Source organism: Petromyzon marinus, unplaced genomic scaffold, assembly GCF_048934315.1.
Source record: "Petromyzon marinus isolate PM22_M1 ecotype Great Lakes invasive population unplaced genomic scaffold, UKy_Petmar_22M1.pri1.0 PM_Scaffold_21, whole genome shotgun sequence".
NCBI classification, from domain to species: Eukaryota; Metazoa; Chordata; class Hyperoartia; order Petromyzontiformes; family Petromyzontidae; genus Petromyzon; species Petromyzon marinus.
The window spans coordinates 393,768-465,856 of NW_027423180.1; the positions used below are offsets into that span (position 1 = coordinate 393,768).

At 48.1% G+C, this 72,089-nt stretch overlaps 1 long non-coding RNA gene across 1 annotated transcript; it reads right to left on the reverse strand.

Moving 5' to 3' along the window:
• Positions 1-8,157: 8,157 nt before the first annotated feature.
• Positions 8,158-25,274, reverse strand: LOC142922913 (uncharacterized). Its single transcript, XR_012940414.1, has 3 exons — positions 25,249-25,274; positions 19,426-19,552; positions 8,158-9,057 (listed from the first exon to the last, which is right to left on the reverse strand). It is a non-coding gene; the product is annotated as an uncharacterized LOC142922913 (long non-coding RNA).
• Positions 25,275-72,089: the final 46,815 nt, after the last annotated feature.

The following is a 72,089-nucleotide window of genomic DNA, read 5'->3' on the forward strand; positions in this document are numbered from 1 at the left end:
TTCGGTAAAAATCACGTAGAAGGGAAACAATAAAATAATAAAAATATAAAACAATAAAATTCTCACGACGTTTCGACTGCAACACAAGCAATCATCATCAGGTGTGAAAACCACAGCAAGAAAATTTGAAACTGTGGTTTTCACACCTGATGATGATTGCTTGTGTAGCAGTCGAAACGTCGTGAGAATTTTATTGTTTTATATTTGTATTATTTTAATGTTTCCCTTCTACGTGGTGGTGACTTTACCGAAAGAACCAAGAATAATAATTTAATTGTTTTACAATAATTTTATTGTTTTATATTTGTATTATTTTAATGTTTCCCTTCTACGTGGTGGTGACTTTACCGAAAGAACCAAGAATAATAATTTAATTGTTTTACAATAATTTTATTGTTTTATATTTTTATTATTTTATCGTTTCCCTTCTACGTGGTGGTGACTTTACCGAAAGAACCAAGAATAATAATTTAATTGTTTTACAATAATTTTATTGTTTTATATTTTTATTATTTTAATGTTTCCCTTCTACGTGGTGGTGACTTTACCGAAAGAACCAAGAATAATAATTTAATTGTTTACCAATAATTTTATTGTTTTATATTTTTATTATTTTATCGTTTCCCTTCTACGTGGTGGTGACTTTACCGAAAGAACCAAGAATAATAATTTAATTGTTTTACAATAATTTTATTGTTTTATATTTTTATTATTTTAATGTTTCCCTTCTACGTGGTGGTGACTTTACCGAAAGAACCAAGAATAATAATTTAATTGTTTACCAATAATTTTATTGTTTTATATTTTTATTATTTTAATGTTTCCCTTCTACGTGGTGGTGACTTTACTGAAAGAACCAAGAATAATAATTTAATTGTTTTACAATAATTTTATTGTTTTATATTTTTTATTATTTTAATGTTTCCCTTCTACGTGGTGGTGATTTTACCGAAAGAACCAAGAATAATAATTTTATTGTTTTACAATAATTTTATTGTTTTATATTTTTATTATTTTATTGTTTCCCTTCTACGTGGTGGTGACTTTACCGAAAGAACCAAGAATAATAATTTAATTGTTTTACAATAATTTTATTGTTTTATATTTTTATTATTTTAATGTTTCCCTTCTACGTGGTGGTGACTTTACCGAAAGAACCAAGAATAATAATTTTATTGTTTTACAATAATTGTATTGTTTTATATTTTTTATTATTTTATTGTTTCCCTATCTACGTGGTGGTGACTTTACCGAAAGAACCAAGAATAATAATTTTATTGTTTTACAATAATTTTATTGTTTTATATTTTTATTATTTTATTGTTTCCCTTCTACGTGGTGGTGACTTTACCGAAAGAACCAAGAATATGAATCCCTGCAGTCACGAAAGCTTTAAATAAAAAAACACCTCTATTATGTTTCATGGTTCTTTCGGTAAAGTCACGTAGATAGAAAAAAACGTGATTAAAAATATCACGACACTTTTATCGCAACACAAGCGGCCGTCATCAGGAACAGGGAGGTTAGCCTCTGAGAGAAACCTGTTTATAAAGGTTTAGAGCTAATGTTAATGTAGGAGAAAGCTCCGACACTGGCAGGAGGTCTACACCAATCAGAGAGCTGCTTATAAAGGTTCAGAGATGGGCGGGGCAGCTAATGTTAATGTAGGAGAGGGCTCCGACACCGGCAGTAGGTCTACACCAATCAGAGAGCTGCTTATAAAGGTTTAGAGATGGGCGGGGCAGCTAATGTTAATGTTGAAGAGGGCACCAACACTGGCAGGAGGTCTACACCAATCAGAGAGCTGCTTATAAAGGTTTAGAGATGGGCGGGGCAGCTCATGTTAATGTTGGAGAGGGCTCCAACACCGGCAGTAGGTCTACACCAATCAGAGAGCTGTTTATAAAGGTTTAGAGATGGGCGGGGCAGCCAATGTTAATGTAGGAGAGGGCACCGACACCGGCAGTAGGTCTACACCAATCAAAGAGCTGCTTTAAAGGTTTAGAGATGGGCGGGGCAGCTAATGTTAATGTAGGAGAGGGCTCCAACACCGGCAGTAGGTCTACACCAATCAGAGAGCTGTTTATTAAGGTTTAGAGATGGGCGGGGCAGCTCATGTTAATGTAGAAGAGGGCACCAACACTGGCAGGAGGTTTACACCAATCAGAGCATTGCACCTCGCTCCACACACCCACACTGCTGACGGTGGAGGTTGACAAGAAAACACAAATCAAGTCACGAACCAAAGTGGTTGATGACATCTTTCCAATGATTGCTGGGCTCATAACCATCCTCTCGGTTGAAATTGTGCCTGTACATATGGCTGGCTTCACCCCTATTATGGATATCGGTCGCGAAAGCCTCCTACTACCACTACTACAACGTGTTAAGCAGCCAGCAAAACTTAGAATTTACATCTTTGTTGACCATTGTCAAACGTTTGTCTGGTACCCGAGTACTAATCTTTAGGAGACGATCCACACTCAAAATGTAACTTCTGCTCATCGGAAAACAAGAAAACGAGGGATAATCCTCATCGGGCCTCGCCGTGTGAGGTGCAGCCCTCTGCGGTGTGCCGGGAATGCCTCTCCAAGTGACGACGACGACAATAATAACGTTTCATCATTAGACCTCCTTTGCTGGTACCAAAATATAATAACAGGGGTTTTTCCACTTTTTCTGGCAATAAAACTGAAACCTTTTTTTTTACAATGATTCATGTTTACTGCATTAACCACAATACCTGCAGTCAAAATGCAAACAAAAAAACATACTATGATAATATATGATGGATTGTCCTTGAAACTGATTGGTCCACACCAAGGGACGGCTTTCTTTTGAGCCTCGACTCAATTGGTGCTCGAACAGATGACGCCAGAAGGCGTCACACAGCTCAAAGACAATGCCACTATCAAAGTAACGAGGGCTCGGGGTGAGCATCTACATCATTAGACCTCCTTTGCCGGTACCAAAATATAATAACAGGGTTTTTCCCCTTTTTCTGGCAACAAAACTGAAGCCTTTTTTTACAAGGATTCATGTTACTGCATTAGCCACAATACCTGCAGTCAAAATGCGAACAAAAACATACTACGATAATATATGCATTTCGATTTAAAGCTTTCGTGACTGCAAGGATTCATCTTCTTTGGTTCTTTCGGTAAAGTCACGTAGAATGAGAATAAAATAATAAAATAACACACGTCGTGAGAATTTTATCGCGTTATTTTATTATTTTATTCTCATTCTACGTGACTTTACCGAAAGAACCAAAGAAGATGAATATATGCATTGTCCTTGAAACTTATAGTGCATTGTCTTTGAGCTGTGTAACGCCTTTTGGCGTCATGTGGTTGAGCACCAATTGGGTCGAGGCTCCAAAGAAAGCCGTCCCTTGGTGTGGACCAATACGTTTCAAGGACAATGCATCATATATAATCATAGTATGTTTTTATATTCTTGGTTCTTTCGGTAAAGTCACGTGTTTTATATTTTTATTATTTTATTGTTTCCCTTCTACGTGGTGACTTTACCGAAAGAACCAAGAATATGAAACCCTGCAGTCACGAAAGCTTTAAATAAAAATTTAGTATGTTTTTTCGTTTGCATTTTGACTGCAGGTATTGTGGTTAATGCAGACATGAATCCGTGTAAAAAGGTTTCAGTTTTGTTGCCAGAAAAAAGGGGAAACCCCCTATTGTTATTATATTAATGATGTTCGTTGCGTTGATCGAAAGCACTTTGTTTACGTGACACAGCGGCTGGGTAAATGTTTAACTACCTCGCCTGGTGTACACGAGGTAGTGGATTCGATCCCGACCCTGATAATGCCTGCTGCTGTATATTTTGAGTGTGCATGTATCTCTCTCCCCGTGGTCACGTGGATTTTCCTCCTAGGTCATCCGGGTTTTTCTCATTCCGCACTCAGAATAGATGAGTATCTGGCTGCGGCTATAGATGACCACGTGATGATGATGATGACGACGAGCCACTTTGTTTAGCAGCTATCATTTGTGATGGGCCGGTCGCTTCTGTGCAATGTCTTACACCACTGCTGTTGGGGCGCCACGGTGGCTAAGATATGTTAACTACCTCGCCTGGTATACAGGAGGTCTATGTGGAGTCTGTGTCTCTCTCTTATCATCACGGTGGCTAGGAGATGTTAACTACCTCGCCTGGTATACAGGAGGTCTATCTGGAGTCTGTGTCTCTCTCTCATCATCACGGTGGCTAGGAGATGTTAACTACCTCGCCTGGTATATAGGAGGTCTATGTGGAGTCTGTGTCTCTCTCTCATCATCACGGTGGCTAGGAGATGTTGACTACCTCGCCTGGTATACAGGAGGTCTATGTGGGGTCTGTGTCTCTCTCTCATCATCACGGTGGCTAGGAGATGTTAACTACCTCGCCTGGTATACAGGAGGTCTATGTTGAATCTGTGTCTCTCTCTCATCATCACGGTGGCTAGGAGATGTTAACTACCTCGCCTGGTATACAGGAGGTCGTGGGTTCGATTCCGACCCTGATGATACCTGCTGCTGCTGTGTATTTGGAGTCTGTGTTTCTTTCTCTCATCATCACAGTGGCTAGGATATGTTAACTACCTCGCCTGGTATAGAGGAGGTCGTGGGTTCGATCCCGACCCTGAAGATGCCTGCTGCTGTATATTTGGAGTCTGTGTCTCTTTCTTTCATCACCATGGTGGCTAAAAGATGGTAACTACCTCGCCTGGTATACAGGAGGTCGTGGGTTCCATCTAGACCCTAACACCTGCTGTTGTATATTTGGAGTCTGAGTCTACAGTTCTATGTGTGAGTCTACGGGTCCCTCTGTGAGTCTACGGGCCTCTCTGTAAATCTCTGTATCTGTGTGAGTCTATGTATCTCTGTGTGAGTCTACGGGTCTCTGTGTGAGTCTATGGGTCTCTGTGTGAGTCTACGGGTCTCTGTATGGTCTATGTGTCTCTGTGTAAGTCTTCGCGTCTCTGTGTGAGTCTATGGGTCTCTGTGTGAGTCTACGGGTCTCTGTGTGAGTCTACGGGTCTCTGTGTGAGTCTACGGGTCTCTGCTGTGTGAGTCTACGGGTCTCTGTGTGAGTCTACGGGTCTCTGCTGTGTGAGTCTACGGGTCTCTGCTGTGTGAGTCTACGGGTCTCTGTGTGAGTCTACGGGTCTCTCTGTTATTCTCTGTATCTGTGTGAGTCTATGTATCTCTGTGTGAGTCTATGTATCTCTGTGTGAGTCTACGGGTTTCTGTGTGAGTTTACGGGTCTCTCTGTGATTCTCTGTATCTGTGTGCGTCTATGTATCTCTGTGTGAGTCTACGGATTTCTGTGTGAGTCTACATGTCTCTGTGTGAGTCAATGTATCTCTGTGTGAGTCTACGGGTCTCTGTGTGTGTCTACGGGTCTCTCTGTGATTCTATGTATCTGTGTGAGTCTATGTATCTCTGTGTCAGTCTATGTATCTCTGTGTGAGTCTACATGTCTCTGTGTGCGTCTACGGGTCTCTGTGTGAGTCTATGTATCTATGTGTGAGTCTATGGGTCTCTGTGTGAGTCAACGGGTCTCTGTGTGAGTCTACGGGTCTCTGTGTGATTCTCTCTATCTCTGTGTGAGTCTACGGGTCTCTGTATGGTCTATGTGTCTCTGTGTAAGTCTTCGCGTCTCTGTGTGAGTCTATGGGTCTCTGTGTGAGTCTACGGGTCTCTGTGTGAGTCTACGGGTCTCTGTGTGAGTCTACGGGTCTCTGCTGTGTGAGTCTACGGGTCTCTGTGTGAGTCTACGGGTCTCTGCTGTGTGAGTCTACGGGTCTCTGCTGTGTGAGTCTACGGGTCTCTGTGTGAGTCTACGGGTCTCTCTGTTATTCTCTGTATCTGTGTGATTCTCTCTATCTCTGTGTGAGTCTACGGGTCTCTGTGTGAGTCTATGGATCTCTGTGTGAGTCTATGGGTCTATGTGTGAGTCTGTGTGTCTCTGTGTGAGTCTATGTATCTCTGTGTGAGTCAATGTATCTCTGTGTGAGTCTACGGGTCTCTGTGTGTGTCTACGGGTCTCTCTGTGATTCTCTGTATCTGTGTGAGTCTATGTATCTCTGTGTGAGTCTATGTATCTCTGTGTGAGTCTACATGTCTCTGTGTGCGTCTACGGGACTCTGTGTGAGTCTATGTATCTCTGTGTGAGTCTATGGGTCTCTGTGTGAGTCTACGGGTCTCTGTGTGAGTCTACTGGTCTCTGTGTGATTCTCTCTATCTCTGTGTGAGTCTACGGGTCTCTGTGTGAGTCTACATGCCTCTGTGTGCGTCTACGGGTCTCTGTGTGAGTCTATGTATCTCTGTGTGAGTCTATCGGTCTCTGTGTGAGTCTACGGGTCTCTGTGTGAGTCTACGGGTCTCTGTGTGATTCTCTCTATCTCTGTGTGAGTCTACGGGTCTCTGTGTGAGTCTACAGATCTCTGTGTGAGTCTATGGGTCTCTGTGTGAGTCTATGGGTCTCTGTGTGAGTCTACGGATTTCTGTGTGAGTCTATGGGTCTCTGTGTGGTCTATGGGTCTCTGTGTAAGTCTTCGGGTCTCTGTGTGAGTCTATGAGTCTCTGTGTGAGTCTACAGGTCTCTGTGTGAGTCCACGGGTCTCTGTGTGAGTCTATGGGTCTCTGTGTGAGTCTATGGGTCTCTGTGTGAGTCTACAGATTTCTGTGTGAGTCTATGGGTCTCTGTGTGGTCTATGGGTCTCTGTGTAAGTCTTCGGGTCTCTGTGTGAGTCTATGAGTCTCTGTGTGAGTCTACAGGTCTCTGTGTGAGTCCACGGGTCTCTGTTTGAGTCTATGGGTCTCTATGTGAGTCTACGGGTCTCTGTGTGGTCTATGGGTCTCTGTGTAAGTCTTCGCATCTCTGTGTGAGTCTATGGGTCTCTGTGTGAGTCTACAGGTCTCTGTGTGAGTCTACGGGTCTCTGTGTGATTCTACGGGTCTCTGCTGTGTGAGTCTACGGGTCTCTGTGTGAGTCTACGGGTCTCTGTGTGAGTCTACGGGTCTCTGTGTGAGTCTACGGGTCTCTGCTGTCTGAGTCTACGGGTCTCTGTGTGAGTCTACGGGTCTCTGTGTGATTCTCCCTCTCTCTGTGTGAGTCTACGGGTCTCTGTGTGAGTCCACAGATCTCTGTGTGAGTCTACGGGTCTCTGTGTGAGTCTCTGGGTCTCTCTGTGAGTCTACGGGTCTCTGTGTGATTCTCTCTATCTCTGTGTGAGTCTACGGGTCTCTGTGTGAGTCTACATGCCTCTGTGTGCGTCTACGGGTCTCTGTGTGAGTCTATGTATCTCTGTGTGAGTCTATCGGTCTCTGTGTGAGTCTACGGGTCTCTGTGTGAGTCTACGGGTCTCTGTGTGATTCTCTCTATCTCTGTGTGAGTCTACGGGTCTCTGTGTGAGTCTACAGATCTCTGTGTGAGTCTATGGGTCTCTGTGTGAGTCTATGGGTCTCTGTGTGAGTCTACGGATTTCTGTGTGAGTCTATGGGTCTCTGTGTGGTCTATGGGTCTCTGTGTAAGTCTTCGGGTCTCTGTGTGAGTCTATGAGTCTCTGTGTGAGTCTACAGGTCTCTGTGTGAGTCCACGGGTCTCTGTGTGAGTCTATGGGTCTCTGTGTGAGTCTATGGGTCTCTGTGTGAGTCTACAGATTTCTGTGTGAGTCTATGGGTCTCTGTGTGGTCTATGGGTCTCTGTGTAAGTCTTCGGGTCTCTGTGTGAGTCTATGAGTCTCTGTGTGAGTCTACAGGTCTCTGTGTGAGTCCACGGGTCTCTGTTTGAGTCTATGGGTCTCTATGTGAGTCTACGGGTCTCTGTGTGGTCTATGGGTCTCTGTGTAAGTCTTCGCATCTCTGTGTGAGTCTATGGGTCTCTGTGTGAGTCTACAGGTCTCTGTGTGAGTCTACGGGTCTCTGTGTGATTCTACGGGTCTCTGCTGTGTGAGTCTACGGGTCTCTGTGTGAGTCTACGGGTCTCTGTGTGAGTCTACGGGTCTCTGTGTGAGTCTACGGGTCTCTGCTGTCTGAGTCTACGGGTCTCTGTGTGAGTCTACGGGTCTCTGTGTGATTCTCCCTCTCTCTGTGTGAGTCTACGGGTCTCTGTGTGAGTCCACAGATCTCTGTGTGAGTCTATGGGTCTCTGTGTGAGTCTATGGGTCTCTTTGTGAGTCTACGGATCTCTGTGTGAGTCTATGGGTCTCTGTGTGGTCTATGGGTCTCTGTGTAAGTCTTCGGGTCTCTGTGTGAGTCTTTGGGTCTCTGTGTGAGTCTACAGGTCTCTGTGTGAGTCTACGGGTCTCTGTGTGAGTCTCTGGGTCTCTCTGTGAGTCTACGGGTCTCTGTGTGGTCTATGGGTCTCTGTGTAAGTCTTCGGGTCTTTGTGTGAGTCTACGGGTCTCTGCTGTGTGAGTCTACGGGTCTCTGTGTGTGACTCTACGGGTCTCTGTGTGAGTCTACGGGTCTCTGTGTGAGTCTACGGGTCTCTGCTGTGTGAGTCTACGGGTCTCTGTGTGTGACTCTACGGGTCTCTGTGTGAGTCTACGTGTCTCTGTGTGAGTCTATGGGTCTCTGTGTGAGTCTACGGGTCTCTGTGTGAGTCTACGGGTCTCTGCTGTGTGAGTCTACGGGTCTCTGCTGTGTGACTCTACGGGTCTCTGTGTGAGTCTACGGGTCTCTGTGTGAGTCTATGGGTCTCTGTGTGAGTCTACGGGTCTCTGTGTGAGTCTACGGGTCTCTGCTGTGTGAGTCTACGGGTCTCTGTGTGAGTCTACGGGTCTCTGTGTGCGTGTTGAATTCCTCTCGCACCATGCCCAATCAGAGGCGCGGCTGTCGGGAACTTAAACACGACGCTTCCTCTCTACCTTCCAGGGAGTCATTGGCTCGGAGGGCCAGCGTGAGGCTGCTGCCCGTGGACACGATGCTCTGCTTCCCCGTGGAGCCCAGGGGCGTCGAGCAGAGCAGGGCCAGACTCTCGGCGGCCAGCGAGGCTCCGTCGAGCACCTCCACGCTGTCGATGGCGCACGGCTCGGAGGCGCTCAGCCTGCCATCGTCAGCAAATAACGATTCACCGCGCGCAGGTCTGAACGTCGCACACGTAGGTAAACAATGCAATTCAAACGAGCCTACGGGTCTCTGTGCGATTCTCTCTATCTCTGTGTGAGTTTAAGCGTCTCTGTGTGAGTCTACGGGTCTCTGTGTGAGTCTACGGGTCTCTGTGTGAATCTACGGGTCTCTCTGTGAGTCTACGGGTCTCTGTGTGAGTCTACGGGTCTCTGTGTGAGTCTACGGGTCTCTCTGTGAGTCTACGGGTCTCTGTGTGAGTCTACGGGTCTCTCTGTGATTTTCTGTATCTCTGTGTGAGTCTACAGTTCACTTTGTGATTATCTCTATCTCTCTGTGAGTCTACGGTACTCTGTGTGAGTCTACGGGTCTTTGTGTGAGTCTGTGGGTCTCTGTGTGAGTCTACGGGTCTCTGTGTGAGTCTACGGGTCTCTCTCTGATTCTCTGTATCTGTGTGTCTATGTATCTCTGTGTGAGTCTACGGGTCTCTGTGTGAGTCTACGGAACTCTGTGTGAGTCTACGGGTCTCTGTGTGAGTCTACGGGTCTCTGTGTGAGTCTACGGATCTCTGTGTGAGTCTACGGGTCTCTGTGTGAGTCTACGGATCTCTGTGTGAGTCTACAGTTCTCTGTGTGAGTCTACGGATCTCTGTGTGATTCTCTCTATCTCTGTGTGAGTCTACGGGTCTCTGTGTGAGTCTACGGGTCTCTCTGTGTGATACTCTCTATCTCTGTGTGAGTCTACGGATCTCTGTGTGATTCTCTCTATCTCTGTGTGAGTCTACGGGTCTCTGTGTGAGTCAACGGGTCTCTCTGTGTGATTCTCTCTATCTCTGTGTGAGTCTACGGGTCTCTGTGTGAGTCTACGGGTCTCTGTGTGAGTCTAGGGATCTCTGTGTGAGTCTACGGGTCTCTGTGTGAGTCTACGGGTCTCTGTGTGAGTCTACGGGTCTCTGTGTGAGTCTACGGGTCTCTGTGTGAGTCTACGGATCTCTGTGTGATTCTCTCTATCTCTGTGTGAGTCTACGGGTCTCTGTGTGAGTCTACGGGTCACTCACACAGAGAGGAATAAAAGGCGTACAAGTAGTGCAAGAAACTTCCATTTCGATGTTTGATCCTAATAACAATCGTAACGCAATACAGAGCGAAATTTTAAGGCGCAAATCCGTACCAAATAAATAAATAACGGGCCAACTCTTTGTTTTTTTTCGGTAAAGTCACGCAGAAATAATACAAAATAAAATTAGCATACGAGGTTTCTATCGCAACACAAGCAATCAACATCAGGTAGAGGAAACACATAACCGCAGATATACCTGATGATGATTGCTTGGGTTGCGATCGAAACGTCGTATGCTATTATATCATTTTATTTTTTATTATTTCCACGTGACTTTACAGTAAAAAAAAACAAAGAGTAATTCCTGCAGTCACAAAAGCGCCTAATCAAAATCGGGCCAAACCAAGCCCCTCTAAAACTTTCTAAAAACAATGCTACGTACAACAGCGTGACACTTTTCCCAACAAACGTCATTAAAACTTTACAATAGCGACGCACGCACGCACACACATCACACACACACATCACACACACACACGCCACTGAACCAAGCGTCCTTCGCTAGATACATAAGTCAATCCATAACAGCCGGATTAACAAGAGCAGAAGCAGCAGCGCAACTATAATCGGGGAGGGCAGAGAGGCGTTCAGGGCAGACGCGTGCGTGCGGACGGACGGACGTGTGGGTTGGTGGGTGACCAAGATGATTAGATCTTCCGGTGAAAGATCAGGTGTACGTGTATGGATGGGGGGTTGGTGGGTGTGTTAACCAAGGTGGTTCAATGTCGCGATCGTGGCTCACCAATGCGATGCGCAAATTACGCCGGCTCACTCACTCACCTACTCACTCACTCACTGACTCACTCACTCACTCATCCACTTACTCACCGACTCACTCACTGACTCACTCACTCACTCACTGACTCACTCACTCACTGACTCACTCACTCATCCACTCACTCTCTCACTCACTGACTCACTCACTGACTCACTCACTGACTCACTCACTCATCCACTCACTCACCTACTCACTCACTGACTCACTCACTCACTGACTCACGCACTCACCGACTCACTCATCCACTCACTCACTCACTCACTGACTCACCCACTCACTGACTCACTCACTCACTGACTCACCCACTCACTGATTCACCCACTCACCGACTCACTCACTCACTAACTCACTCACTCACCGACTCACGCACTCACTGACTCACTCACTGACTCACTCACTAACTCACACACTCACTGACTCACTCACTCACCGACTCACGCACTCACTCGCTCACTCACTGACTCACTTACTCAATAACTCACCCACTCACCAACTCACGCACTCACTCACCGACTCACGTACTCACTGACTCACTCACCTACTCACTCACAAACTCACTCACTAACTCACCCACTCACTGACTCACCCACTCACTCACGCACTCACTCACCCACTCACTCACTCACACACTCACTGACTCACTCACTCACCTACTCACTCATCCACTCACTCACTGACTCACTCACTAACTCACACACTCACTGACTCACTCACTCACCTACTCATTCATTCACTCACTCACTGACTCACTCACTCACTTACTCACTCATCCACTCACTCACTGACTCACTCACTAACTCACCCACCCACTGACTCACCTACTCACTCACTCACTGACGTTGATTCTAAATGTGGAGTGAAAAACCGGAGGACCTGGAAAAAATTCAACGCGACCACGTGGAGAGAGAGATATACGGTGGCGAGGAGATGTTCACTACCTCGCCCGGTATACAGGAGGTCGTGGGTTCCATCCAGACCCTGATGATGCCTGCTGCTGCTGTATATTTGGAGTCTGCGTCTCTCTCTCTCATCATCACGGTGGCTAGGAGATGTTAACTACCTCGCCTGGTCTACAGGAGGTCTATGTGGAGTCTGTGTCTCTCTCTCTCATCATCATCACGGTGGCTAGGAGATGTTGACTACCTCGCCTGGTATACAGGAGGTCGTGGGTTCCATCCCGACCCTGACAATGCCTGCTGCTGTATATTTGGAGTCTGCGTGTCTCTCTCTCTCTCTCATCATCACGGTGGCTAGGAGATGTTAACTTCCTCGACTGGTGTACAGGAGGTCTATGTGGAGTCTGTTTCTCTCTCTCATCATCATCACGGTGGCTAGGAGATGTTAACTTCCTCGACTGGTATACAGGAGGTCTATGTGGAGTCTGTGTCTCTCTCTCTCTCATCATCACGGTGGCTAGGAGATGTTAACTACCTCGCCTGGTATACAGGAGGTCTACGTGGAGTCTGTGTCTCTCTCATCATCACGGTGGCTAGGAGATGTTAACTACCTCGCCTGGTCTACATGAGGTCGTGGGTTCCATCCTGACCCTAAAACCTGCTGCTGTATATTTGGAGTTTGCGTGTCTCTCTCTCTCATCATCACGGTGGCTAGGAGATGTTGACTACCTCGCCTGGTCTACAGGAGGTCTATGTGGAGTCTGTGTCTCTCTCTCATCATCATCACGGTGGCTAGGAGATGTCAACTACCTCGCCTGGTATGCAGGAGGTCGTGGGTTCGATTCCGACCCTGACGATGCCTGCTGCTGCTGTATATGTGGAGTATGTGTCTCTCTCTCTCATCATCATCACGGTGGCTAGGAGATGTTGACTACCTCGCCTGGTATACAGGAGGTCGTGGGTTCCATCCCGACCCTGACAATGCCTGCTGCTGTATATTTGGAGTCTGCGTGTCTCTCTCTCTCATCATCATCACGGTGGCTAGGAGATGTTAACTTCCTCGACTGGTATACAGGAGGTCTATGTGGAGTCTGTGTCTCTCTCTCTCATCATCACGGTGGCTAGGAGATGTTAACTACCTCGCCTGGTATACAGGAGGTCGTGGATTCCATCCCGACCCTAACGATGCCTGCTGATGCTATATATTTGGAGTCTGCGTCTCTCTCTCTCTTATCATCACGGTAACTAGGAGATGTTAACTACCTCGCCTGGTATACAGGAGGTCTACGTGGAGTCTGTGTCTCTCTCATCATCACGGTGGCTAGGAGATGTTAACTACCTCGCCTGGTTTACAGGAGGTCGTGGGTTCCATCCCGACCCTAACACCTGCTGCTGTATATTTGGAGTTTGCGTGTCTCTCTCATCATCACGGTGGCTAGAAGATGTTGACTACCTCGCCTGGTATACAGGAGGTCGTGGGTTCCATCCCGACCCTGACAATGCCTGATGCTGTATATTTGGAGTCTGCGTGTCTCTCTCTCTCATCATCATCACGGTGGCTAGGAGATGTTAACTACCTCGACTGGTGTACAGGAGGTCTATGTGGAGTCTGTGTCTCTCTCTCATCATCACGGTGGCTAGGAGATGTTAACTACCTCGCCTGGTATACAGGAGGTCGTGGATTCCATCCCGACCCTAACGATACCTGCTGATGCTATATATTTGGAGTCTGCGTCTCTCTCTCTCTTATCATCACGGTGGCTAGGAGATGTTAACTACCTCGCCTGGTATACAGGAGGTCTACGTGGAGTCTGTGTCTCTCTCATCATCACGGTGGCTAGGAGATGTTAACTACCTCGCCTTGTTTACAGGAGGTCGTGGGTTCCATCCCGACCCTAACACCTGCTGCTGTATATTTGGAGTTTGCGTGTCTCTCTCATCATCACGGTGGCTAGGAGATGTTGACTACCTCGCCTGGTATACAGGAGGTCGTGGGTTCCATCCCGACCCTGACAATGCCTGATGCTGTATATTTGGAGTCTGCGTGTCTCTCTCTCTCATCATCATCACGGTGGCTAGGAGATGTTAACTACCTCGACTGGTGTACAGGAGGTCTATGTGGAGTCTGTGTCTCTCTCTCATCATCACGGTGGCTAGGAGATGTTAACTACCTCGCCTGGTATACAGGAGGTCGTGGATTCCATCCCGACCCTAACGATGCCTGCTGCTGCTATATATTTGGAGTCTGCGTCTCTCTCTCTCTCTCTTATCATCACGGTGGCTAGGAGATGTTAACTACTTCGCCTGGTCTACAGGAGGTCTATGTGGAGTCTGTGTCTCTCTCATCATCACGGTGGCTAGGAGATGTTAACTACCTCGCCTGGTCTACAGGAGGTCGTGGGTTCCATCCCGACCCTAACACCTGCTGCTGTATATTTGGAGTTTGCGTGTCTCTCTCATCATCACGGTGGCTAGGAGATGTTAACTACCTCGCCTGGTATACAGGAGGTATATGTGGAGTCTGTGTCTCTCTCATCATCACGGTGGCTAGGAGATGTTAACTACCTCGCCTGGTATGCAGGAGGTTGTGGGTTCCATCCCGACCCTGAAGATGCCTGCTGCTGCTGCTGTATATTTGGAGTCTGCGTCTCTCTCTCATCATCATCTATGGGTCAGTATGGGTCTCTATGCGTTTCTATGGGTCTCTATGCGTCTATATGGGTCTCTATTGGTCTCTATGTATCTCTATGGGTCTCTATGTATCTCAATGCATCTCTATGTATATCTATGGGTCTCTATGGGACTCTATGTATCTCTATGGGTCTCTACATATCTCAATGCATCTCTATGCATATATATGGGGCTCTATGTATATATATGGATCTCTATGTATATCTATGGGTCTCTATGAATATATATGGGTCTGTATGGGTCTCTATGCGTCTCTATGGGTCTCTATTGGTCTCTATGTATCTCAATGGATCTCTATGGGTCTCTATGGGTCTCTATGTAAATCTATGGGTCTCTATGTATATCTATGGGGCTCTATGTATATCTATGGATCTCTATGTATATCTATGGGTCTCCATGAATATCTATGGGTGTGTATGGGTCTCTATGCGTCTCTATGAGTCTCTATTGGTCTATATGTAGCTCAATGGATCTCTATGGGTCTCTATGGGTCTCTATGTATCTCTATGGATCTCTATGTATCTCAATGGATCTCTATGAATATCTATGTGTCCCTATGGGTCTCTATGTATCTCAATGGATCTCTATGTATCTCTATGGGTCTCTATGTATATCTATGGGTCTCTATGGGTCTCTATGTATCTCAATGTATCTTTATGTATCTCTATGGGTCTCTATGGGTCTCTATGTATATATATGGGTCTCTATCTATGTCTATGGATCTCTATGTATATTTATGGGCCTCTATGCATCTCTATGCATCTCTATGCGTCTCTATGGGTCTATATGCATATATATGGCTCTCTTTGTATCTCTATGTGTAGCTACGTATCTCTATGGGTCTCTATGGATCTATATGGGTCTCTATGGGTCTCTATGTATCTCAATGGATCTATATGAGTCTCTATGAGTGTCTGGGTCTTCATGGGTCTCTATGTATATCTATGTGTCTCTATATTTGTATCTATATGGGTATCTACGTATTTCTATGGGTCTCTATGTATCTCTGTGGGTCTCTATGCATCTCTATGGGTCTCTACGCATCTCTATGGGCCTCTATGCGTCTCTATGGGTCTCTATGCGTCTCTATGTGTCTCTATGAGTCTCTGTGCGTCTCTATGCATTTTCACTTATGTCTGTGGGTCTTTATGCATCTATATGGGTCTCTATGCGTCTCTGTGTGTCTCTATGAGTCTCTGTGTGTCTCTATCCGTCTCTGTGTGTCTCTATGAGTCTCTGTGTGTCTCTATGCATTTACACTTATGTCTGTGGGTCTCTATGCGTCTGTATGGGTCTCTATGTGTCTCTGTGTGTCTCTATGAGTCTCTGTGCGTCTCTATGCATTTTCACTTATGTCTGTGGGTCTCTATGCATCTATATGGGTCGCTATGCGTCTCTGTGTGTCTCTATGAGTCTCTGTGCGTCTCTATGCATTTTCACTCATGTCTATGGGTCTCTATGCATCTATATGGGTCTCTATGCGTCTCTGTGTGTCTCTATGAGTCTCTGTGCGTCTCTATGCATTTTCACTCATGTCTTTGGGTCTCTATGCATCTATATGGGAATCGATGAGTCTCTGTGCGTCTCTATGCATTTTCACTTATGTCTGTGGGTCTCTATGCATCTATATGGGAATCGATGAGTCTCTGTGTGTCTCTATGAGTCTCTGTGCGTCTCTATGCATTTTCACTTATGTCTGTGGGTCTCTATGCATCTACATGGGTCTCTATGCATCTCTGTGTGTCTATATGAGTCTCTGTGCGTCTTTATGCATTTTCACTCATGTCTGTGGGTCTCTATGCATTAATTATACATCTACATAATTAATAGATTCACTCATGATTCATCGATTCACTAATAATTCGTCGATTCCCTCAGCATTCAATCATCATTCACTCATCACTCATCATTTACTCATCATTCACTCATCACTCATCATTCACTCATCATTCAATAATAACTAATCGTTCACTCATAAATAATCGATGCACTCATAATTCCTACAGAGCAGCAGGGGTGGTGTGGGGTGGGTGTCTTACCCTGCTGGTGAACATACAAATTGCAGGTTTCGTTTATCTCGGGGCTGCTGAGTGGGTGATGAGCGTGGGTGAGTGTGGGTGAGTGTGGGTGAGGAGCATGGGTGAGGGTGAGCATGGGTGAAGGTGAGCGTGGGTAAGGGTGTGGGTGAGCGTGGCTGAGGGTGTGGGTGAGCGTGGGTGAGGTTATGGGTGAGGAGCATGGGTGAGGGTGTGGGTTTTGGTGTGGGTGAGCGTGGCTGAGGGGGTGGGTGAGCGTGGGTGAGGTTATGTGTGAGGAGCATGGGTGAGGGTGTGGGTTTTGGTGTGGGTGAGTGTGGGTGAGCGTGGGTGAGTGTGAGTGTGGGTGAGGTTATGGGTGAGGAGCATGGGTGAGGGGGTGGGTGAGGAGCGTGGATGAGTATGGTTGAGGGTGTAGGTGAGTGTGGGTGAGGGTGTGGGTGAGTGTAGGTGAGCGTGGGTGAGCGTGGGTGAGCGTGGGTGAGGTTATGGGTGAGGAGCGTGAGTGAGGGTGTGGGTGAGTGTGGGTGAGCGTGGGTGAGGGTGTGGGTGAGCGTGGGTGAGTGTGGGTGAAGGTATGGGTGACCAATCGCTCTTTAATTTCATCAAAAAAGTAACCTGCAGCGCCACGCCTGTTACCATCATTAGGGGAAGGAACGGTGATCCAATCTCTGACCCCCAGGAACAGGTTTGAAGATTTGCTGAGCATTTCTGTGAGGTCCTGGGGGAGAAGAAATCTCTCAGCCTGGAAAACAACGTGGGACAAAGTGGGGATGACCCTGTCGAGGCTGCGGTGCCTCAAATATTGGAGGAAAAAGTCACCCCCTGTGAGTGGCTGGCTGAGGTGCCATCTTTTGAGGAAGTACTGAAGGCGATCCAGAGTCTGAGACCAGGAAAGGCAGTGGGCAGAGATGATCTCCCAAGCAAAATGCTGAGGGAGGGTGGCGTTTGTGCACAGACTGCCCTACATGACATCATAACAACAGTCTGGACCTACTGGACGGGTTCCGCAGGATTGGAAGGATGCCCTGGTGGTCACTCTCTTTATGAAGGGGGACCGCACAGACTGTAACAACTACAGGGGCATCTCACTCCTCAGTGTGCCGGGAAAGGTCCTGGCAAGGATTATTCAACATCGCCTCGCCAGGCACGCTGAGGAGAGGCTTGCGGAGCCCCAATGCGGTTTCAGGAAAGGGCGGTCCTGCACAGATGCCATATTTTCTGTCCGTCTGCTACAGCAGAGTTGTAGGGAATTCCAACAAGACCTACATCTATGCTTTATTGACCTTGTCAAGGCCTATGATACTATGAGTAGGACTGGGCTCTGGGTTGTTCTTCGTGCTTTTGGAGTCCCTGACCTGCTGCTCACGATCATTAAGGACCTTCATGATGGTGAGCGGGCCCAGGTAAAACTACGTGGACGGGAGTCGGAGCCATTCCCTGTACACGTTGGGGTGCGACAGGGATGTCCTCTGGCTCCCACATTATTTAACATTTATTTCGACCACGTAGTTCGTGAAGCCTTCAAAGCTGTAGCGGATGAATTTCCATCTGATGCAGATACAATGGGAGGTTGATTGATGCCCGGGTGCGGTCAAAGGATGGCTGCTCCCTATTGCTCAATCACGTTATGTATGCCGATGATCTGCTAATTGCTGCTCACTCAGAGGAGGAGTTGGAGGCGCTGCTGCTAAACCTGGAGCTTGCCACTAAGAGGTGGGGACTTACCATCAGCCCCACCAAAACTAAGCACCTGCCTGGGTATTTTGTACCATCGGACACTCCACCCCCACAACTCCCAATTGGTGATAGGGGAGTTGTGGAGAGAGTGGAGAGTTTCCCATACCTGGGCAGTGTGCTTATGACTGGCTCCAGTTTAACAGCAGAGGTCTCACTCCGAATCAGTCGAGCGGCAATATCTTTTGATCAGTTGCGTAACGCTGTGTGGAAGCTACCTGGTCTGTCGCTCCGCATGAAGCTTCAGGTCTTCTCTGCCACGGTCATTCCTTCCCTTCTCTACGCATGCGATACGTGGACCCCCCTAATGGAACATCTTCGCCGGTTAGAAACATTTAGGCTGGCCTGCCTACAATCCATCCTGAGTTTAACCATGCTGGATTGTGTGAGGAGCTCACAAATCCTTGAAAAATCTGGACAAAGTCCCATCGGCGAGCTCCTCTGGCAGGCAACGCTGCGTTGGCTGGGTCATGTAGCCCGCATGCCCAGCCACCGCATGCCTAAACATCTTTTGTTCGGCCGGATCGAGGGGGCTAAATGGGCGCGGCACGGGCTAGAGAAGAGATGGAGTGATGTGGTACAGGAGGACGTGGAGCTGAGTGGACTTGCCGATGACTGGTACCGGCAGTGTCAAGATCGGCCTCAGTGGAGGAGGCTCGTGAAGGACGCTACTGGGCAGTTGGAGGTAGTCGCCCTCCAACAACAACGAAGGGCGGAGCAGCGACGCTCACAACAACGAGCGGAGCGCCAGTTGGCTGAAGCACAGCAAGTTGGCACAGTAGGGGGCACAGGTGGTGCATCAGCCAGTCATCTCAGTTATCTCAGTCAGTCAACCCGTGGCACTTGGGTCTGCCCCGTGACCTCCTGCCAGCGGGCGTTCGACACTTCACGTGGCCCCAACGTGCACATGGCCTGGCACAAGAGTCGTGGTGACATCACCACCACTTAGTGGCGAATGGTGGTTGTTGTTGAGTGTGGGTGAGGGTGTGGGTGAGCGTGGGTGAACGTGGATGAGGGTATGGGTGAGCGTGGGTGAGGGTGTGGGTGAGGGCGTGGGTGAGAGTGGGTGACGAGTGTGGGTGAGCACCCACCTCGTGCTAACGAAGCGAAGTTTGATGATGAAGGAGTAGCCGGTGGTGATGGTGAAGATGACCTCCCGTGAGGTCGTGTTGTCCGTGAACCCCGGGGAGCAGAAGTTTCCGCTCGTGCCGGAGAACGCTGCCGAGACAGAGACAGACGCAGATAGACAGAGAGAGACATAGAGGGACAGAGAGACACAGAGACACAGAGAGATAGAGACAGAGAGATACACAGAGAGACAGAAAGACACAGAGAGAGAGACACACAGAGAGACGCAGAGATAGAGAGAGACACAGAGAGACAGAGAGACACAGAGAGACAGAGATAGACACAGAGATAGAGAGAGACTAAGAGAGACAGAGAGACGCAGAGAGACAGAGAGACACAGAGAGACAGAGAGATACAGAGAGAGAGAGAGACACAGAGAGACAGAGAGACGCAGAGAGATAGAGAGATAAAGAGAGAGAGAAAGAGAGAGACAGAGACACAGAGAGACAGAGAGACACAGAGAGACAGAGAGACACAGAGAGACAAAGAGATAAAGAGCGAGACAGAGAGAGACAGAGAAACAGAGAGGCACAGAGAGAGAGGCAGAGAGAGACAGAGAGAGCGAGGCATAGAGACAGAATAACAACAACAAAATCCAGAAAAACGCGTGTCAAAAATGTTACAAATTGATTAGCATTTTAATAAGGGAATTAAGTACTTGACCCCTCTGCAAAACATGACTTAGTACTTGGTGGCAAAACCCTTGTTGGCAATCACAGGGGTCAGACGTTTCTTGTAGTTGGCCACCAGGTTTGCACACATCTCAGGAGGGATTTTGTCCCACTCCTCTTTGCAGATCTTCTCCAAGTCATTAAAGTTTCGAGGCTGACGTTTGGCAACTCGAACCTTCAGCTCCCTCCACAGATTTTCTATGGGATTAAGGTCTGGAGACTTGCTAGGCTACTCCAGGACCTTAATGTGCTTCTTCTTGAACCATTCCTTGGTTGCCTTGGCCATTGTCATGCTGGAATACCCATCCACGACTCTTTTCAATGCCCTGGCTGAGTGAAGGAGGTTCTCACCCAAGATTTGATGGTACATGGCCCCGTCCATCGTCCCTTTAATGCGGTGAAGTTGTCCTGTCCCCTTAGCAGAAAAACACCCCCAAAGCATAATGTTTCCACCTCCATGTTTGACGGTGGGGATGGTGTTCTTGGGGTCATAGGCAGCATTCCTCCTCCTCCTCCAAACACAGCGAGTTGAGTTGATGCCAAAGAGCTCCATTTTGGTCTCATCTGACCACAACACTCTCACCCAGGTGTCCTCTGAATCATTCAGATGTTCATTGGCAAACTTCAGACGGGCATGTATATGTTCTTTCTTGAGCAGGGGGACCTTGCGGGCGCTGCAGGATTTCAGTCCTTCACGGCGTAGTGTGTTACCAATTGTTTTCTTGGTAACTATGGTCCCAGCTGCCTTGCGATCATTGACAAGATCCTCCCTTGTAGTTCTGGGCTGATTCCTCACCGTTCTCATGATCATTGCAACTCCACGAGGTGAGATCTTGCATGGAGCACAAGGCCGAGGTTGATTGACAGTTCTTTTGTGTTTCTTCCATTTGCGAACAATCGCACCAACTGTTGTCACCTTAACACCAAGCTGCTTGGCAATGGTCTTGTAGCCCATTCCAGCCTTGTGTAGGTTTACAATCTTGTCCCTGACATCCATGGAGAGCTCTTTGGTCTTGGCCATGGTAGAGAGTTTGGAATCTGATTGACTGATTGATTCTGGGGTCAGGTGTATTTTATACAGGTAACAAGCTGAGATTAGGAGCACTCCCTTTAAGAGTGTGCTCCTAATCTCAGCTCGTTACCAGTATAAAAGACACCTGGGAGCCAGAAATTGTTCTGCTTGAGATGGGGTCAAATACTTTTTTCCCTCAATAAAATGCAAATGAATTTATAACATTATTGACATGCATTTTTCTGGATGTATTTGTTGTTATTCTGCCTCTCACTGTTCAAATTAACCTCCCATTAAAATGATAGACTGATCATTTCTTTGTCAGTGGGCAAACGTACAAAATCAGCAGGGGATCAAATACTTTTTTCCCTCACTGTATAGTGTAGTGTATAGTGTAGTGTTTAGTGAAGTGTATAATGTAGTGTATAGTGTAGTGTATAGTAGTGTATAATGCAGTGTATAGTGTAGTGCATAGTGTAGTGCAGGGGTCGGGAACCTATGGCTCGCGAGCCAGATGTGGCTCTTTTGATGATTGCATATGGCTCGCAGATAAAACAAAATATTCTCACTTGTTTTAATCCATCCATCGATTTTTCACTGCGCATGTCCTGTTCAGGGCTGCAGGAGCAATTGTCCATTATTTTAATTGGATGATACTGGCCTACGTTTGCCGTTGCTGGGTAAAACAGGTAAACGCCCCCTTTTGAATCAGTCTGAGACTGCGTCTGCTCGGTCATTAGCTCAAAGCTAACCCTTCGACGAAGAAGATGGCGAAAAGAAAAAAAGACGACGAGTATCGTACATTTCAGGACGAATGGACCGAAGAATTCGCCTTTGTGGAGAGAGCGGGTTTTGCGGTGTGTCTAATTTGCAATGACAAAATTACACCGTTGAAACGGTCGAATGTAAAGCGGCACTTCGACACGCGCCACGCTACCTTTGCATCAAAATACCCTGCGGGAGACAGCAGAAAGAAAGCGTGCCAAGAGCTTCTGAGCAGGGTGCAAGCTAGCCAGCAGCAACTCCGCGTATGGACCCGGCAAGGTGACTATAATTCGGCTAGCTTTGCTGGTTCTTTAGCAATAGTGAGGAACGGAAAACCATTCACAGATGGCGAGTATGCTAAAACGTCCATGCTGGATGTAGCCAATGAACTTTTTGATGATCTTCCGAACAAAGACAAGATAATCAAACGGATACAAGACATGCCTCTGTCGGCAAGAACTGTTCATGATCGTACCATCGTGATGGCAAACAAAGTGGAGGAAACGCAAGTGAAGGACATAAATGCAGCGCCGTTCTTTTCTCTGGCTTTGGATGAGTCAACAGACGTGAGCCATTTGTCGCAGTTCAGCGTGATTGCAAGATATGCTGTTGGTGACACACTGCGCGAAGAAAGTCTTGCTGTTCTGCCATTAAAAGGGTCCACAAGAGGTGAGGATTTATTCAAGTCTTTCATGGAGTTTGCTCAAGAAAAAAAGTCTACCTATGGATAAACTTCTCTCAGTGTGTACTGATGGTGCTCCGTGTATGGTGGGGAAAAACAAAGGATTTGTGGCGCTTCTCCGTGAACATGAAAATAGACCCATCCTAAGTTTCCATTGCATTATACACCAGGAGGCACTTTGTGCTCAGATGTGTGACAGGCAGTTTGGCGAAGTGATGTCGCTGGTCATTCGTGTGATCAACTTTATTGTTGCCCGAGCCTTAAATGATCGCCAGTTTAAAACACTGCTGGATGAAGTTGTAAATAACTATCCTGGTCTGCTTTTGCACAGCAATGTGCGTTGGTTGTCAAGAGGGAAGGTGCTTAGCCGTTTTGCGGCTTGCCTGAACGAAATCCGGACTTTCCTTGAAATGAAAGGCGTCGGGCATCCTGAGCTAGCCGACACCGAGTGGCTCCTCAAGTTTTACTATCTCGTAGATTTGACTGAACATCTGAACCAGCTCAACGTGAAAATGCAAGGCATTGGAAATACAGTGTTATCCCTTCAACAAGCTGTATTTGCTTTTGAAAACAAGCTGGAGCTTTTCATCACGGATCTTGAAACAGGTCGTTTACTACATTTTGAAAAACTGAGCCAATTTAAAGATGCATGCACAGCAAGTGAGCCCATTCAAAACCTTGATCTCCACCAGCTAGCTGGCTGCACATCCAGTCTCCTACAGTCCTTCAAAGCACGCTTTGGAGAATTTCGTGAGCACACTCGTCTTTTTAAGTTCATCACCCATCCAAACGAGTGTTCACTGAACACAGCCGACCTGAATTACATCCCTGGTGTCTCCGTCAGAGATTTTGAAGCAGAAGTGGCTGACCTGAAGGCCTCAGACATGTGGGTGAATAAGTTCAAGTCACTGAATGAAGTTTTGGAAAGAATCACACGACAGAAAGCGGAGTTGGCGAGCAAGCACATGTGGACAGAAATGAAAAAACTCCAACCCGAAGACCAGCTGATTCTCAAAACTTGGAACGCGCTTCCTGTCACATACCACACACTGCAGCGGGTGAGTATTGCTGTATTGACCATGTTTGGATCTACGTATGCATGTGAGCAGTCATTCTCACATCTTAAAAACATCAAGTCCAACCTACGATCACGTTTAACGGATGAAAGCCTCAACGCTTGCATGAAGCTTAACCTCACCAAGTACCAACCCGACTACAAAGACATCAGCAAATCCATGCAGCACCAGAAGTCGCATTAATGGTGAGTGTTATAACAACATTATTTAAAAGAATAAATTCAGAGGCTTATTATACTGACATTTAGTTGAATTCACTTTTAAAATATATTATATGGCTCTCACTGAAATAAATTTCCAAATTTTTTGCTTTCATGGCTCTCTTAGTCAAAAAGGTTCCCGACCCCTGGTGTAGTGTGTAGTGTATAGTGTAGTAGTGTATAGTGTAGTGTATAGTAGTGTACAGTGTAGTGTATAGTGTAGTGTATAGTAGTGTACAGTGTAGTGTATAGTTGTGTATAGTGTAGTGTATAGTAGTGTAGTGTATAGTGTAGTGTATAGTAGTGTATAGTGGTGTAGTGTATAGTGTAGTGTATAATAGTGTATAGTTTAGTGTATAGTGTGTAGTGTATAGTAGTGTATAGTGTAGTGTATAGTGTAGTGTATAGTGGTATTCGTAGCTTAGTGTATAGTGCAGTGTATAGTGTAGTGTATAGTGTAGTGTATAGTAGTGTAGAGTGTAGTGTATAGTAGTATATTGTATAGTGTAGTGTGGAGTGTAGTGTATAGTGTTGTGTATAGTGTAGTGTAAAGTGTAGTGTATAGTGTAGTGTATAGTGTAGTGTAGTGTATAGTAGTGTAGTTTATAGTGGTGTAGTGTGTAGTGTAGTGTATAGTGTAATGTATAGTGTAGTGTATAGTGTAGTGTATAGTGTAGTATATAGTAGTATATTGTATAGTGTAGTGTGTAGTGTAGTGTACAGTGTTGTGTATAGTGTAGTGTAAAGTGTAGTGTATAGTGTAGTGTATAGTGTAGTGTATAGGGTACTGTATAGTGTATAGTGTAGTGTATAGTGTAGTGTATAGTAGTATATTGTATAGTGTAGTGTGTAGTGTAGTGTACAGTGTTGTGTATAGTGTAATGTAAAGTGTAATGTATAGTGTATAGTAGTGTAGTTTATAGTGGTGTAGTGTGTAGTGTAGTGTATAGAGTAGTGTATAGTGTAGTGTATAGTGTAGTGTATAGTAGTGTATAGTGGTGTAGTGTAGTGTATAGTGTAGTGTATAGTGTAGTGTATAGTGTAGTGTATAGTGTAAGGTGTAGTGTAGTGTATAGTGTAGTGTATAGTGTAGTTTATAGTAGTGTATAGTAGTGTAGTTTATAGTGGTGTAGTGTAGTGTATAGTGTAGTGTATAGTGTAGTGTATAGTGTAGTGTATAGTGTAGTGTATAGTGTAGTGTATAGTGTAGTGTATAGTGTAGTTTATAGTAGTGTAGTGTATAGTGCAGTGTATACTGTAGTGTATAGTGTAGTGTATAGTGTAGTGTATAGTGTAGCGTGTACATTGCACCGCTGCACGTAGCCACACCGTGTCTAACCGCGGGGGTGGGGGGGTGATAGAAGACCAACATCCACTCACGGATATTGTAGCTCGTGGGCACTTGCTACGGAGGAGCACTCGTTCTCGTCGTCGGTGACATCATCGGTGACGTCGTCGATGACGTCATTGGTGACGTCGTCGGTGACGTCGTCGGCGGCAGAGGCGTCGTAGCAACGGTCGGAAATCCTGAAGCAACCGATTTTAAAAATAGATATATTTTAGCAAACAGAACGATGTGCGCATTCCATTTCAGCAACGACCACAGAATGGGAACCTTCATTAAGGCTTTCAGGAGGAATGCGATGAGCTTCGAAGCTCTTTTTCACCGATGTCCAGTGTAGTGTATTACAATGTAATGCCTCGTGTATAGTAGCGCGGTGTTTCATAGCGTCGTGTATTGCAGCGTAGCGTATAGTGCTGTACGTATGTAATGTGTACCCCCAGGGGTCTGTGTACCCCTAGGGGTCTGTGCACCCCTTGGGGTCTGTGTACCCCCAGGGGTCTGCGTACCCCCAGGGGTCTGTGTACCCCCTAGGGGTCTGTGTACCCCCAGGGGTCTGTGTACCCCCTAGGGGTCTGCGTACCCCCAGGGGTCTGCGTACCCTCTAGGGGGTCTGCGTATCCCCTAGGGGTCTGCGTACCCCCAGGGGTCTGTGTACCCCCAGGGGTCTGCGTACCACCAGGGGTCTGTGTACCCCCAGGGGTCTGTGTACCCCCTAGGGGTCTGTGTACCCCCAGGGGTCTGTGTACCCCCTAGGGGGTCTGTGTACCTCCAGGGGGTCTGTGTACCCCCTAGGGGTCTGTGTACCCCCAGGGGTCTGTGTACCCCTAGGGGTCTGTGTACCCCTAGGGGTTTGTGTACCCCCTAGGGGTCTGTGTACTCGCTAGGGGTCTGTGTACCCCCTAGGGGGTTTGTGTACCCCCAGGGGTCTGCGTACCCTATAGGGGGTCTGTGTACCCCTAGGGGTCTGTGTACCCCCAGGGGTCTGTGTACCCCCTAGGGGTCTGTGTACCCCCAGGGGTCTGTGTACCCCTAGGGGTCTGTGTACCCCCAGGGGTCTGTGTACCCTCAGGTGTCTGTGTACCCCCTAGGGGGTCTGCGTACTCCCCAGGGGGTCTGTGTACCCCCAGGGGTCTGCGTACCCCCAGGGGTCTGTGCACACCTAGGGGTCTGCGTACCCCTAGGGGTCTGTGTAGCCCCAGGGGTCTGTGTACCCCCAGGGGGTCTGCGTACCCCTAGGGGTCTGTGTACCCCCAGGGGTCTGCGTACCCCCAGGGGTCTGTGTACCCCAGGGGGTCTGTGTACCCCCTAGGGGTCTGTGTACCCTTAGGGGGTCTCCGGTCTGTGTAGCCCTAGGGGTCTGCGTACACCTAGGGGTCTCCGGTCTGCGTACCCCCTAGGGGTCTGTGTACCCCCAGGGGTCTGTGTACCTCCTAGGGGTCTGTGTACCCCCAGGGGTCTGTGTACCCCCTAGGGGTCTGTGTACCCCCTAGGGGTCTGTGTACCCCTTAGGGGTCTGTGTACCCCTTAGGGGTCTGTGTACCCCTTAGGGGTCTGCGTACCACTGCTAGTCTATGGCACACCGCCGAGACGTCTGTAAGAAAGTGTTGGGCAGGCCTCACGACTTGTCCTACATTGAGGGCAGTGCATAATCGGATGTTTGGATCAGAATCGGAGCATTTATAGAATCCGAAGAGCTGTAAAGCCCTTTTGTCACCGATGTCCAGTTCAGGGGCCATGGGGTAAGGACGTTACAACAACAACATGCAGTTCAATTTTGATTTAAAGCTTTCGTGACTGCAGTAATTTATATTCTTAGCTCTTTCGGTAAAGTCACGTTGAAGTGAAACAATAAAATAATAAAATATATATTGAATTTTTATTGTTTTATATATATTTTATTATTTTATTGTTTCCCTTCAACGTGACTTTACCGAAAGAGCTAAGGATATAAGGGTTTTCACGCAAACAGAATGCGGCCAAGTCGTTACTCGCACAGCGCGATAACCGATTGTGTGTTCGAGAGCCAAGCGACAACGTTTACAAACCGAGTAACGACGTTTCGCCAGTGATTGCAACCAGCTTCATCAGGCGACAGCCAGATCCGTGGAGAAGCCCACCGGTTTCGTCGCTTAAAAATGACGACGACAATGTACGTTGAATTTTGATTCTAAAGCTTTCGTGACTGCGGTAATTCATATTCTTAGCTCTTTCGCTAAAGTCACGTTGAAGGGAAACAATAAAATAATAAAATATATAAAACAATAAAAATTCTCACGACGTTTAATTTTTATTATTTTATTATTTCCCTTCTACGTGGTGATGACTTTACCGAAAGAACCAAGAATATGAATCCCTGCATTCACGAAAGCTTTAAATCTAATAACTTAACAATAACCAAATGTTTATCATTCAGTCTTATCACTTTACTACCAAACACACACAAATATGCATCCTTGTACTGGCTGTGAAAGGCTGTGGGTTTTAAGTTAATGTAACAACTTAACAAGATCGACAATCGAGGATTTTGGGTTAGATCGTGTAAATACAAAATGTTGTGTCGTGTCAACGTTTGCGTGACAAACCCTTCCTGATTGTAAATATTGTAGTGGGTTTACTCTCCAACACACACACACACACAGGTTAGTGAACAACTAAGAAACTAATTGTCACGTTCTATTTACTTGACAAACCCTTCCTAATTGTAAATATTGTAGTGGGTTTACTCTCCAACAAACACACACACAGTTTAGTGAAGAACTAAGAAACTTATTGTCACGTTCTGTTTACTTGACAAACCCTTCCTGATTGTAAATGTTGTAGTGGGTTTACTCTCAAACACGAACACACAGGTTAGTGAAGAACTAATAAACTAATTGTCACGTTCTGTTTACTTGACAAACCCTTCCTGATTGTAAATATTGAAGTGGGTTTACTCTCCAACACACACACACAGGTTAATGAAGAACTAATAAACTAATTGTCACGTTCTATTTACTTAAAGAACCCTTCCTGATTATAAATATTGAAGTGGGTTTACTCTCCAACACACACAGGTTAGTGAACAACTAAGAAACTTATTGTCACGTTCTGTTTACTTGACAAACCCTTCCTAATTTTAAATATTGTAGTGGGTTTACTCTCCAACACACACACAGGTTAGTGAAGAACTAATAAACTAATTGTCACGTTCTGTTTACTTGACAAACCCTTCCTGATTGTAAATATTGAAGTGGGTTTACTCTCCAACACACACACACAGGTTAGTGGAGAACTAAGAAACTTGTTGTCACGTTCTGTGTACTTGACAAATCCTTCCTAATTGTAAATATTGAAGTGGGTTTACTCTCCAACACACAAACACACACAGGTTAGTGAACAACTAAGAAACTAATTGTCACATTCTGTTTGCTTGACAAACCCTTCCTGATTGTAAATATTGAAGTGGGTTTACTCTCCAACACACACACACACAGGTTAGTGAACAACTAAGAAACTTATTGTCACGTTCTGTTTAATTGACAAACCCTTCCTGATTGTAAATATTGTAGTGGGTTTACTCTCCAACACACACACACACACAGGTTAGTGAAGGACTAGGAAACTAATTGTCACGTTCTGTTTACTAGACAAACCCTTCCTGATTGTAAATATTGAAGTGGGTTTACTCTCCAACACACACACACAGGTTAGTGAAGAACTAAGGAACTAATTGTCACGTTCTATTTACTTGACAAACCCTTCCTGATTGTAAATATTGTAGTGGGTTTACTCTCCAACACACACACACACACAGGTTAGTGAACAACTAAGAAACTAATTGTCACGTTCTATTTACTTGACAAACCCTTCCTAATTGTAAATATTGTAGTGGGTTTACTCTCCAACAAACACACACACAGTTTAGTGAAGAACTAAGAAACTTATTGTCACGTTCTGTTTACTTGACAAACCCTTCCTGATTGTAAATGTTGTAGTGGGTTTACTCTCAAACACGAACACACAGGTTAGTGAAGAACTAATAAACTAATTGTCACGTTCTGTTTACTTGACAAACCCTTCCTGATTGTAAATATTGAAGTGGGTTTACTCTCCAACACACACACACAGGTTAATGAAGAACTAATAAACTAATTGTCACGTTCTATTTACTTAAAGAACCCTTCCTGATTATAAATATTGAAGTGGGTTTACTCTCCAACACACACAGGTTAGTGAACAACTAAGAAACTTATTGTCACGTTCTGTTTACTTGACAAACCCTTCCTAATTTTAAATATTGTAGTGGGTTTACTCTCCAACACACACACAGGTTAGTGAAGAACTAATAAACTAATTGTCACGTTCTGTTTACTTGACAAACCCTTCCTGATTGTAAATATTGAAGTGGGTTTACTCTCCAACACACACACACAGGTTAGTGGAGAACTAAGAAACTTGTTGTCACGTTCTGTGTACTTGACAAATCCTTCCTAATTGTAAATATTGAAGTGGGTTTACTCTCCAACACACAAACACACACAGGTTAGTGAACAACTAAGAAACTAATTGTCACATTCTGTTTGCTTGACAAACCCTTCCTGATTGTAAATATTGAAGTGGGTTTACTCTCCAACACACACACACACAGGTTAGTGAACAACTAAGAAACTTATTGTCACGTTCTGTTTAATTGACAAACCCTTCCTGATTGTAAATATTGTAGTGGGTTTACTCTCCAACACACACACACACACAGGTTAGTGAAGGACTAGGAAACTAATTGTCACGTTCTGTTTACTAGACAAACCCTTCCTGATTGTAAATATTGAAGTGGGTTTACTCTCCAACACACACACACAGGTTAGTGAAGAACTAAGGAACTAATTGTCACGTTCTATTTACTTGACAAACCCTTCCTGATTGTAAATATTGTAGTGGGTTTACTCTCCAACACACACACACACAGGTTAGTGAACAACTAAGAAACTTATTGTCACGTTCTGTTTACTTGGCAAACCCTTCCTAATTGTAAATATTGAAGTGGGTTTACTCTCCAACACACAAACGCACACAGGTTAGTGAACAACTAAGAAACTAAATGTCACGTTCTGTTTACTTGACAAACCCTTCCTGATTGTAAATATTCTAGTGGGTTTACTCTCCTACACACACACTGGTTAATGAAGAACTAATAAACTAATTGTCACGTTCTATTTACTTAACGAACCCTTCCTGATTGTAAATATTGAAGTGGGTTTACTCTCCAACACACACAGATTAGTAAACAACTAAGAAACTTATTGTCACGTTCTGTTTACTTGACAAACCCTTCCTAATTTTAAATATTGTAGTGGGTTTACTCTCCAACACACACACACAGGTTAGTGAAGAACTAATAAACTAATTGTCACGTTCTGTTTACTTGACAAACCCTTCCTGATTGTAAATATTGAAGTGGGTTTACTCTCCAACACACACACACAGGTTAGTGGAGAACTAAGAAACTTATTGTCACGTTCTGTGTACTTGACAAATCCTTCCTAATTGTAAATATTGATGTGGGTTTACTCTCCAACACACACACACAGGTTAGTGAACAACTAAGAAACTAATTGTCACATTCTGTTTGCTTGACAAACCCTTCCTGATTGTAAATATTGAAGTGGGTTTACTCTCCAACACACACACACACACAGGTTAGTGAACAACTAAGAAACTTATTGTCACGTTCTGTTTAATTGACAAACCCTTCCTGATTGTAAATATTGTAGTGGGTTTACTCTCCAACACACACACACACAGGTTAGTGAAGGACTAGGAAACTAATTGTCACGTTCTGTTTACTAGACAAACCCTTCCTGATTGTAAATATTGAAGTGGGTTTACTCTCCAACACACACACACACAGGTAAGTGAAGAACTAAGGAACTAATTGTCACGTTCTATTTACTTGACAAACCCTTCCTGATTGTAAATATTGTAGTGGGTTTACTCTCCAACACACACACACACAGGTTAGTGAACAACTAAGAAACTTATTGTCACATTCTGTTTACTTGGCAAACCCTTCCTAATTGTAAATATTGAAGTGGGTTTACTCTCCAACACACAAACACACACAGGTTAGTGAACAACTAAGAAACTAATTGTCACATTCTGTTTGCTTGACAAACCCTTCCTGATTGTAAATATTGAAGTGGGTTTACTCTCCAACACACACACACACAGGTTAGTGAACAACTAAGAAACTTATTGTCACGTTCTGTTTAATTGACAAACCCTTCCTGATTGTAAATATTGTAGTGGGTTTACTCTCCAACACACACACACACAGGTTAGTGAAGGACTAGGAAACTAATTGTCACGTTCTGTTTACTAGACAAACCCTTCCTGATTGTAAATATTGAAGTGGGTTTACTCTCCAACACACACACACACAGGTTAGTGAAGAACTAAGGAACTAATTGTCACGTTCTATTTACTTGACAAACCCTTCCTGATTGTAAATATTGTAGTGGGTTTACTCTCCAACACACACACACAGGTTAGTGAACAACTAAGAAACTTATTGTCACGTTCTGTTTACTTGGCAAACCCTTCCTAATTGTAAATATTGAAGTGGGTTTACTCTCCAACACACAAACGCACACAGGTTAGTGAACAACTAAGAAACTAAATGTCACGTTCTGTTTACTTGACAAACCCTTTCTGATTGTAAATATTGTAGTGGGTTTACTCTCCTACACACACACTGGTTAATGAAGAACTAATAAACTAATTGTCACGTTCTATTTACTTAACGAACCCTTCCTGATTGTAAATATTGAAGTGGGTTTACTCTCCAACACACACAGGTTAGTGAACAACTAAGAAACTTATTGTCACGTTCTGTTTACTTGACAAACCCTTCCTAATTTTAAATATTGTAGTGGGTTTACTCTCCAACACACACACACACGCACCGGTTCGTGCTGAACTAAGTAACGAATTGTCACGTGTTGTTTAAGTGACAAACCTGTCACTGATTGGCTGCGGCGGGTTTAACGACACAACATTAATATTCATGTGATCTAACCCAACAAAACCTCCTCTCTTATGGATGACAGAGGATCATCGACCATTCCCAAATGCACCGCCTCACTTTTTTCCCATACAACAGGTAAGTAGCTAGGAGATGTTAACTACCTCGCCAGGTATACAGGAGAGCGTGGGTTCTATCCAGACACCTGACGATGCCCGCCGCAGCTGTATATTTGAAGTCTATGTGTGTCTCTCTCATTACCAGTGGCTAAGATACGGTACGCAGGAAGTTCGTGGGTTCGATCCAGACCGTGATGATGCCCGCCGCTGCTGTATATTTGAACTCTGTGTGTGTCTCTCTCATTACAGTGGCTAAGATATGGTATGCAGGAAGTTCGTGGGTTCGATCCAGACCCTGATGATGCCTGCCGCTGCTGTATATTTGAACTCTGTGTGTGTCTCTTTCATTACAGTGGCTACGATACGGTACGCAGGAAGTTCGTGGGTTCGATCCAGACCCTGATGATGCCTGCCGCTGTATATTTGAAGTCTGTGTGTGTGTCTCTCTCATTACAGTGGCTAAGATATGGTATGCAGGAAGTTCGTGGGTTCGATCCAGACCCTGATGATGCCTGCCGCTGCATATTTGAACTCTGTGTGTGTGTGTCTCTCTCATTACTGTGGCTAAGATACGGTATGCAGGAAGTTCGTGGGTTCGATCCCGACAGCTGACGATGCCCGCTGCTGTATATTTGAAGTCTGTGTGTGTCTCTCTCATTACAGTGGCTAAGATACGGTATGCAGGAAGTTCGTGGGTTCGATCCAGACCCTGATGATGCCTGCCGCTGTATATTTGAAGTCTGTGTGTGTGTCTCTCTCATTACCAGTGGCTAAGATACGGTATGCAGGAAGTTCGTGGGTTCGATCCAGACCCTGATGATGCCTGCCGCTGCTGTATATTTGAACTCTGTGTGTGTGTCTCTCTCATTACAGTGGCTAAGATACGGTATGAAGGAAGTTCGTGGGTTCGATCCCGACAGCTGACGATGCCCGCCGCTGCTGTATATTTGACGTCTGCCCCTCTCTCTCTCTATCTCTCCCTCTCCCCATGCCGTTCCATTCTTCCTTTCGTAAACGTTTCAAAATGTCACACCTTGCTGGTGTTGCTGCTGCTGCTGCTACCGTCCGAGCCACTATTGAGGCATTCACCTGCGCACACCACGTGCAAGGCGCCACTGCCCGGGCACTTGTCCTGGCCGCCGAGTTGGCAGTCGAATACGCTACTCTCGTCACCCCGACAGGAGAGCCCAATGGGTCGGGCTGACGAGGAGGTCGAGGAGTTGGCCATCGAAGGTCGGGAGTCGACGACGCTCCAAGCTCCGCTGCCGCACCCAAGCAGACGGCAGACCACGTCGGCCGTGAGGTTCGCGGTTGTGGAGGTGGTGGAGGATGGGGTGGTGGTGGTGTCGGCCGTGAGGTTCGAGGTGGAGGATGATGTGGTGGTGGCGGTGGTGTTGGTGGTGGTGGCGGTGGTGGTGGAGTTTTCGGCCGTGAGGTTCGAAGTGGAGGATGATGAGGTGGAGGATGATGAGGTGGTGGAGGTGGTGGTGGAGTTTTCAGCCGTGAGGTTCGAGGTGGAGGATGATGAGGTGGAGGATGATGAGGTGGTGGCGGTGATGGTGGAGTTTTCGGCCGTGAGGTTCGAGGTTGTGGAGGTGGTAGTGGTGGAGGATGGGGTGGTGGTGGTGGTGGTGTTGGTGGTGGTGGAGGATGGGGTGGTGGCGGTGTTGGTGGTGGTGGTGTTGTCGGCTGTGAGGTTCGAAGTGGAGGATGATGTGGTGGTGGCGGTGGTGGTGGAGTTTTCAGCCGTGAGGTTCGAGTTGGAGGATGATGAGGTGGAGGATGATGAGGTGGTGGCGGTGGTGGTGGAGTTTTCGGCCGTGAGGTTCGAGGTTGTGGAGGTGGTAGTGGTGGAGGATGGGGTGGTGGCGGTGGTGTTGGTGGTGGTGGCGGTGGTGGTGGAGTTTTCGGCCGTGAGGTTCGAGGTTGTGGAGGTGGTGGAGGAGGTGGAGGATGATGATGAGGTGGTGGTGGCGGTGGTGGTGGTGGAGTTTTCGGCCGTGAGGTTCGAGGAGGAGGCGCCGGTGGGTGAGGAGGTGGAGACGGGTGATGAGGTGGTGGTGGTCGTGGAGTTTTCGGCCGTGAGGTTCGAGGTGGTGGTGGTGGTGGGAGGTGTGGAGGGGTAGGAAGAGGTGTAGGAGGACGTGGAGGAGAAGGAGGAGGAGGGAGTGGAGGAGGAGGCACAGACGTCGTGCCAAGAGCCGTTGGAGAAATACTGCACGGAGCCCGAGCAAGTGCCAGGGTCACCGGAGAGACGGAGCACGGCGCCTGTGGGGAGGATAGAGAAGGCGATGGGAGACAACAGTAGCAGCAGCAGCAGCAGCGTCAACAACATAAACATTAATAAATAGCGTCAACAACATCAGCACCAACGTAATAAATAGCGTCAACGACGTCAGCATCATCAACAACAACGTCAACAGCATCGGTATGCATCATCACCAACATACACCCGCCAGCATCATCACCGTCATCAACATCATCAACAGCATCATCAACAGCATCATCAACAACATCATCAACATCACCCATCGCCATCATCGACAACAACATCGGCATCAACATCATCATCGCGTGGGAATTATCACAGCCGATGTAGATGCGGAGCAAGGTCCAGCAATGTCATTGTACTCAGGGCCTAACTACTGCTGCTACTGCTGTGCTATGTGGGGTGTGCATCGTGGCGTGGTCTTCTTGCTTGCTGGAGCTTTGTCCAAGCTTGCAAAATCGAACATCCTAACCCTAGCCACCAAACCCCACCCAGAAAACCCACCACACCCATCCCAGCCACCCTACCCACCCTCGCCACCCCACAACAGCCTACCCACCCTAGCCACCCCACAACACCCTACCCACCCTAGCCACCCAACAACACCCTACCCACTCTAGCCACCCCACTGCACCCTACCCACCCGACCACACCCACCCAACCCCACCGCAACCCAATCCACCCCAGCCCTAGCCCAACAAAATGAACCCCAATCCTACCCCACCCACTCCACCAAACTCAACCCCACCCACCCCACCCACTCCACCAAACTCAACCCCACCCACCCCACCCACCCCACCCACGCCACCCACTCCACCAAACTCAACCCCACCCCACCCCCACCCACGCCCCCACCCCCACCGCGACCCCCACCCCAACGTTCGTTCACCCGTGCACTGGACGATCGCCGCGCCGCCTCCGCCGCCGCCGCAATCTGCCCCCGCCGACGTCACAGCGCAGTGGGTGGGCGCCGGCTGCCACCGGGCGCAGGAGATGCTCCACCACGCCACGGGCGCCACGCCGATGCCTCCGCCGGCGTCGCTGCCGTTGAGCAGGCGGCCCAAGCGGCCGCAGCCGAGCTTAAGGCAGGCGGCGTCGGCCAGCGCCGGGAGGCGCTCGCCGCAGACGGTGCCCCACGAGCCGCCGTGGAGCAGCTCCAGGAGGCCCTGGCACGGCGTCGCGCTGCCGCTGCCGCTGAGTCGAACCTGGGGGTCTTCGTGGACGGTTCGCGGGGGGGGGGGTCCGGGGAGATCAGGGGTCGGCGGGTTGAGACAGAGGCGGCGCGGTGATTCGGCGATACGAGAAGTTCAAACGCACACACATCGCACGCGGAGACCCGCGCTGAGACTTGTAGACTCACACAAAGACCCATAGCCTATCACATACAGACCCATAGACTCACGCGGAGACCCATAGACTCACAGAGACCCACAGACTCACACAGAGACCCACAGACTCACACAGAGACCCATAGATGCACAAAAAGACCCATAGACTCACACAGAGACTCGTGGACTCGCACAGAGACTCGAAGACTGACGCAGAGACTCATAGACTCACACATAGACCAGTAGACTCACGCAGAGACTCATAGACTCACACATCGACCAGTAGACTCACACAGAGATCCATAGACTCACACAGAGACTCGGAGACTCACACAGAGACTCGTAGACTCACACAGAGACCCATAGACTCACACAGAGACTCGGAGACTCACACAGAGACTCGTAGACTCACACAGATAGCCATAGACTCACACAGAGACCCATAGACTCACACAAAGACCCATAGACTCACGCAGAGACTCGTAGACTCACGCAGAGACCCATAGACTCACACAGAGACCCATAGACTCACGCAGAGACTCGTAGACTCACGCAGAGACCCATAGACTCACGCAGAGACCCATAGACTCACACAGAGACCCATAAACTCACACAGAGACTTGTAGACTCACGCAGAGACTCGTAGACTCACGCAGAGACCCATAGACTCATGCAGAGCCCCATAGACTCACACAGATACCCATAGACTCCTCACACTAGGATCCACAGACTCACACAGAGACGTACAGCCTCACAGAGACTCATAGACTCACACAGAGACTCGTAGACTCACACAGAGACCCATAGACTCACAGAGAAACCCATAGCCTCTGACGTACAGACCCATAGACTCACACAGAGACCCACAGACTCACACACAGACCCATAGACTCACACAGAGACCCATAGACTCACAGAGACCTATAGACTCACACAGAGACCCATAGGCTCACATAGAGACCTATGGACTTACTCGGAGACCCATAGACTCACACAGAGACCCATAGACTCACACAGAGACCCATAGACTCACACAGAGACCCATAGGCTCACACAGAGGACCCATAGACTCACACAGAGACCCATAGACTCACGCAGAGACCCATAGACTCACACAGAGAACCATAGACTCACACAGAGACCCATAGACTCACACAGAGACCCATAGACTCACGCAGAGACCCATAGACTCACACAGAAACCCATAGACTCACGCGGAGACCCATAGCCTCACGCGGAGACCCATAGATTCAGGCAGACCCATAGACTACTCACACTGAGATCCATAGACTCACACAGAGGCTTACAGCCTCACAGAGACTCATAGACTCACACAGAGACCCAGACTCACACAAAGACCCATAGACTCACACAAAGACCAGTAGGCTCACACAGAGACCCATAGACTCACACAGAGACCCATAGACTCACACACAGACCCATAGACTCACACAGAGACCCATAGACTCACACAGAGACCCATAGACTCACGCAGAGACCCATAGACTCACACAGAAACCCATAGACTCACGCGGAGACCCATAGACTCACGCAGAGACCCATTGATTCAGGCAGACCCATAGACTCCCCACACTGAGATCCATAGACTCACACAGAGGCTTACAGCCTCACAGAGACTCATAGACTCACACAGAGACTCATAGACTCACACAAAGACCCAGACTCACACAAAGACCCATAGACTCACACAAAGACCCATAGTTTGTTGTCCCTCCCCCGAACCTCAGATTAGCCATGCTTGGCCACGTCCGGTGCGAAAGGGGTTCAACACACATACACATCTTCTTGGTTCTTTCGGTAAAGTCAAGTAGAAGGGAAATAATAAAATAATCAAAATATAAAACATAATAAAAGGAAATTCTCACGACATTGGAGCGCCGTCTTCCCGACAGCTCTGTTTCTTCACCTGAGGACGGCTGCTTGCGTTGTGGCCGAAACGTCGTGAGAATTTTATGTTATTAATGTTTTATATTTGTATCATTTTATTACTCCCCTTCTACGTGGTGGCGACTTTACTGAAAGAACCAAGAAGATGAATCCCTGCAGTCGCGAAAGCTTTAAATCGACACTCACACACGCGTACATACAACGGTCACTGTTTCTTATTCTTAACATCTCTCGAGGTTTTGCTTTCTGGCTCAAGGCGTGGCGAGAGGCGACTCACTCCAGTCCCAACTCGCGACGGTCGATAGAACAGCGGGAGCAGTGGTCGGCATTGAGGTATCTGAACAACAACAACAATATCAGTAGCAGCAACAGATTAAACTAAAACGATGTTGATATTTAACCAGGTGAGGACACCATCGAGCCGCTGTGTAGTCGCTCTTTATCATAAGCGACCTGGCTTTCACAAATGATAGCTCAATGAAGTGGGCTTCATCATCATCATCGCTGTCATCATCGCGTGGAAACCCTCTCAACGCGTAGCGACGTTGATTCTAAATGTGGAAGGGAAAAACCGGAGGAGACCCGGGGAAAAATCCACGCGACCACCGGGAGAGAGAGACACACAAACTCCATATATACAGCAGCAGCAGGCATCGTCAGGGTCGGGATCGAACCCACGGCCTCCTGTATACCAGGCGAGGTAGTTAACATCTCTTAGCCACCGTGGTGATGAGAGAGAGACACAAAGACTCCACATATACAGCAGCAGCAGGCAGCGTCAGGGTCGGGATCGAACCCACGACCTCCTGCATACCAGGCGAGGTAGTTAACATCTCCTAGCCACCGTGGTGATGAGAGCGACACACACAAACTCCACATATACAGAAGCAGCAGGCATCGTCAGGGTCGGGATCGAACCCACGACCTCCTGTATACCAGGCGAGGTAGTTAACGTCTCCTACCCACCGTGATGATGAGAGAGAGACACACACAGACTCCACATATACAGCAGCAGCAGGCATCGTCAGGGTCGGGATCGAACCCACGACCTCCTGTATACCAGGCGAGGTAGTTAACATCTCATAGCCACCGTGATTATGAGAGAGAGAAACACACAGACTCTACATAAACAGCAGCAGCAGGCATCGTCAGGGTCGGGATCGAACCCACGACCTCCTGCACACCAGGCGAGGTAGTTAACATCTCCTAGCCATTATTATCGTCGTCGTCGTCATCGTCACATGAGGCACTGGGATGCTGCTGGATGCTTTTCGATGCTACTCGGTCTTTTTTGAGGCCCGGCGTTACGCATCGTCTCACGCACTATAGCGGTCTGTGCTCTGTATCCCACCCTAGATTATATTCATCACAAGAAGGCCACTTGTGTTGTGGCCGAAACGTCGTGAGAATTTTATTGTGTTATTTTTTATTATTATTAATTAATTATTTCATTCTCATTCTACGTGACCTTACCGAAAGAACCGAAGAAGATGAATCCTTGCAGTCACGAAAGCTTAAAATCGAAAAAAAAACATACTATGATAATATATGTGGCATTGTCCTTGAAACTGATTGATCCACACCAAGGGACGGCTTATCTTTTGAGCCTCGACCCAATTGGTGCTCGACCAGACGGTCGAGCAAGAAAGTGCTCAACATTGGGCGGGCTCATCCCACGTTCTACAGTGTGCATGGGGGACGTTTTGGCCAAATAGTCTTCACCATTTCCTTGCAGGATCCATAATACAGGGGTTTTTTTGGGGGGGTTATATCACGTAAATGTAAATGTCTCATAAAATCATAGGGGTTTCCCCCTTTCTTCCGGCAACAAAACTGAAACCTTGGTGCGAGGAATCATGTTACTGCATTAACCACAATACTTGTGGTCAAAATACAAACAATAAAAAACATACTATGATAATATGCGATGCATTGTCCTTGAAACCGATTGGTCCACAACCAGAGACGGCTCCCTTTCGAGCATCGTCTCAACCGGGGTTAGACCAGAGGACGCCTAAAAAGGCGAACAGCTAAAAAGACAACGCCACTATCAGAGTAATGAGCTGTTCGCCTTGTGGCGTCCTTCTGGCATAACACCGTTTGAGACGAGGCTCGAAAGAAAGCCGTCTTTGGTGTGGACCAATCAGTTTCAAGGACAATGCATTTATTACATTTTGATTTAAAGCTTTCGTGACTGCAGGGATTCATATTCTTGGTTCTTTCGGTAAAGTCACCACCACGTAGAAGGGAAATAATAAAATAATAAAAATATAAAACAATACAATTATTGTAAAACAATAAATTATTATTCTTGGTTCTTTCGGTAAAGTCACCACCGCGTAGATAGGGAAACACTAAAATAATAAAAATATAAAACGATAGAATTATTGTAAAACAATAAAATTATTATTCTTGGCTCTTCCGGTAAAGTCACCACCACGTAGAAGGGAAACAATAAAATAATAAAAAAATATAAAACAATACAATTATTGTAAAACAATAAAATTATTATTCTTGGTTCTTCCGGTAAAGTCACCGCGTAGAAGGGAAACAATAAAATAATAAAAATATATAACAATAAAATTATTATTCTTGGCTCTTCTGGTAAAGTCACCACGTAGAAGGGAAACAATAAAATAATAAAAAAGTATAAAACGATAAAATTATCACGACGTTTACGACTGCAACACAAAGCAGCAATCACCATCGGGTGTGAAAACGACAGCAAAGAAAATCCTTTCAATTTTTCTTGCTGTGCTTTTCACACCTGATGATGATTGCTGCTTGTGTTGCAGTCGAAACGTCGTGAGAATTTTATTGTTATATTTTTTGTTATTATTTTATTGTTTCCTTTATACGTGACTTTACCGAAAGAACCAACAATATAATGCATTCGAGATTTAAATTCTAGATTTAAAGCTTCCGCGACTGCAAGGATCCATACTCTTTGGCTCTATTCGGTAAAGTCACGTAAAAAACAACAAATTTTAAAAAAACAATAAAAAAAATAAAAAAAAATACAAAATAAAAAAAAACTTAAAAAAAATGAAATTTTATTTTTATTTTAAAAAAATATAATGCATATATTATCAGTGTTTTTTGTCTGCATTCAGACCACGAGTATTGTTGTTAATGCAGTGACATGATTCCTTGCAAAAAGGTTTCAGTTCCGTTGCCAGAAAAAAGAGGGGGAAAAACCCTATTGTTATATTGTGGCACTGGCAAAGGAGGTGCCATGATCGAGACAGGGCGTCGTTTGTAGCAATAAACGGAGACGGCCTCCGGCCCGCATTCGTGTGCCCGGCGTCGATGCGGGAAGCCGCTCGTCGACAATTAGTCGCTGGCACTTACTCGGCGACAGAGCCTCACCGGTGGTGGTGCCGTTGGCGGTGGTGCTGTTGGCGGTGGTGTTGGTGGTGGCAGTGTTGGCGGTGGTGGCGGTGGTGGTGGTGTTGGCGGCGGTGGTGTTGGCGGTGGGGTTGGTGGCAGTGTTGGCGGTGGTGTTGGCGGTGGTGTTGGCGGTGGTGTTGGCGGTGGTGTTGGCGGTGGCAGTGTTGGCGGTGGTGTTGGCGGTGGTGTTGGTGGTGGTGTTGGCGGTGGGGTTGGTGGCAGTGTTGGTGGTGGCAGTGTTGGCGGTGGTGTTGGTGGTGGTGTTGGCGGTGACGGTGTTGACTGCGGCGGTGTTGGCGGTGGTGTTGGTGGCGGTGTTGGCGGCGGCGGTGTTGGTGGTGTTGGCGGTGGTGTTGGTGGCGGTGTTGGTGGCGGTGTTGGCGGTGGTGGTGGCGGTGTTAGCAGTGGTGTTGGTGGCGGTGTTAGCGGTGGTGCTGGTGGCAGTGTTGGCGGTGTTGGCGGTGTTGGCGGTGGTGGTGGTGGCGGTGTTAGCGGTGGTGTTGGTGGCAGTGTTGGCGGTGGTGGTGTCGGCGGTGGTGTTGGTGGCGGTGTTGGTGGCAGTGTTGGTGACGGTGTTGGTGGCGGTGTTGGTGGCGGTGTTGGTGGTGGTGGTGGTGGTGTTGGTGGCGGTGTTAGCGGTGGGGTTGGTGGCAGTGTTGGCGGCGGCGGTGTTGGCGGTGGCAGTGTTGGCGGCGGTGTTGGCAGTGGTGGTGTTGGTGGCAGTGTTGGTGGCGGTGTCGCTGGCGGCGGTGTTGGCGGTGTTGGCGGTGATGTTGGTGGTGTCGCTGGCGGCGGTGTTGGCGGTGGTGGCGGCAGCGGTGTTGGCGGTGTTGGCGGCAGTGTTGGTGGTGGTGTTGGTGGTGGTGTTGGCGGCGGTGTTGGCAGCGATGTTGGTGGCGGTGTTGGCGGTGTTGGCGGTGTTGGCGGTGGCGGTGCTGGCGGCGGTGTTTGCGGCAGTGTTGGCGGCGGCGGTCTTGGTGGTGTTGGTGGCGGCGGTGTTGGTGGCATTGGCGGCGGTGTTGGTGGCGGTGTTGGCGGTGGCGGTGTTGGTGGTGTTGGTGGTGATGTTGGCTGCGGTGTTGGCGGCGGTGTTGGCGGCGGTGTTGGTGGCGGTTGTGTTGGCGGTGTTGGTGGCGGTGTTGGTGTTGGCGGCGTTGGTGGCGTTGGCGGCGGTGTTGGTGGTGGTGTTGGCGGCGTCGGTGTTGGTGGCGGTGTTGGCGATGTTGGTGGTGGTGTTGGCGGCGGTGTTGGCGGCGGTGTTGGCGGCGGTGTTGGCGACGGTGGTGTCGGCCAGGCTCTCGTTGACGACTGAAATGAGAATGGAGAGAGCAGCAGTTGATGTCCGTGGGGCATTCTATTTTGTTGTGCCCAGTATCAAAGTTATGAAACAAGAACAATGAAAATAATGATGGGTATCATGAGACCCATTTTTTTTGCCAGTTCCAAAGTAACAATAGGTTTGCACCCTTTCTGGCAAAACAACAAGAGTGGTTTTAAGGTGTTCAAACACCAACATAGATGATAACCTTTCACAAGAAATCAAGAAACAACATTAACCTCACACGGTACTTGTGGTGAACACGCAAACAAACACATGGCTATGAGAGTAATAATGTTATATCCAGAGACAACAGCAGACCACTATATGGCCTAGTCTTACTGCCTCACTACCCAGTGTCTCACTACCCAGTGTCTCACTACCCAGTGTCTCACTACCCAGTGTCTCACTGTCTCACTACCCAGAGTCTTACTGCTTCACTACCCAGTGTCTCACTACCCAGTGTCTCACTACCCAGTGTCTCACTACCCTAGTGTCTCACTACCCACTGTCTCACTACCCAGTGTCTCACTACCCAGTGTCTCACTACCCAGTGTCTCACTACACAGTGTGTCACTACCCAGTGTCTCACTAGCAGTGTCTCACTACCCAGTGTCTCACTGTCTCACTACCCAGAGTCTTACTGCCTCACTACCTAGTGTCTCACTACCCAGAGTGGCACTACCCAGTGTCTCACTGTCTCACTACCCAGAGTCTTACTGCCTCACTAACCAGTGTCTCACTACCCAGAGTCGCACTGTCTCACTACCCAGTGTCTCACTACCCAGTGTCTCACTACCCTAGTGTCTCACTACCCAGTGTCTCACTACCCAGTGTCTCACTACCCAGAGTCTCACTGTCTCACTACCCAGAGTCTCACTGTCTCACTACCCAGTGTCTCACTACCCAGTGTCTAACTACCCAGTGTCTCACTGCCTCACTACCCAGTGTCTCACTACCCAGTGTCTCACTGTCTCACTACCCAGAGTCTCACTGCCTCACTACCCAGTGTCTCACTACCCAGTGTCTCACTGTCTCACTACCCAGAGTCTCACTGACTCACTACGCAGAGTATCACTGTCTCACTACCCAGAGTCTCACTGTCTCACTACCCAGTGTCTCACTGTCTCACTACCCAGAGTCTCACTGTCTCACTACCCAGTGTCTCACTACCCAGTGTCTCACTGTCTCATTACCCAGAGTCTCACTGTCTCACTACCCAGAGTCTCACTGTCTCACTACCCAGTGTCTCACTGTCTCACTACCCAGAGTCTCATTACCAGTGTTTCATTACCCAGTCTCTCACTACATGTGTCTCACCATTCAGTGTCTCACTACCCAGTGTCTCACTACCCAGTGTCTCACTACCCCAGTGTCTCTCTACCCAGTGTCTCACTACCCAGTGTCTCACTAGCAGTGTCTCACTACCCAGTGTCTCACTAGCAGTGTCTCACTACCCCAGCGTCTCACTACCCCACTGTTTCACTACCCAGTGTCTCACTACCCAGTGTCTCACTACCCAGTGTCTCACTACTAGTGTTTGACTAGCAGTGTCTCACTACCCAGGGTCTCCCTACCCAGTGTCTCACTACCCCAGTGTCTCACTACTCAGTGTCTCACTACCCAGTGTCTCACTACACAGTGTCTCACTACCCCAATGTCTCACTAGCAGTGTCTCACTAGCAGTGTCTCCCTACCCAGTGTCTCACTCCCCAGTGTCTCACTACCTGTGTCTCACTACCCCGGTGTCTCACTACCCAGTGTCTCACTACCCAGTGTCTCACTACACAGTGTCTCACTAGCAGTGTCTCACTACCCCAGTGTCTCACTACCCAGTGTCTCACTACCCAGTGTCTCACTACCCCAGTGTCTCACTACCCAGTGTCTCACTACCCAGTGTCACACTAGCAGTGTCTCAATAGCAGTGTCTCACTACCCCAGTGTCTCACTACCCCAGTGTCTCACTACCCAGTGTCTCACTTCCCAGTGTCTCACTACCCAGTCTCACTACCAGTGTCTCACTACCCAGCGTCTCACTACCCAGTGTCTCACTAGCAGTGTCTCACTACCCAGTGTCTCACTACCCAGTGTCTCACTAGCAATGTCTCACTACCCAGTGTCTCACTACCCAGCGTCTCACTACCCAGTGTTTCACTACCCGTGTCTCACTACCCAGTGTCTCACTACCCAGTGTCTCACTACCCAGTGTCTCACAAGCAGTTTCTCACTAGCAGTGTCTCACTACCCAGTGTCTCTCTACCCAGCGTCTCACTACCAGTGTCTCACTACCCAGTGTCTCATTACCAGTGTTTCATTACCCAGTCTCTCACTACATGTGTCTCACCATTCAGTGTCTCACTACCCAGTGTCTCACTACCCAGTGTCTCACTACCCAGTGTCTCACCATCCACTGTTTCACGACTGACATGCACTTGTAAATCATCATCTAGATCAGTGGTTCGTAACCTGGGTTCGATCGAACCCCAGGGGTTCGGTGAGTCGATCTCAGGGGTTCGGCAGAGCCCCCGCCACGGAGGTCCCGACACACTTGAATTATTGTGTAAATTTGTGATGACACACACGGCCCGCTTGGCCATCACTGGCTGCAGATGATCATGCTACACTGCTTGGCCAATCAGCGCTGCGGGGAATTTAGTGCGTACTCAGTAGTCAACGTGTGACTGTTGTTGTCGTACGTCGTGTGATTTCTTTAATATTTTATCCATACTAACTATGTCGGGCAAAAGAAGAAAGTGGTCGGACGAATATGTACAACATGGATTCTCATGTATCACGGAACGTGATGGGAGTGAGCGTCCTATCTGCATGATTTGCAACACCAAGTTGAGCAACTCTAGTCTTGCACCGGCAAAACTAAAGGAACACTTCTTGAAGCTGCATGGAGACGGGGAATACAAGAACACAACACTTGCTGAATTCAGGGTGAAGAGAGCCAGATTCGATGAAAGGGCCACTCTGCCTGCTCTTGGATTTGTACCTGTTAACAAACCGATCCTGACAGCATCGTACGAAGTTGCTTACCTGATCACAAAGCAGGGCAAGCCACACACCATTGCTGAAACACTTGTGAAACCAGCTGCATTAAAGATGGCGAATCTGATACTCGGAACAGCGGCCGAAGGTAAATTATCCCAAATTCCCCTTTCAAATGACACCGTCAGTGACAGAATAGAAGACATGAGTAAAGACATCTTGGCTCAAGTAGTCGCAGATCTGATTTCAAGCCCGGCAAAATTCAGCCTTCAACTTGACGAAACCACAGACGTTTCTGATCTAAGCCAGCTTGCTGTTTTTGTACGCTATGTGAAAGACGACATGATAAAAGAAGAGTTTTTATTTTGTAAGCCTCTTACAACAACAACGAAGGCAGCCGATGTGAAGAAGCTTGTGGATGACTTCTTCAGAGACAACAATCTTTCATGGGATATGGTTTCTGCAGTTTGTACGGACGGAGCTCCAGTCATGCTGGGAACAAAGTCTGGTTTTGGTGCGCTAGTAAAGGCCGATGCACCACACATCATTGTGACGCATTGTATTCTGCACAGGCATGCGTTGGCAACAAAAACCTTACCTCCAAAAATGGCAGAAGTATTAAAAACTGTGGTGGAATGTGTGAACTATGTGCGAAAAAGTGCTCTGAGGCACCGCATCTTCAGTGAGCTGTGTAAAGAAATGGGCTCTGAATTTGAGGTACTTCTGCTCCATTCTAATATTCGGTGGTTATCCTGGGGACAGGTGCTGAATCGTGTTTTTGCCATGCGTGTGGAATTAGCCCTGTTTTTGCAAGAGCACCAACACTGCCATGCAGATTGCTTCAAAAATCCTGAGTTCATTCTCATTTTAGCGTACATGGCTGATATATTCGCAGCTCTCAATCATCTCAATCAGCAGATGCAGGGTGGTGGAGTCAATATCATGGAAGCGGAAGAACACCTGAAGGCTTTTCAAAAAAAGCTACCGTTATGGAAACGACGAACAGAGAACAATAACTTCGCAAACTTCCCGCTTCTGGACGACTGTGCAAGTAAGATCGAAGATGTGTCTGGAATCGGAGATATTTCTGTATCCACGGAACTGAAGCAAACAATTGCCACGCACTTAGATGAGCTTGCAAAGTCTCTCGACGGATATTTCCCTACAAGAGAGTCATATCCAGCATGGGTGAGACAGCCGTTCACGTTTGCTGTTGAAACAGCAGATGTCAATGATGAATTCCTCGACGAAATCATTGAAATTCAGCAGAGCCAGGTTCAACAGCAACTCTTCAGAACAACAACGCTCTCAACGTTTTGGTGTCGACAAATGAACAAGTATCCAGTTATTGCTAAGAAAACCCTGGATTTTTTTATACCATTTGTTACAACATATCTTTGTGAGCAATCCTTTTCGAGGATGCTGGACATAAAAACGAAGAAAAGGAACAGACTTTGCTGTGAAAATGACATGAGAGTGGCACTTGCCAAGGTGAAGCCACGCATATCTGAACTGATCTCTCAAAGGCAACAGCAGAAATCACATTGATTTCCAGGTATGTAATTTGTTGTGAGTTTATGCATTGTGTTGGTTTTATTCTTTGAACAAGGTAATGTTCATGCACGGCTCATTTTGTGTACCAGTAAAAAACATATCTATGTCTTGAATTTGAAAAAAAATCACATTTTTTATCACTAAAGAGGGGTTCGGTGAATGCGCATATGAAACTGGTGGGGTTCGGTACCTCCAACAAGGTTAAGAACCACTGATCTAGATTCACAAAGTCATTGCTTTAGAACTGCTGCTTGTTATTGTCGTGTCTAATGTATTGTCCTCCCACGCCGTCCCCGACACCTCCGATTAGCCATGGTTGGCTCCGTAGAAGTTCACACGCAAACATAAGCTCACACAGAGGCCTATAGACTCATGCAGAAACGCCGTAGACTCACACAGACCCATTGCCTCACACAGAGACCCATAGACTTACCACTGCCCATAGACTCAACACTGCCTAAAGACTCAACATTGCCTATAGACTCAACATTGCCTATCGACTCAACATTGCCCATAAAATCAAGCCTGCCCATAGACTCAACACTGCACCATAAACTCAACACTGCACCATAGACTCAGCACTGCCCGTAGACTTAACACTGCCCATAAACTTAACACTGCCCATAAACTCAACACTTGCCCATAGTCTCAACACTGCACCATAGACCCAACACTGCCCATATACTCACTTTACTATATACAGTAAGGGAAACAAGTATTTGATCCCGTGCTGATTTTGTACGTTTGCCCTCTGACAAAGAAATTATCAGTCTATAATTGTAATGGTAGGTTTATTTGAACAGTGAGAGACAGAATAACAACAAGAAAATCCAGAAAAACGCATGTCAAAAATGTTATGAATTGATTAGCATTTATGTTATGAATTGATTAGCAAGTATTTGACCCCTCTGCAAAACATGACTTAGTACTTGGTGGCAAAACCCTTGTTGGCAATCACAGAGGTCAGACGTTTCTTGTAGTTGGCCACCAGGTTTGCACACATCTCAGGAGGGATTTTGTCCCACTCCTCTTTGCAGATCTTCTCCAAGTCATTAAGGTTTCGAGGCTGACGTTTGGAAACTCGAACCTTTAGCTCCCTCCACAGATTTTCTATGGGATTAAGGTCTGGAAACTGGCTAGGCCACTCCAGGACCTTAATGTGCTTCTTCTTGAGCCATTCCATTGTTGCCTTGGCCGTGTGTTTTGGGTCATTGTCATACTGGAATACCCATCCACGACTCATTTTGAATGCCCTGGCTGAGGGAAGGAGGTTCTCACCCAAGATTTGACGGTACATGGCCCTGTCCATCGTCCCTTTGATGCGGTGAAGATGTCCTGCCCCTTAGCAGAAAAACACTCCCAAAGCATAATGTTTCCACCTCCATGTTTGACGGTGATGAAGGTATTCTTGGGGTCATAGGCAGCATTCATCCTCCTCCAAACACGGCGAGTTGAATTGATGCCAAAGAGCTCCATTTTGGTCTCATCTGACCACAACACTTTTACCCAGTTGTCCTCTGAATAATTCAGATGTTCATTGGCAAACTTCAGACGGACATGTATATGTGCTTTCTTGAGCAGGGGGACCTTGCGGGCGCTGCAGGATTTCAGTCCTTCACGGCGTAGTGTGTTACCAATTGTTTTCTTGGTGACTATGGTCCCAGCTGCCTTGAGAGCATTGACAAGGTCCTCCCGTGTAGTTCTGGGCTGATTCCTCATCGTTCTCATGATCATTGCAACTCCACGAGGTGAGATTTTGCATGGAGCCCCAGGCCGAGGGAGATTGACAGTTCTTTTGTGTTTCTTCCATTTGCGAATAATCGCACCAACTGTTGTCACCTTCTCACCAAGCTGCTTGGCAATGGTCTTGTAGCCCATTCCAGCCTTGTGTAGGTCTACAATCTTGTCTCTGACATCCTTGGAGAGCTCTTTGGTCTTGGCCATGGTGGAGAGTTTGGAATCTGATTGATTGATTGCTTCTGTGGTCAGGTGTCTTTTATACAGGTAACAAGCTGAGATTTTGAGCACTACCTTTAAGAGTGTGCTCCTAATCTCAGCTCGTTACCTGTATAAAAGACACCTGGGAGCCAGAAATCTTTCTCATTGAGAGGGGCTCAAATACTTATTTTCCTCATTAAAATGCAAATAAATTTATAACATTTTTTACATGCGTTTTTCTGGATTTTTTTGTTGTTATTCTGTCTCACTGTTCAAATAAACCTACCATTAAAATTATAGACTGATCATTTCTTTGTCAGTGGGGAAACGTACAAAATCAGAAGGGATCAAATGATTTTTTCCCTCACTGTACAGCAGAAGCAGGTGTTAGGGTCTGGATGGAACCCACGACCTCCTGTATACCAGGCGAGGTAGGTAACATCTCCTAGCCACTGTGATGATGATGATGAGAGAGAAAGACACAGACTCCAAATATACAGCAGCAGGTGTTAGGGTCTGGATGGAACCCACGACCTCCTGTATACCAGGCGAGGTAGGTAACATCTCCAAGCCCCTGTGATGATGATGATGATGAGAGAGAGAGACACACACAGACTCCAAATATACAGCAGCAGCAGGTGTTAGGGTCTGGATGGGACCCACGACCTCCTGTATACCAGGCGAGGTAGGTAACATCTCGTAGCCACTGTGATGATGATGATGATGAGAGAGAGAGACACACACAGACTCCAAATATAGAACAGCAGCAGGTGTTAGGGTCTGGATGGAACCCACGACCTCCTGTATACCAGGCGAGGTAGGCAACATCTCCTAGCCACTGTGATGATGATGATGAGACGCCCACTCCCCTGGGGGGGAACTGGTCCAGCGAGGGGCCAAGAATCCACGCGTGACGCATGCCACCTCCCCTTTCCCGTAAGTGCCCTAATCGGTGCCATCGGCTGCGCTCGTCACCTGGAACGGATGTGTGTACGTGTGTGCGTGTACACGTGTATGTGTGTGCATGTGTGATTGTGATATCATCAGGAAAGTGCGGTCCTGCACAGATGCCATATTTTCTGTCCGTCTGCTACAGCAGAGGTGTAGGGAATTCCAGCAAGACCTACATCTCTGCTTTATTGACCTGGTCAAGGCCTATGATACCATCAGTAGGCCTGGCTTCTGGGTTGTTCTTCGTGCTTTTGGAGTACCTGACCCTCTGCTCACGATCATTAAGGACCTTCATGATGGTGAGCGGGCCCGGGTAAAACTACGTGGCCGGGAGTCAGAGCCATTCCCTGTACACCTTGGGGTGCGACAGGGATGTCCTCTGACTCCCACATTATTTAACATCTATTTTGACCATGTAGTTCGTGAAGTCTTCAATAGCTGTACCGGGGGAATCTCCATAAGGTACAGATATAACGGAAGGCTGATCGATGCCCGGGTGCGGTCAAGGGATGGCTCCCTGTTACTCAACCACGTTACGTATGCTGATGATTTGGTAATAGCTGCTCATTCAGAGGAGGAGTTGGAGACGCTGCTGCTGAGATTGGAGCGTGCCACTAATAGGTGGGGCCTTACCATCAGCCCCACCAAAACTAAGCAACTGCCTGGGCATTTTGTACCATCGGACACTCTACCCCCACAACTCCCAATCGGTGATGGGGCAGTTGTGGAGAGAGTGGAGAGTTTCCCATATCTGGGCAGTGTGCTTATGATCGGCTCCAGTTTAACAGCAGGGGTCTCACTCCGAATCAGTCGAGCGGCAATATATTTTCATCGGTTGCGTAACACTGTGTGGAAGCTACCTGGTCTGTCGCTCCGCACTAAGCTTCAGGTCTTCTCGGCCACGGTCATTCCCTCCGTTCTCTACGCTTGCGAAACGTGGACCCCCCTAATGGAACATCTTCGCCGGTTAGAAACATTTAGGCTGGCCTGCCTACGATCCATCCTGGGTTTAACAAGACTGGATTGTGTGAGGAACTCACAAATCCTTGAAAGATCTGGGCAAAGTCCCATCGGTGAGCTCCTCCGGCAGGCAAGGCTGCGGTGGCTGGGTCATGTAGCCCGCATGCCCAGCCACCGCATGCTGAAACAGCTTTTGTTTGGCCAAATCAAGGGGGCTAAACGGGCACGGCATGGGCTAGAGAAGAGATCGAGTGATGTGGTACAGGAGGACGTGGAGCTGAGTGGACTTGCCGATGACTGGTACCAGCGGTGTCAAGATCGGCCTCTGTGGAGGAGGCTCGTGAAGGACGCTACTGGGCAGTTGGAGGTAGTCGCCCTCCAACAACAACGGAGGGCGGAGGAGCGACGCTCACAACAACGAGCGAAGCGCCGGGTGGCTAAAGCACAGCAGGTTGGCACAGTAGGGGGCACAGGTGGTGCATCAGGCAGTCATCTCAGTCAGTCGACCCGTGGCACCTGGGTCTGCCCCGTGACCTCCTGCCAGCGGGCGTTCGACACTCCACGTGGCCTCAAGGTGCACATGTCCTGGCATAAGCGTCGTGGTGACGTCACCGCCACTTAGTGGCGAATGGCGATTGTTGTTGTGATATTTGTGTGTACGTGTATGTGCGTTCGTGTGTATGTGTGTGTATGATCGAGCGTGGTGATGAGTTAGGGGAACCTGTAAGCCCCAGGCTACTTTGGGCTCGCATTCACATCAACCAGAGGCGAGGAGCGGTGGTCGTGGTTACTTATGCCCCCACTGAAGACGAACATCCGTGGAAGGATGCAGGCAAGGCCGATGAGTCAGATGCCTTCTATGACCTCTTGTCACAGGTGCTGGCTAAAGTGGCCCCTCGGGATAGAGTCATCTTGTTGGGTGACTTCAATGCCCGAGTTGGTCATGATGCTGGCACCTGTCTGGAGTAATGGGAAGGCATGGGCCAGATCAGCTCAATAACAACGGCAGGAGGCTGCTAGATTTTTGTGCAGCCCATGGGCTTGTAATTACCAACACGCTGTTCCGGCATCGGCGCATCCACACCACATCATGGATGCATGCCGGGTCCAAGCAAGAACATCTGCTGGACTGCATAGTGATGGAACAGCGGATGCGGGCCCATGTCCTTTAAACCAGGACCTACCGTGGAGCTGATCTGCCCACTGACGTTCAACTTGTCATCTGTAATATGCGCCTGCCATTCATCCATTCCGATGGTGGATGTACACCCAGGACCCCATTCAAACCCTTAGTGGCATGGTCTCAGCTAGCTGATGAAAGTTACAAGTGAGATTTTCATCATCGCTTGCGGCTGGGGTTGGCATCGTCCCCCCTCCTCCTGATGTCGAGGGGAAATGAGTGAGGTTTAGCACTGTGGCTCATGCAGCTGCAATGACTGCTTTGGGTACACGGTCCAGACCTCCCCAGAGACCCTGGCTGACAGAGGAAGTGTTCAAGCTGGCTGGGAAAAAGCGACAGGCCCACTCTCATCATCTACAGCATCCCACGTCGTAGAATGAGGAGGCTTACCGCAGCCTTCGCTCGGAGGTTTGGAGAGCCGAGAGGTGCTGCAAGGATGGGTGGTGGTCGTGGGTTTCTGTCCCGCGATCACAAATCGCTCTTTAATACAATCAAAAAAGTAATCTGCAGCGCCACACCTATTACCATCATTAGGGGAAAGAACGGTGATCAAATATCCGACCCTCAGCAACAGGCTTGCAGATTTGCTGAGCATTTCTTTGAAGTCCTGGGGGAGGGGAAATCCCTCATCCAGGAAAACATCGTGGCACAAAGTGAGGATGACCCTGCTGAGGCTGCGGTGCCTCGAATATTGGAGGCGAAAGTCACCCCCTGTGAGTGGCTGGCTGAAGTGCCATCTGTTGAGGAAGTACTGAAGGCGATCCAGAGTCTGATACCAGGAAAGGCAGCGGGCAGAGATGATCTCCCAAGCGAAATCCTGAGGGCGGGTGGCGTTTGTGCACAGACTGCCCTACCTGACACCATAACAAAAGTCTGGACCACTGGACGTGTTCCACAGGATTGGAAGGATTCCCTGGTGGTCCCCCTCTTTAAGAAGGGCGACCGCACAGACTGTAACAACTGGAGGGGCATCTCACTCCTCAGTTTGCCAGGAAAGGTTCTGGCAAGGATTATTCAACATCGCCTTGCCAGTCATGCTAAAGAGAGGCTTGCTTTCAGGAAAGCGCGGTCCTGCACAGATGCCATATTTTCTGTCCGTCTGCTACAGCACAGGTGTAGGGAATTCCAACAAGACCTACATCTCTGCTTTATTGACCTGGTCAAGGCCTATGATACCATCAGTAGGCCTAGGCTCTGGGTTGTTCTTCGTGCTTTCGGAGTCTCTGACCCTCTGCTCATGATCATTAAGGACCTTAATGATGGTGAGCGGGCCCGGGTACAACTACGTGGCCGGGAGTCAGAGCCATTCCCTGTACACCTTGGGGTGCGACAGGGATGTCCTCTGGCTCCCACATTATTTAACATCTATTTTGACCATGTAGTTCGTGAAGTCTTCAATAGCTGTACCGGGGGAATCTCCATAAGGTACAGATATAATGGAAGGCTGATCGATGCCCGGGTGCCATCAAAGGAATGGCTCCCTATTGCTCAACCATGTTATGTACAGTATGCCGATGATCTGGTAATTGCTGGTAATTGCTGCTGAACCTGGAGCTTGCACCAAGAGGTGGGGCCTTACCATCAGCCCAACCAATACGATGTACCTGCCTGGGTATATTGTACCATCGGACACTCCACCCCCACAACTCCCAATCGGTGATGGAGCAGTTGTGGAGAGGGGAGAGTTTATCATACCTGGGCGGTGTGCTTATGACCGGCTCCGGTTTAACAGCAGAGGTCTCACTCCGAATCAGTTGAGCGGAAATAGCTTTTCATCGGTTGCGTGACGCTGCGTGGAAGCTACCTGGTCTGTCGCTCCGCACTAAGCTTCAGGTCTTCTCGGCAATGGTAATTCCCTCCCTTCTCTACGCTTGCAAAACGTGGACCCCCTTAATGGAACATCTTCGCCAGTTAGAAACATTTAGGCTAGCCTGCCTATGATCCATCCTGGGTTTAACCAGGCTGGATTGTGTGAGGAGCTCACAAATCCTTGAAAGATCTGGGCACGGTCCCATCGGTGAGCTCCTCCGGCGGGGAAGGCTGCGATGGCTGGGTCATGTAGCCCGCATGCCCAGCCACCGCATGCCGGATCGAGGGGGCTAGGCGGGCGCGGCACGGGCTAGAGAAGAGATGGAGTGATGTGGTACAGGAGGACGTGGAGCTTAGTGGACTTGCCGATGGCTGGTACCAGCGGTGTCAAGATCGGCCTCTGTGGAGGAGGCTCGTGAAGGACGCTACTGGGCAGTTGGAGGCAGTCGCCTTCCAACAACAACGTAGGGCGGAGGAGCGACGCTCACAACAACGAGCGGAGCTCCGGGTGGCTAAAGCACAGCAGGTTGGCACAGTAGGGGGCACAGGTGGTGCATCAGCCAGTCATCTCAGTCATCTTAGTCAGTCGACCCGTGGCACTTGGGTCTGCCCCGTGACCTCCTGCCAGCGGGCGTTCGACACTTCAAGTGGCCTCAAGGTGCACATGGCCTGGCACAAGTGTCGTGGTCACGTCACCGCCACTGATTGGCGAATGGCGGTTGTTGTTGTAGTGTGTAGTGTAGTGTGTGTGTAGTGTATGTGTGTGTAGTGTATGTGTGTGTAGTGTGTGTGTAGTGTGTGTATGTGTAGTGTGTGTGTAGTGTGTGTAGTGTGTGTGTAGTGTGTGTATATGTATATGTGTTTGTACGTGTAGTGTATGTGTATGTGTCGACTCAGCCTAAAATGAGTACCTGGTGCGGTGTGTAAATATCGCCACTGGGGAGACAAAGGCGGCCGGGCGTGCTGCTGGCCACCCACCCCCTCGTGTACCGTTACCGGCCTTCATAGGTGCTCGCTAACAGTACTTGCCCCTACAGTCTGTTAAGGATATACTGGGGGATCTTTGTCTTTGTGTGTTGAGCTTCTTTCGGCACCGTAATGTAGCCAACCATGGCGAATCTAAGAGGGGTGTGGGGGGAAGGGCAACAACCTATGGGTCTTTGTATGAGTGTTTGTGTGAGTCTATGGGTCTCTGTGTGAGTCTAAGGGACTCTGTGTAAGTTTATGGGTCTCTGTGTGAGTCTACAGGTATCTGTGTGAGTCTATGGGTCGCTGTGTGTATCTACGGGTCTCTGCATTAATCTACGGCGCTCTCAGTTAGTCGACTCGTCTCTCTGTGATTCTGCGGGTCTCTGTGTGAGTCTATGGGCCTCTGTGTAAGTCTATCGGTCTCTGTGTGAATCTGTGCGTCTCTCTCTGAGTCTATGGGTTTATGTGTGGGTCTATGGGCCTCTGTGTGAGTCTATGGGTCTCTGTGTGAGTATATGGGCCTCTGTGTGAGTCTGCGGGTCTCTGTTTGAGTCTATGGGCCTCTGTGTGAGTCTACAGGTCTCTGTGTGAATCTGTGGGTCTCTCTCTGAGTCTATGGGCCTCTGTGTGAGTCTATAGGTCTCTGTGTGAGTCTACGGGTCTCTGTGCGAGTCTACTTGTCTCTGTCTAAGTCTACTGGTCTCTGTATGAGTCTATGTGTCTCTGTGTGAGTCTACGGGTCTCTGTGTGAGTCTATGGGTCTCTGTGGGAGTCTACGGGTCTCTGTGTGAGTCTATGTGTCTCTGTGTGAGTCTATGGGTCTCTATGTGAGTCTACTGGTCTCTGTGTGAGTCTACTGGTCTCTGTGTGAGTCTACTGGTCTCTGTGTGAGTCTATGGGTTTCTGTTTGAGTCTACGGGTCTCTGTGTGAGTCTACGGGTCTCTGCGTGAGTCTACTGGTCCCTGCGTGTAACTACGGGTCTCTGTGCGAGTCTATGGGCCTCTGCGTGAGTCTCCCTGTCTCTGCGCCACTCTGGATGTGACAGTGTCCTCGTGCGCATTACCTGCCGCTCTCATCAGCAGGCCAAAGTGCAGGAGGATAGCGAGTAGAGTCCACATCTCTGCTTGTTGATCACCGTGTTAGTTTGTTCCACTGTAGCCTGTTAAGGAGACAGATGCCTCGACTCAAGAAAGTGCTCAACATTGGGCGGGCTCATCCCGCGTTCTACAGGGTGCATGGGGGACGTTTTGGCCAAATAGCCGTCACCATTTCCTGGCAGGATCCATAATACAGGTTTTTTTTTTGGGGGGGGGGGGGGTTATATCACGTAAATGTCTCACATAATGATAGGGTTTTTCCCACCTTTTTTCTGGCAACAAAACTGAAACCTTTTTTTGCGAGGAATCATGTTACTGCATTAACCACAATACTTGTGGTCAAAATACAAAAAAAAAAACACACTGATAATATATGCATTATATTATTGGTTCTTTTGGTAAAGTAACGTATAAAGGAAACAAAATAATAACAAACATATAACACGATAAAATTATCACGACGTTTCGACTGCAATACAAGCAATCATCATCAGGTGTCAAAAGCACAGCAAGAAAATTTGAAAGTATTTTCTTGCTGTGGTTTTCACACCCGATGGTGATTGCTGCTTTGTGTTGCAGTCGAAACGTCGTGATAATTTTATCGTTTTATATTTTTATTATTGTATTGTTTCCCTTCTACGTGGTGACTTTACCGAAAGAACCAAGAATATTAATCCCTGCAGTCACGAAAGCTTTAAATCAAAATGTAATAAATGCATTGTCCTTGAAACGGATTGGTCTACACCTGAGACGGCTCTCTTTTGAGTCTCGTCTCAATTGGTGCTAGACCAGAGGACGCCAAAAGGCATCACCCAGCTCAAAGACAATGCCACTGTCAAAGTAATGAGGGCTCGGGGTAAGCATCTACATCATTAGACCTCCTTTGCTACTGGCAAAAGGAGGTCTAATGATGTAAATGCCTCGTTAAATCTGCCACTACCCAACAAAGCCAATTAGTAAGGGGTTTGTCACATAAACAGAACTTCTAGATTTGAAGCATTCGTGACTGCAAGGATCCATACTCTTTGGTTCTATTCGGTAAAGTCACGTAGGTAATTCATTACTAGTGCAGCACACCGGTGTGTTGGAGAGCAAATCCACAACATTTACACTGAATATGATGTCATGTAGGGCAGTCTGTGCACAAACGCCACCCACCCTCAGCATTTCGCTTAGGAGCTCATCTCTGCCCGGTGCCTTTCCTGATCTCAGACTCTGGATCGCCTTCAGTACTTCCTCAACAAATGGCACCTCAGCCAGCCACTCACAGGGGGTGACTTTCGCCTCCAGTAATCACAACCGGCATCATCGGGCGGGTGTGTGTCGGGTGGTGGCAGGTTTAACGACGCGTAATTTCTATTTGCGCGATCTCACCCAATAAACCTGTATTATGGATTACATTGGTCGCGAAAGCCTGCGTGTTAAACTTATAACACAGGAGGTTGTGTTAAGATGTTGGCATTTTAATGTTAGTCTCTGGTCTCACGATGGTGGTGAGACTAGGCCATAGAGAAGGCTGTCACTGTCCCTGGTGTAGGCAAATTAGTTTCACATAGAATTACATTATCGGGGGCAGTGTGTTTGTTGGCATGTTTTGCCACAAGCACTTTGTGTGGTTAATGCAGACTTGATAATGCTTTGCTATAGGTGGAAAGATGTTAACGATCGCGCCTGCTATGCAGGAGGTCGTGGGTTTGTTCTTGACCCTGACAATGCCTGCTGCTGTATATTTGGAATCTGCGTCTCTCTCATCATCATCATCATCACAGTGGCTCGGAGATGTTAACTCCCTCGCCTGTTACGCACGAGGTCGTGGGTTCAATGCCGACCCCGGTTGTGTGGATCATTGTCCGGGTGTGAAGCCCCGCAGCGATGCACCGTCAAATGTGTTCTTGGTGGCAAATTGCAAGCTCACATTCTTCATCTTCGTGTTCTTAATTCTTTCTTACTTCTCCCTCTTCTTCTTCTTCTTCTTGATGAGGAAGATGTCACCAAAATGAAACGGGATGCTGCCCACTTACGGCACTTTGGGTTGCCCCCGCAGAGACTCACACAGCAGAGACAAACAGACTCATCACAGAGACCCTTAGATTCACAGAGACCCATGCATAGACTTACCACACAGAGACCCATAGAGTCACCCAGAGACGCACAGACTCATCACAGAGACCCTTAGATTCACAGAGGACCATGGACTCACCACACAGAGACCCATAGAGTCACCCAGAGACCAACAGACTCATCACAGAGACCCTTAGATTCACAGAGACCCATGGACTCACCACACAGAGACCCATAGAGTCACCCAGAGACCCACAGACTCATCACAGAGACCCTTAGATTCACAGAGACCCTTAGATTCACAGAGAACTATGGACTCACCACACAGAGACCCATAGAGTCACCCAGAGACCCACAGACTCATCACAGAGACCCTTAGATTTACAGAGACCCATGCATGGAATCACCACACAGAGACCCATAGAGTCACCCAGAGACAAACAGACGCATCACAGAGACCCTTAGATTCACAGAGACCCATGCATGGACTCACCACACAGAGACCCATAGAGTCACCCAGAGACCCACAGACTCATCACAGAGACCCTTAGATTCACAGAGACCCATGCATGGACTCACCACACAGAGACCCATAGAGTCACCCAGAGACCCACAGACTCATCACAGAGACCCTTAGATTCACAGAGAACCATTGACTCACCACACAGAGACCCATAGAGTCACCCAGAGACCCACAGACTCATCACAGAGACCCTTAGATTCACAGAGACCCATGCATGGACTCACCACACAGAGACCCATAGAGTCACCCAGAGACCCACACAATCATCACAGAGACCCTTAGATTCACAGAGACCCATGCATGGACTCACCACACAGAGACCCATAGAGTCACCCAGAGACCCACAGACTCATCACAGAGACCCTTAGATTCACAGAGACCCATGCATAGACTCACCACACAGAGACCCATAGAGTCACCCAGAGACCCACACACTCATCACAGAGACCCTTAGATTCACAGAGACCCATGCATGGACTCACCACACAGAGACCCATAGAGTCACCCAGAGACCAACAGACCCATCACAGAGACCCTTAGATTCACAGAGACCCATGCATAGACTCACCACACAGAGACCCATAGAGTCACCCAGAGACCCACACACTCATCACAGAGACCCTTAGATTCACAGAGACCCATGCATGGACTCACCACACAGAGACCCATAGAGTCACCCAGAGACCAACAGACTCATCACAGAGACCCTTAGATTCACAGAGACCCATGAATGGACTCACCACACAGAGACCCATAGAGTCACCCAGAGACCCACAGACTCATCACAGAGACCCTTAGATTCACAGAGAGCCATGCATGGACTCACCACACAGAGACCCATAGAGTCACCCAGAGACCCACAGACTCATCACAGAGACCCTTAGATTCACAGAGAACCATGTAATCACCACACAGAGACCCATAGAGTCACCCAGAGACCCACAGACTCATCACAGAGACCCTTAGATTCACAGAGACCCATGCATAGACTCACCACACAGAGACCCATAGAGTCACCCAGAGACCCACACACTCATCACAGAGACCCTTAGATTCACAGAGACCCATGCATGGACTCACCACACAGAGACCCATAGAGTCACCCAGAGACAAACAGACTCATCACAGAGAGCCTTAGATTCACAGAGACCCATGCATAGACTCACCACACAGAGACCCATAGAGTCACCCAGAGACCCACACACTCATCACAGAGACCCTTAGATTCACAGAGACCCATGCATGGACTCACCACACAGAGACCCATAGAGTCACCCAGAGACCAACAGACTCATCACAGAGACCCTTAGATTCACAGAGACCCATGCATGGACTCACCACACAGAGACCCATAGAGTCACCCAGAGACCCACAGACTCATCACAGAGACCCTTAGATTCACAGAGACCCATGCATGGACTCACCACACAGAGACCCATAGAGTCACCCAGAGACCCACACACTCATCACAGAGACCCTTAGATTCACAGAGAACCATGTAATCACCACACAGAGACCCATAGAGTCACCCAGAGACCCACAGACTCATCACAGAGACCCTTAGATTCACAGAGACCCATGCATGGACTCACCACACAGAGACCCATAGAGTCACCCAGAGACCCACACACTCATCACAGAGACCCTTAGATTCACAGAGACCCATGCATGGACTCACCACACAGAGACCCATAGAGTCACCCAGAGACAAACTGACTCATCACAGAGACCCTTAGATTCACAGAGACCCATGCATAGACTCACCACACAGAGACCCATAGAGTCACCCAGAGACCCACACACTCATCACAGAGACCCTTAGATTCACAGAGACCCATGCATGGACTCACCACACAGAGACCCATAGAGTCACCCAGAGACCAACAGACTCATCACAGAGACCCTTAGATTCACAGAGACCCATGCATAGACTCACCACACAGAGACCTATAGAGTCACCCAGAGACCCACAGACTCATCACAGAGACCTTTAGATTCACAGAGAACCATGGACTCACCACACAGAGACCCATAGAGTCACCCAGAGACCAACAGACTCATCACAGAGACCCTTAGATTCACAGAGAGCCATGCATGGACTCACCACACAGAGACCCATAGAGTCACCCAGAGACCCACAGACTCATCACAGAGACCCTTAGATTCACACAGAACCATGGACTCACCACACAGAGACCCATAGAGTCACCCAGAGACCCACAGACTCATCACAGAGACCCTTAGATTCACAGAGAACCATGGACTCACCACACAGAGACCCATAGAGTCACCCAGAGACCCACAGACTCATCACAGAGACCCTTAGATTCACAGAGACCCATGCATGGACTCACCACACAGAGACCCATAGAGTCACCCAGAGACCCACACACTCATCACAGAGACCCTTAGATTCACAGAGACCCATGCATGGACTCACCACACAGAGACCCATAGAGTCACCCAGAGACCCACAGACTCATCACAGAGACCCTTAGATTCACAGAGACCCATGCATAGACTCACCACACAGAGACCCATAGAGTCACCCAGAGACCCACACACTCATCACAGAGACCCTTAGATTCACAGAGAACCATGCATGGACTCACCACACAGAGACCCATAGAGTCACCCAGAGACCAACAGACCCATCACAGAGACCCTTAGATTCACAGAGACCCATGCATAGACTCACCACACAGAGACCCATAGAGTCACCCAGAGACCCACACACTCATCACAGAGACCCTTAGATTCACAGAGACCCATGCATGGACTCACCACACAGAGACCCATAGAGTCACCCAGAGACCAACAGACCCATCACAGAGACCCTTAGATTCAAAGAGACCCATGCATAGACTCACCACACAGAGACCCATAGAGTCACCCAGAGACCCACACACTCATCACAGAGACCCTTAGATTCACAGAGACCCATGCATGGACTCACCACACAGAGACCCATAGAGTCACCCAGAGACCAACAGACTCATCACAGAGACCCTTAGATTCACAGAGACCCATGCATGGACTCACCACACAGAGACCCATAGAGTCACCCAGAGACCCACAGACTCATCACAGAGACCCTTAGATTCACAGAGAGCCATGCATGGACTCACCACACAGAGACCCATAGAGTCACCCAGAGACCCACAGACTCATCACAGAGACCCTTAGATTCACAGAGAACCATGTAATCATCACACAGAGACCCATAGAGTCACCCAGAGACCCACAGACTCATCACAGAGACCCTTAGATTCACAGAGACCCATGCATAGACTCACCACACAGAGACCCATAGAGTCACCCAGAGACCCACACACTCATCACAGAGACCCTTAGATTCACAGAGACCCATGCATGGACTCACCACACAGAGACCCATAGAGTCACCCAGAGACAAACAGACTCATCACAGAGACCCTTAGATTCACAGAGACCCATGCATAGACTCACCACACAGAGACCCATAGAGTCACCCAGAGACCCACATACTCATCACAGAGACCCTTAGATTCACAGAGACCCATGCATGGACTCACCACACAGAGACCCATAGAGTCACCCAGAGACCAACAGACTCATCACAGAGACCCTTAGATTCACAGAGACCCATGCATGGACTCACCACACAGAGACCCATAGAGTCACCCAGAGACCCACAGACTCATCACAGAGACCCTTAGATTCACAGAGAGCCATGCATGGACTCACCACACAGAGACCCATAGAGTCACCCAGAGACCCACAGACTCATCACAGAGACCCTTAGATTCACAGAGAACCATGTAATCACCACACAGAGACCCATAGAGTCACCCAGAGACCCACAGACTCATCACAGAGACCCTTAGATTCACAGAGACCCATGCATAGACTCACCACACAGAGACCCATAGAGTCACCCAGAGACCCACACACTCATCACAGAGACCCTTAGATTCACAGAGACCCATGCATGGACTCACCACACAGAGACCCATAGAGTCACCCAGAGACAAACAGACTCATCACAGAGACCCTTAGATTCACAGAGACCCATGCATAGACTCACCACACAGAGACCCATAGAGTCACCCAGAGACCCACAGACTCATCACAGAGACCCTTAGATTCACAGAGAGCCATGCATGGACTCACCACACAGAGACCCATAGAGTCACCCAGAGACCCACAGACTCATCACAGAGACCCTTAGATTCACAGAGAACCATGTAATCACCACACAGAGACCCATAGAGTCACCCAGAGACCCACAGACTCATCACAGAGACCCTTAGATTCACAGAGACCCATGCATAGACTCACCACACAGAGACCCATAGAGTCACCCAGAGACCCACACACTCATCACAGAGACCCTTAGATTCACAGAGACCCATGCATGGACTCACCACACAGAGACCCATAGAGTCACCCAGAGACAAACAGACTCATCACAGAGAGCCTTAGATTCACAGAGACCCATGCATAGACTCACAACACAGAGACCCATAGAGTCACCCAGAGACCCACACACTCATCACAGAGACCCTTAGATTCACAGAGACCCATGCATGGACTCACCACACAGAGACCCATAGAGTCACCCAGAGACCAACAGACTCATCACAGAGACCCTTAGATTCACAGAGACCCATGCATGGACTCACCACACAGAGACCCATAGAGTCACCCAGAGACCCACAGACTCATCACAGAGACCCTTAGATTCACAGAGACCCATGCATGGACTCACCACACAGAGACCCATAGAGTCACCCAGAGACCCACACACTCATCACAGAGACCCTTAGATTCACAGAGAACCATGTAATCACCATACAGAGACCCATAGAGTCACCCAGAGACCCACAGACTCATCACAGAGACCCTTAGATTCACAGAGACCCATGCATGGACTCACCACACAGAGACCCATAGAGTCACCCAGAGACCCACACACTCATCACAGAGACCCTTAGATTCACAGAGACCCATGCATGGACTCACCACACAGAGACCCATAGAGTCACCCAGAGACAAACTGACTCATCACAGAGACCCTTAGATTCACAGAGACCCATGCATAGACTCACCACACAGAGACCCATAGAGTCACCCAGAGACCCACACACTCATCACAGAGACCCTTAGATTCACAGAGACCCATGCATGGACTCACCACACAGAGACCCATAGAGTCACCCAGAGACCAACAGACTCATCACAGAGACCCTTAGATTCACAGAGACCCATGCATAGACTCACCACACAGAGACCTATAGAGTCACCCAGAGACCCACAGACTCATCACAGAGACCTTTAGATTCACAGAGAACCATGGACTCACCACACAGAGACCCATAGAGTCACCCAGAGACCAACAGACTCATCACAGAGACCCTTAGATTCACAGAGAGCCATGCATGGACTCACCACACAGAGACCCATAGAGTCACCCAGAGACCCACAGACTCATCACAGAGACCCTTAGATTCACACAGAACCATGGACTCACCACACAGAGACCCATAGAGTCACCCAGAGACCCACAGACTCATCACAGAGACCCTTAGATTCACAGAGAACCATGGACTCACCACACAGAGACCCATAGAGTCACCCAGAGACCCACAGACTCATCACAGAGACCCTTAGATTCACAGAGACCCATGCATGGACTCACCACACAGAGACCCATAGAGTCACCCAGAGACCCACACACTCATCACAGAGACCCTTAGATTCACAGAGACCCATGCATGGACTCACCACACAGAGACCCATAGAGTCACCCAGAGACCCACAGACTCATCACAGAGACCCTTAGATTCACAGAGACCCATGGACTCACCACACAGAGACCCATAGAGTCACCCAGAGACCCACACACTCATCACAGAGACCCTTAGATTCACAGAGAACCATGCATGGACTCACCACACAGAGACCCATAGAGTCACCCAGAGACCAACAGACCCATCACAGAGACCCTTAGATTCACAGAGACCCATGCATAGACTCACCACACAGAGACCCATAGAGTCACCCAGAGACCCACAGACTCATCACAGAGACCCTTAGATTCACAGAGACCCATGCATGGACTCACCACACAGAGACCCATAGAGTCACCCAGAGACCCACAGACTCATCACAGAGACCCTTAGATTCACAGAGAACCATGGACTCACCACACAGAGACCCATAGAGTCACCCAGAGACCCACAGACTCATCACAGAGACCCTTAGATTCACAGAGACCCATGCATGGACTCACCACACAGAGACCCATAGAGTCACCCAGAGACCCACACACTCATCACAGAGACCCTTAGATTCACAGAGACCCATGCATGGACTCACCACACAGAGACCCATAGAGTCACCCAGAGACCCACAGACTCATCACAGAGACCCTTAGATTCACAGAGACCCATGCATAGACTCACCACACAGAGACCCATAGAGTCACCCAGAGACCCACACACTCATCACAGAGACCCTTAGATTCACAGAGAACCATGCATGGACTCACCACACAGAGACCCATAGAGTCACCCAGAGACCAACAGACCCATCACAGAGACCCTTAGATTCACAGAGACCCATGCATAGACTCACCACACAGAGACCCATAGAGTCACCCAGAGACCCACAGACTCATCACAGAGACCCTTAGATTCACAGAGAACCATGTAATCACCACACAGAGACCCATAGAGTCACCCAGAGACCCACAGACTCATCACAGAGACCCTTAGATTCACAGAGACCCATGCATAGACTCACCACACAGAGACCCATAGAGTCACCCAGAGACCCACACACTCATCACAGAGACCCTTAGATTCACAGAGACCCATGCATGGACTCACCACACAGAGACCCATAGAGTCACCCAGAGACAAACAGACTCATCACAGAGACCCTTAGATTCACAGAGACCCATGCATAGACTCACCACACAGAGACCCATAGAGTCACCCAGAGACCCACACACTCATCACAGAGACCCTTAGATTCACAGAGACCCATGCATGGACTCACCACACAGAGACCCATAGAGTCACCCAGAGACCAACAGACTCATCACAGAGACCCTAAGATTCACAGAGACCCATGCATGGACTCACCACACAGAGACCCATAGAGTCACCCAGAGACCCACAGACTCATCACAGAGACCCTTAGATTCACAGAGAGCCATGCATGGACTCACCACACAGAGACCCATAGAGTCACCCAGAGACCAACAGACTCATCACAGAGACCCTTAGATTCACAGAGACCCATGCATGGACTCACCACACAGAGACCCATAGAGTCACCCAGAGACCCACAGACTCATCACAGAGACCCTTAGATTCACAGAGACCCATGCATGGACTCACCACACAGAGACCCATAGAGTCACCCAGAGACCCACAGACTCATCACAGAGACCCTTAGATTCACAGAGAACCATGTAATCACCACACAGAGACCCATAGAGTCACCCAGAGACCCACAGACTAATCACAGAGACCCTTAGATTCACAGAGACCCATGCATAGACTCACCACACAGAGACCCATAGAGTCACCCAGAGACCCACACACTCATCACAGAGACCCTTAGATTCACAGAGACCCATGCATGGACTCACCACACAGAGACCCATAGAGTCACCCAGAGACAAACAGACTCATCACAGAGACCCTTAGATTCACAGAGACCCATGCATAGACTCACCACACAGAGACCCATAGAGTCACCCAGAGACCCACACACTCATCACAGAGACCCTTAGATTCACAGAGACCCATGCATGGACTCACCACACAGAGACCCATAGAGTCACCCAGAGACCAACAGACTCATCACAGAGACCCTAAGATTCACAGAGACCCATGCATGGACTCACCACACAGAGACCCATAGAGTCACCCAGAGACCCACAGACTCATCACAGAGACCCTTAGATTCACAGAGAGCCATGCATGGACTCACCACACAGAGACCCATAGAGTCACCCAGAGACCCACAGACTCATCACAGAGACCCTTAGATTCACAGAGAACCATGTAATCACCACACAGAGACCCATAGAGTCACCCAGAGACCCACAGACTCATCACAGAGACCCTTAGATTCACAGAGACCCATGCATAGACTCACCACACAGAGACCCATAGAGTCACCCAGAGACCCACACACTCATCACAGAGACCCTTAGATTCACAGAGACCCATGCATGGACTCACCACACAGAGACCCATAGAGTCACCCAGAGACAAACAGACTCATCACAGAGACCCTTAGATTCACAGAGACCCATGCATAGACTCACCACACAGAGACCCATAGAGTCACCCAGAGACCCACAGACTCATCACAGAGACCCTTAGATTCACAGAGAACCATGGACTCACCACACAGAGACCCATAGAGTCACCCAGAGACCCACAGACTCATCACAGAGACCCTTAGATTCACAGAGAACCATGGACTCACCACACAGAGACCCATAGAGTCACCCAGAGACCCACAGACTCATCACAGAGACCCTTAGATTCACAGAGACCCATGCATAGACTCACCACACAGAGACCCATAGAGTCACCCAGAGACCCACACACTCATCACAGAGACCCTTAGATTCACAGAGACCCATGCATGGACTCACCACACAGAGACCCATAGAGTCACCCAGAGACCAACAGACCCATCACAGAGACCCTTAGATTCACAGAGACCCATGCATAGACTCACCACACAGAGACCCATAGAGTCACCCAGAGACACCCACACACATCACAGAGACCCTTAGATTCACAGAGACCCATGCATGGACTCACCACACAGAGACCCATAGAGTCACCCAGAGACCAACAGACTCATCACAGAGACCCTTAGATTCACAGAGACCCATGCATGGACTCACCACACAGAGACCCATAGAGTCACCCAGAGACCCACAGACTCATCACAGAGACCCTTAGATTCACAGAGAGCCATGCATGGACTCACCACACAGAGACCCATAGAGTCACCCAGAGACCCACAGACTCATCACAGAGACCCTTAGATTCACAGAGAACCATGTAATCACCACACAGAGACCCATAGAGTCACCCAGAGACCTACAGACTCATCACAGAGACCCTTAGATTCACAGAGAGCCATGCATGGATTCACCACACAGAGACCCATAGAGTCACCCAGAGACCCACAGACTCATCACAGAGACCCTTAGATTCACAGAGACCCATGCATAGACTCACCACACAGAGACCCATAGAGTCACCCAGAGACCCACACACTCATCACAGAGACCCTTAGATTCACAGAGACCCATGCATGGACTCACCACACAGAGACCCATAGAGTCACCCAGAGACAAACAGACTCATCACATAGACCCTTAGATTCACAGAGACCCATGCATAGACTCACCACACAGAGACCCATAGAGTCACCCAGAGACCCACAGACTCATCACAGAGACCCTTAGATTAACAGAGAACCATGGACTCACCACACAGAGACCCATAGAGTCACCCAGAGACCAACATACTCATCACAGAGACCCTTAGATTCACAGAGAAACATGGACTCACCACACAGAGACCCATAGAGTCACCCAGAGACCCACAGACTCATCACAGAGACCCTTAGATTCACAGAGACCCATGCATAGACTCACCACACAGAGACCCATAGAGTCACCCAGAGACCCACAGACTCATCACAGAGACCCTTAGATTCACAGAGACCCATGCATGGACTCACCACACAGAGACCCATAGAGTCACCCAGTGACCCACAGACTCATCACAGAGACCCATAGATTCACAGAGAACCATGGACTCACCACACAGAGACCCATAGAGTCACCCAGAGACCCACAGACTCATCACAGAGACCCTTAGATTTACAGAGACCCATTTACTCACCACACAGAGACCCATAGAGTCACCCAGAGACCCATATACTCACACAGACACCCATAGACTCACACAATGACCTATTGACTCAAACAGAGACCCAGAGACTGACACAAAGACTCATAGAATCAAATATACACCCATAGACTCGCCATACAATGACCAATTGACTCACACAGAGACCTATAGACTCACACAGAGACCCATAGGCTCACCACACAATGACCCATAGACTCACCACACAATGACCAATTGACTCACACAGAGACCCATAGACTCACACACAGACCCAGAGACTCACACAGAGACCCATAGACTCACACAGAGACCCATAGACCCACACAGAGCCCTATAGACTCACCACACAGAGACCCATAAAGCCACTCAGAGACCCATATACTCACACATAGACCCATATAATCAAACAAAGACCCATACTCACCACACAATGACCCATTTGCTCACACAGAGACACATAGACTCACACAGAGACCCATAGACTCACACTGAGACCCATAGACTCAAACAGAGACCTATAGACTGAACACACATTGTCCCATAGACTCACACAGAGACACATAGACTCACACAGAGACTCATAGAAGCAAGCAGAGACCAATAGACTCAGCACTCAATGACCCATCAACTCACACAGAAATCCATAGACTCACACAGAGACCCATAGACTCACCACACAATGACCCATTGACTCACACAGAGACCCAGAGACTCACAGAGACCCATAGACTCACCACACAATGACCCAATGACTCACACAGAGACCCATAAACTCACACAGAGACCCATAGACTCACACAGAGACCCATAGAATCAAACGGAGACCCATAGACTCAACACATAATGACCCATTGACTCACACATAGACCCATAGACTCACCACACAGAGACCCATAGAGTCACCCAGAGACCCATATACTCACACAGTGACCCATATACTCACACATAGACCCATAGACTCACCACAAAATGACCCATTGACTCATGCAGAGATGCATATACTCACACAGAGACTCATAGACTCACACAGAAACCCATAGACTCACCACACAGAGACCCATAGAGTCACCCAGAGACCCATATACTCACACAGAGACCCATATACTCACACAGAGACCCATATAATCAAACAGAGACCCATAGACTCACCACACAATGACCCATTGACTCACACAGATCCATAGACCCACACAGAGACCCATAGACTCACAACAGAGACCCATAGTCACCCAGAGACCCATATACTCACACAGAGACCCATATATTCACACAGAGACCTATAGACTCACCACACAATGACCCATTGACTCGCGCAGAGACCCATAGACTCACACAGAAACCCATAGACTCACACAGAGACCCATAGACTCACACATAGACCCACAGACTCACACATACACCCATAGACTCACACATAGACACACAGAAACCCATAGACTCACACATAGACCCATAGACTCACACATACACACGTGCATACTGTACGTGCCCGCTTCCTGCCTCTTTCAGCATTCAACCAAATCTACCTCTTCCCCTGCAAATGCAAATCATCTCGTTCAATGCTGATTGCTAGATGTGTCCCACATGACACGCTGAGCAATCACAGCAATTAAATTTGAAAAAAGTGGCGGTTTTTTTAAGGTTAGCACCACGGAGAGCGATTTGACAGTTTGTTTTCACACCTGATGATGATTGCTTGTGTTGCAGTCGAAACGTCGTGAGAAATTTATTGTTTTAGATTTTTTATTATTTTATTGTTTCCCTCCTGCGTCACTTTACCGAAAGAACCAAGAATATGAATCCCTGCAGTCACGAAAGCTTTAAATCAACAATTAACTATTATTAACTACGAACTAGTGTATATTTTTCCAGTGGGAAAGGCTGCTGCTGCTGTTGCTCCTGCTTTGTATTAGCTCTGTTTCAGAAAGCGGATACCCTGGCCATCGCGCAAATGACAAGATCTCAACGAAAGTGATGGACTTATCACGTGGAAATTACAGACACATAGAGACCCATAGAGATGCATAGAGACCAATAGAGATGCATAGAGACCAATAGAGACTCGGACACTCATAATAAATCACAGAGGTCCATAGAGACCTGATAGAGACCCATAGAGCCCCATAAAGATACATAGAGTACCATAGAGACCCAGACACTCATAGAGATTCACAGTGGCCCATAGAGACCGTATAGAGACCCATAAAGACCCATAAAACACACAGTGATGCTCATAGATACACGGAGACCTACAGAGATACCTACATACTCATTGAGACACATAGAGACCCAAATAGTTACAGAGACCCATAGGTATACATATAGAACCATCGACATGCATAGATACCCATAGAGATGCATAGAGCACCATCGACATGCATAGATACCCATAGAGACACACATACCCATGGAGATGCATCGAGACCCAAATAGATACATAGAGACCTATAGAGACCCATATGCGAAACATAGAGACCCACAGAGATACATAGAGACCCATAGAGACACATAAAGACCCACAGAGATACATAGAGACCCATAGAGACACAAAGACCCACAGAGATACAAGATACCCACATGAATACATAGAGACCCATAGAGACACACATACCCATGGAGATGCATCGAGACCCAAATAGATACATAGATAACTATAGAGACCCCTATGCGACACATAGAGACCCACAGAGATACATAGAGACCCATAGAGACACATAAAGACTCACAGAGATACATAGAGACCCATAGAGGCACATAAAGACCCACAGAGATACATAGATACCTATAGAGACCCATAGAAACACATAAAGACCCACCGAGATACATAGAGACCTATAGAGACCCATACAGACACATAAAGACCCACAGAGATAGATAGAGACCTATAGAAACCCATAGAGACAAAGACCCACAGAGATACATAGAGACCTATAGAGACCCATAGAGACACATAAAGACCCACAGAGATACATAGAGACCCATAGAGACACATAAAGACCCACAGAGATGCATAGAGACATATAGAGACCCATAGAGACACATAAAGACCCACAGAGATACAAGATACCCACATGAGAACACAGAGACCCCATATACCAAACTCAACTTTTCTTTTTGAAAGCGACCTGGCTATAACAAATGACAGCTCAACGAAGTTGGCTGATCATCATCATCATCGTCGTGTGCAAATGAATGGCAGCAGCCAAAAACTCTCCAGATGCGTGGTGATGTGGCGGGGGGGGGGGGGGAGAAACCGGAAGAGCTGGAGCAAAGTCCAATGCGAACACCACGGGGAGAGAGAGATGCAGATTACAAACATATATTCAATATATATTCAAGTAGTGGCATCCCAAACTCTCACGGTGGTGTAATGTCATTTCATGCTAATTCCTTTGTCAAGGCGTTTTCTGTTTACCCCCTTCACAGCTTCTAAGGAGGCGACCTGCGCTTGGCTTTCTTCACTCCAACGCTGCCCTCTGGACAGTACGGTCCCTTCACCTGATGAAGGCCGCTTGTGTTGTGGCCCGAAACGTCGTGATTTTTTGCTGTTTTAGTTTTTTTTTTTT